The sequence below is a fragment of the Culex pipiens genome, chromosome 1 (assembly GCF_016801865.2).
Source record: "Culex pipiens pallens isolate TS chromosome 1, TS_CPP_V2, whole genome shotgun sequence".
Taxonomy (NCBI): domain Eukaryota; kingdom Metazoa; phylum Arthropoda; class Insecta; order Diptera; family Culicidae; genus Culex; species Culex pipiens.
In genome coordinates, this window is record NC_068937.1 from 106,127,782 (window position 1) to 106,199,870 (window position 72,089).

Consider the following 72,089-nt stretch of genomic DNA (forward strand, 5'->3'; position numbering starts at 1 on the left):
TTTACAGCTGTGGTGTAGTTGTAGTAGTGAGGGAGCATTCGAAAATCACGTTACGCATTCTGTCTTTTCAGCACCCAGCTTTCTACTTGACAGCTTGTTTCAGCATTCGAGCATTCGAAAATCACGTTACGCATTCTGTCGTTTCAGCACCCAGCTTTCTACTTGACAGCTTGTTTCAAGGAACCATAGTTGATCCATGGTAAAATGTTGTCTCGTTTTTTTACAATGAAAATAGTAATCATAAATGGTTTTTAATCGTGTTTTTTTACCGTTATCGAAAATTTACTTAGGGATTTAGGACCCTATCAGATTAAATATTCTTTCCTTCAGATCCATCATGGATCGATGAATATTTCCATCTATTAAAATTTCGCGACGCATTTTTATTTGAGGGCTACATACGCAGTTTTATAAGGACTTTTGAATTTTACCTTCCTTGTGTATTAAGTGTCTAGACTGAAGGGCTTTAGTTTTGATAAGATAGTATATGAAAGGGCAGTAAACAACCATGAAAGGGCTGTTTGTGAGGTGCAACCATGGCGTTATATTGAATAAATCCACCCAAAGCTAGAATACAGTTCAAGCGCGAATACGTTACAATCACTCCAAAGCTTACCCAAAGAAATATGTCTTGAATTATTATGCTTAATTTTGTTTTCAATTTCCTTTTTTTCTTAAATGGTTTAATGTTGATAGTTGGTTCACTAAGCAAAAAAAAAAAAAAATCAATTCAATCTACTAACTTTACCCCTTCCATCGTCGTTACAAAACTTTTGAAATTTTCTGTGCAAATGAATTGTATAAATATTGTTGTACAAATATCCAAGTCATTTGTATGATACGCCAAAGTTGATATAAGACTTTCTTTCCAAGTACCTACAAAAATTTGCAGGTGGTCTTTAGTACACATTGAACAGAGTGCCACTTAAGTGGCTGTGAAAGTGCAAAATTACCCAGTCAAGTGTTTTATCATACTTCAATGTACAGAATGAATAGTCCTAACAAATGATTCTCGCGCGTCAAAACTAGAACAAGCTTACGTTCTCTCAAACTTTGCGATATCAAACCGGAAAAGCCTATACAAAAGAGGTGTGCTTCACGGCAACGTCGATTAATCTTTTGCCGCCGCAGTTCTAAACTGAAAAGTATCTTTTGCCCACGACACTTACTCGCGATCGCGATTTTGGGGACTTGCCTTTCGCCATGGCAACACAGTTGGTTTCAAGCAAAACCAAAAGAACTGAAAGCGCTGGTCGAGGAATTTGGGATTTCCCTAAAATTCTCAGTCGCTTTTGGCTATATTTGGATGCATTTTGAAGAACCTGTTTTTGTAAATTTTTAAATATCACATGAATTTAAAAGGTCATATCACTATCCAGTGATTTACAGTGAGACTATCCTGGAAGTCCTTCTGATAATGCAAATAAAGGCATCAGGGGCATCAGTATATCTTCAATCCTTATGTCACATTAAATTTACCAAAATAAAAATTTTACATCCTGTGTGACTGACTGGTTCATAGAGAACTACCACAGAGTCTTACTATGTGGAACTACATATTTCTCTTTCGTTTTCGTTACCTAGTGAGCTTTCTTTAGATACTTATATTTCTTAGCAAAAAGAAGATAAAATTTTAATTTGCCTTCAAATATAAAAAATATAACTTACATACTTTTTTGAATAGGTACAAAATCATCGAAATGTCGAGAACTTTGGAGTTTTCGATTATTTAGAGTTTCTGCAAGCATGGTTGGATTTTAGCATATAAGAAAGTTTTAGAAATTATTAAGACCAAGCACAAAATACACATAAAATTATGTACTCGAACCCTAGAGCATTTTTCTTCTGAGCATTCTTCATATTCTTATTTGTGACAGAAAAGGCACCTTTATTTGTACAATTCTCTGGTTTAGGCTCGTGCATAAACCAAGTAAACTTTTGGATTTGTTTTTTTAATAGTATGTATGTATGTATGTATGTATTGGCAACTTGGTCCCGAAACACATGTGAGCGCTAGGTGAACAATTCGATCATCTTTTACTCCGTAATCTGTACACCCACGTGCATAAGTTTTTTTGCACGAATTTTAATGCTAGAAATACCGGCGCATAAAATAAAATGGTTTCCATCTTCCCTCCCCAAGCGCCGGAAATTTGTAGCGGGTGTAGAGGCACTTTGCATAGACGCCCTTGCTCCCATCACGTCACTGAGGGTATGGAGCGACGAGAAATTAATAAGCATGCCCCTTCAGCCGAACTTTCATTAGAGAAGCAGGCAATCCACAACTCACAGCGAACGACTAAGGGGACACCCTACCGGCGTATATAGTTAAATTGATATTTATATACAGCAATTCCCCACGAAACAGCATGATTCAAAATTAAAAGTTCTCCGATCGGGCTCAAAATTTTTCTGGGGGTTCCTTGGCCAAAATAATTAGATCCGTATTTTTTTTTGTTTGGTCATTAGGGTGACCTACGCCGTGTTAGGGTGGTCTGAAAAATCGTCATTTTTGTCGATTTTCGCAAAAACCACTTTTTTTCAAAAAATCATATCTGCGCGCCATTTAATCCTGTCTTAGACGCAAAAGAAAGGTGATTAGTTTGGCTGTTTGGGAAAAATAGTAAGAAGATTCAAAATCTAGCTTAACATTTGAAAAGGTCGTATGAAAACTTAAAATGCTGTTTTGAAGGTCTCGGGACCAAATAGCCTATGTCTGAAAATATTTTAACCTGTTTCCTCGAAAAATTTACAAAGCATATTAAAAAATGGTGACGTTATTTTTCAATTTTCTGAGATACGATTTAAAAAAATTAAAACCGGGGTTTTCGACGCGCCACGCGCAAAAATAGGAAAATGACGAAAACGGCAAAAAATCGAATAACTTGAAAATTTCAGCGATGACCTACCAAATTTTTCGAAATTGAAGTACGCAAAATTTTTGATATGTTATGTTAAATTTTCCGGAAAGATCTCACCAAATAAGAAAAACTTCAGTGGTTCGTCCATTCCGACCGATTCGCCACGCGTCTTCCAGCTTCCAGCATAGAAACAAATCTCGCCTGAACGGATACTGCTGGGGTGTTGATGTGCTGCTGCAAGCATTGATGAATTTCTTTAGCAATCGGTCCTTGGTCCAAATCCAACAGCTCACTGGCATTGATGAGTGCTCGCAGTTCCGGGCACCTTCTGGGATAGCAATCGTCCCGACGAATCGCGGCAACCTATTTTCAATGGCACTGTTGCCGGTATCCATGGTCATCCCGTAATTTGCCTTCGAATTCCACTGCATCGCACTTTTTTTTTTTTCAAATTTTAGAATTTTTCACAAAATGACAGCGCGAAAAATTTAAAACGTCCAAACACGCGCACAGTTTGCTTCGATCCCCACCTTTTGGATTTGTTTTTTTAATAGTGAGTTCAAAATGAAACAAAATAACGATAACATTTTGGAAGTTATTAGCCAAAAGTTAGAACTTCTGTTGGGACACACCCACAAAGAGAACTCGTCATTCTGCTGGCTTGCACGATCGTGTTTGATCATTCACTTTGCACGTTTTACCATTTACTACACCATTTGTCAAAAAATAAATCGTGCTTAATTTTAATTTATTTTGGGGTTCAAGAAGGATAAGAATTCAAAGGTTATAATAAAACGAAGTTGACTTTATAGCTGTCGGCCACTATTGCTAGTACCAACCACTAGTGTCTTCCTTTTTATCTACAAGGACTTCGCCGCCCTGGGCTCCTAAGTGTTTGAGTACGGCACGGAGCGACGGCGCCGGATACCCATATTTACACAAAGAATTTTAGAGCGCCCGCCGCGGGATTCGAACCAGCAACCTCTGGATTGTAAGTCCAGTGCGCGGTCCGATTGATCCACACGGGCGGGACAATTCAAAGGTTATACTGTTTTTTTTTCAAATTGAATATCTTTTTAAAACTTTAACTAATTTTTGATTCGCCTGATGTTCATATGGTTCTGAAAATCCAAAACTCTTTAAACAGGTTCAATCCACGATCGAAAGAAATTTTGTTCAAAATTTGTTGGATGGTGTTCCGTTCACGTCAGAGCCAGACTGGTTGTCTGGTCGCTCAGCTGCTGACGGGAAGTTATGACCGGGCTAGCTGATTTTTATTGTGGGTTTTAGTTTCACAAAGCACTTCCGACAGATTTGGTGATAGTGATCAACGATACCTAACCGATTTTGGGAGATTAATATTTTTATGAATTATACAAATCATTATAAAGGTTTGTAAGGTTAGAATCATGTCTAAAGTTACCATCGATGAACTAAACAATATTTTGTCATAAAATCTAAAAATGACTTCCATGCGAATAAATTCTTAGTCACTGCACATCAAACCATTTACGTTCATTCAGGAAAACGTGTTGGTCACAGCAATTTTCACGTGGCGTCTAATGCTGTTGATTTAGGAGACGAATTATTTGTTGTAGATAGTGGACAGTATACTCCTTGCTTTATTTGTTTCCCACAATGATGTCCCCTTCTAATGTATCGAAGCGACTGACGACGCTGGTAGAGATGTTCAAAACGCAGAGTTTCATTTCTATTTAAACTAGTTTGCATCGAAAAAGTCAAACTCAGTATAATAACAATTGGACCAAATATTACAAAAAAGTTAAAAATTTGGAGCATCCTGAAGCTCGGTACAATTGAAGGTTTGGCATAGTATTTTTTGAAAAATTGTCCCAAACAAAAAAGATAGATGTAGTTGGGGGGTTGACATTTCTAAAAAATACAAAACATAATGAAATCATATTCAATCATCAATGAATGTAAAAAGACTTCTGTAATCGAAGTTTTGCCTAAACTTTTTTTAAATACTCAAATTTTCTCTATTCCTGAAATTCAGGAAAACAAACTACCTTTGATGAAATTTTTTTTTTGCGAAATTAACCAATACACAATACAAATATTTTTCAAAGAAACCGTTTCTGTCAGGGGGTATCATTCTGTATCTGAAACTACTGCTAACTTTTAAGACACTTTAATGTTCATAAAGAACACATGTTTACGTAAAATTTGAGTAGTTTTTTATAACACCGTGAAATTGTCGTGAAATTCCAATGTTTTGTAATTGGCAAGCGAATTTTCGATTATTATGCCGCGAAAAATCACTAGCCCTAAATCGCCCTAAATGACTCAAATGGGGTCGCAGAACTCGAATTTAATGTTTAAAATTGGTTTAAAACAAGAAAAAGATAAAAAATGTCCGTGATTCGATTATACGAAGTCCCATTCAACCTTCGGATAATCGAAACTTCGGATAATCGAAACTTTGGATAATCGAGTCTGGATTGTACTTAAGAATATGGAATTGACCGATTCTCAGCGAAGCTACACCAAAATGTCACTTTTTTCAATTTTCAATGTGATTTTTTATATGAAAAATTTCATTTTAATTATGATCTAATAATTGCAATGTGCTTTAAATGAGTTTTCTTATCTGAAATGCCAAAAATATTGACCAAATAAGGTCTGCAAGTCATTGAATCGAAGAGGAGTTTTTTCATAAATCTGCTCCTTTCGTTGTCCCGTCACGAAAAAAAATGGCTGGCAAAAACTCAAATCTCAACCAAATCTTTCAGTTCAAGGAGCAAAAGATTCGTTTTTCAATTTGTGATAATGTGTAGAAGAGCAAAAGTTTTAAAAAATCAATCTGGCGAAACTGTGTCGATTTTTTTGGTGTGCCTTTTAAAATTCCAGTTTTACGATGTTGTCCCGTCACGCTACATTTTCATTTCAGGAGAAGCACAGGTATAATATTGTTCATTATGCATGTCATTTCTATGTTGGAAAATCAATTATCTTTTCAAATATGTAATAACATTGGTGGGTTTCTTCTTTAATTGTGCCACTACAGCCAAAACGCTGAAAAAAACTTGGGAATTTTTTGAAAAGGAGCCGAAGAATCGGTCAATTAAGTTTTGCTTTTGGCAAAACTATCAATTCAGCATTCTTTTAGAATAGATTCATGGGTGAATCTTCCCTGAGTTAAAAGTTTCACCATTTTTGACTATTTTGGTCAATACTATTGGATGACCTCAATTGTTTTGTAGAACGTTTTATGTTTTTTTTTGCAAGTGACGCCAACCCGGTAAAAGTTCTACAAACATCCGGTAGCGACCATGAGTTGCAAATTTTGCAGTTTCCTCGGATTAACAATCGGTCCGTTTGTCCAGCGTGACTCGAGCCGCAATTTTTTCGAGATTCCTAACCAGCCGGAACCAATTACGCAAAAGTCTTCCAGGTCTCCAGAGATTGACATCCCTACACCCAGAACCCGTCAACACCCAACATAGCCACAGTTCTCGCGCGTCGTCCAGTTACCTATATAGCACCGAGAAAGTCTTCCAAGTGTTTCAGTTCCTCGCCAGAATTCTGTCGCGAAACGCGCGAAACTCTGACGTTTGCCGCGCGTGGTTTGCAACACCTCACCTCTGTGAACGAGTCCCGCGAGTTTTATCGCGCGCGCGAATTGCGAAGAGTACAGTTAAGCACGCGCCCCCCGGTAATAAGCGAGTGCCTTATCGAAGAGTTGTGATTTTTTTTCCGTTTGAATTGTAAAACTTGGTGAAGATGAGCTCTGGAGGTAGTGGCATCGGACTAAGCTAGAGTAGTTTACACATGTTGCAGTTATCAGCTATCGGGAGCGTCAACTCGCGCGCGTCTGGCAATCGGGTGCTTGGAATCAGTCAGTTGGTAGCTGCAGGTTGACCCTTGAGGCCGTTAAGTGTTCGCAGGCCGGCTTGCGGGACTGTTTTGGGACGGTTTGTTTGTTTGGATATTAGACACCTGCGATTTCGTCTGGCGCAAAAAAGTGTCAACCGCTTCATCGCGTACAATGCTGGTAATTATAGAACCTTTTTGTTTTTGAAAAAGTCGGTGGAGCTTCAGTTGCCAGAAGGCTTTGTTTTGGTTTCGAGCGCGAAGTCGACCTTAAGTCTGTTGGAGAGTTGGTCGGACAAGTGCTGAACACGTGTAGCTTATCAACTTACCTGTTGTAGCAGAAGCAGACCGTCTGCTGAAAACCGTATGACCGATATACCAAGTGTGGAAGTGCGTCTCTTTTCTGAAGTGTTCTACCATAATCAGTCGGTGGGAAATGCCAGACTCCCCCCCAGTGTTGGTCACTTGGAAGAGTGATGTGATTTATCAGTTCCGCGGAACTAGATGTCACCTGGTGGCCGGAATGATTGGCGGGTGCATTGTTCAGAACCTGAGTGTTACGATGAATTTTGAGTAGCCCCAGCTGTAATCAATAACTCTAGTGTCCAGTGCGCGATATACATTCTACCTGCCTGCGCTAAATCATTTGTGTCGCAGTGTTGTGAGACATTGATTTGTTTTGATGAATTTGGAGAATGGATGAAGTCACGACTTGTAGCTTTGAACTACGAAGTCTGAACTTATTCCTAGACACTCTTTAACACAAATCCACTTATAATTTTCTAAAATTGGTATTTTTTCTCAATATTCAGTCTTACCTCAACGTCCAAGGCGGGAATTGTACCCATCACCATTCGCTTATAAAGCGAACTCCGTAACCTCACAATCAAAAAAGTAGTACTTTTTCTACAGAAATAATCTCAAGCTGACTGCCTTCAAACAGCTATTTTAAGCAAATTAGCTATTTTTTTCTTCTGCTGCTAATAAATAAGCAGATGACAAAATTTACTGGCATTTGGCTCGTTTCCAGCGTATTGATAACACTCTTTGACTACAAAAATAAGATAGCCACGGTGGTTGCATATTAAATGGGAAGCGAGGCGCAAATTAATTTGAATTCGGCAAACCGACGTAGAGGGGCTGGATTGCTAGCAGGATTTATGAAAATTTCGATGAACCATCGTGATTTTTTTTTGATGAGTTGTGTAATGTCATTTCACCCAGCCTGATGGCAAGATTGTCAAATTGTATGTATGGGCCGCGATACTCACATTGGTTGGATCTCGGACCCCGCTATTTGGTCGCTTTACCCCTTTGACGCTAAATATAGGGTAAAAGAGCCAGCAAATGTGCAATTGAAAACAAGTTTTTTTTTGTGAAAAATTATTTTAAATTTTGTTTTTGATGAATATTTTTAAATGTGTTTTGTCAAAAAATAAATAACTAGAAAAAATATAATACAATACAGCCTATTGAGGACGAAGTCAATCGTTCACATTTTTTAATGTTATCTTATAAACATATTTAAGTGTTAAATGTCAATATTCCAAGAAGATAATGTCCAGCTTGTGACGATAAACTACTTTTCCTTTACTTAGAAATCGAATCCAGAAGGGAAACGATAACCAGATATGTTGGTCCGGACCGGGTTCTGAACTCCCATTTACGAGGCGAAAGCGTTACCGCATGGCTTGATCTTAACAAAAAAATTAACTAGACAATAAATATTAATTACAAATTGAGACAACAAAATTACCTGTAGCTTGTTGAAAAATTACAGTTAACGTTTTTATCAGTTAAGTTACTAATTCAACTCCCACACTATATTACACAATTGCGTTTGGCGGCAAACATTCTTGCAAATGAGATAAATTATTTGAATTATGTATAGTTGTCCAGTGCACAGCTAAGAACACGCTAAGCACGTTTCACTCTGTCAGCATTTTCGCATACATCGAAACGGAGAAGAGAGCAGAGTTGTGCGGTTTAGTTTGTTCTGTTGTCATTCTGTTAACCAAGTGCATTTTTTTTGTGGCACGTGGGGGAGTCCCATATTAACTTGCTGATGCGGGATTAATATTCTTTCATGAGAAATATATGATTTTTTCTATACGATTTCAGCAGTTATCATTGAAATTGTTGCGTAATGTGAGGTTTATTTGAGATGAGTCAAAACATCTTCAAGAATGCAAGGTTCAAGTATTGTGACAACTGTCAAGTATATCTAAAACATTTAAAACGCTCGACATACAGTCAGGAAGTAAATTTCTCCGGTAATTTGTTTCTATTTACTCGTTCTCTGAATGCATCATACTTATTGCGGTTGTGCTTTGTTGGCGCATGTCGATGTTGGTTCATTTTAAGCTATGCTGTATTGCTCCGTTTACCAAATCGCATTTCAAAAACTTCCAACCACCAAGGGAGCGTTCTTTTATTACGTAACGCAAAAAATCGGATTTTTAGACCCCCATCCCCCCCCTCGTAACAAAATTTCCATACAAATTTCAAAAAATTTGTATGGAGCGTAACACGGCCTCTGACCCCCCCTCCCCCCCATCTGCGTTACGTAATAAAAGAACGCTCCCCAATCTAAGATGTTCAGATAAACAGATGAAACTTAGAGCGTCCAATTTCCCGGGAAAACTCTGAATTCCGGGGAAAAGGTTTTCTTGTTGTGCATAACACGGTGTATTTCCGAAAACAAAGTCATGTTGCGTAAACGTAGATTAGTTGTGAAAGAGTTCGACTGCAAATTAATTTGAATTTTCTTCATCATGAAATAATTAAAAATAAAAGTTTACAGACGATGGTTTTCATTAAAATATTATAAATGAGCTCTTCGAAGTCATTATGACCCTGTGAGCGAATTATGACTAATTAGAGCACTTGACATGTGTTCAACCCGACCTGGTCGTTCATTAGTTGCACTTCATAGAAAAGCTTTAAAATGCAGTTCTACACGGAGAAAAAAGGGTTCCCAAAATCGTGAACATGCGTTCTTGAAAATCAGAACAACAAATGAAGTGTTCAAATCCAACGGTACGTTTTTAAAAACGTTACTTAATCCACCTTTAGCCTTTAGCTTTAGGTGGTTGATGCCTTCCTCTCATTTATACAGTGATTTCAACCCCCCTAAAGTGTCCACATGGTTTATGGATCGCCCTTAACGTGATCGCAACACCTAAGAGGTCCTAATAAAAATAAGTGATGAGAAAAAAATGACTACCTACAGACTTTTTGTCAAGATTGTACATGCACCGCCGTGGGGAAATAGATTAAGGTAATGTAAATTCAGAGCATTTTTTAAACTGCTTGTAATTTTAGATAGGTAAGTCAGATCTTGAAATTTCTTAATCCACAAGAAAGGTCATTTCAAAACCACCGTTTTTTGCAAATTGAGAAATTTAAATGCATCAGTTTTTAAGCATAACTTTTTATGTGCTTTACTAAATCTTATACATTTCAATAGGGACTTATGGGACCCCAAGACGAATTGAATGAGGCCAAAACGGTCAAAATCGGCTCAGCCAGTGTCGAAATATACCAGTGACATTGATTTGGTACACATGTCTACATACAGCCAAACACACAGACATTTGCTCAGCTGGTGGTTCTGAGTCGATATGTATTAGGAGGTCTAATTAAAAAGTTCATTTTCCGAGTGATTGTATAGCCTTTCCTCAGTAAGGTGTGGAAGGCAAAATCGTACCATTAGGGTAGAATCTAGTGGGAAAATTAGAAATGATAAAAATCCAATCAGCAACACATTTTTTGGGTCCCTTTTAGGAGACCTTTTGGAGCGATTGGTTAAGCCCACGATTGGCGCAAAGCGCATGAAATTTGTGTGGAAATTACTATGGTGAAATTCGCATTTTCACATTTTTGAATATATAAAATTTATGTTTTATTTTTTTATGAAACTAACACCGTTGAAGTGTAGCCCTGGATGTCCTGAACAACTTTCCCGAAGAAAGTATGGTGTCACAGTGCGTAATAAAAAAGATACAGAGTTTTCAAAAGAAGTGTATTGAAATAATCAGTGAAACTCAAATTTTCTGCCAACATTGCCAAAGGAACCGGGAAATGCAAAACAGACATGTTGTTCTTATATTTTGAAGAACCTTACCTAAAATTGATGTGAAAAAATATTCAGAAGACATTATTTAGTTAAGTTGCACCCCAAATCCTCAAATATAAGATAGTTTTTGAAAGATTCCGCTTGACTTAGCAGTGTTGGCAAAAAGTATGAGTTTTACCGAGTATTTCGAAATGTCTCTCTTGACCGCTCTGTAACTTTTGTTAGAAGCATTTTTGCACCATACTGTCTTCGGGAGAATTTTTCAGGACATTAGGGCTACACTTCTACGGTGTTAGTTTCATAAAATAACAAAACAAGAATTTTGTAAAATCAAAAATGTGAAAATGCAAATTTCCCCATATTAATTTCCATACAAATTTCATTCGCTTTGCGCCAATCGTGGGCTTAACCAATCACTCCCAAATTTTGGGAGGTTGTTTGGGTCCCTAAAAATCATGTTGAGTAGTTCTCTACGGCATTGCATTTTTTGCGATTTTTAAATTTTCATTTTTTGATTTGGATGAAACTTTTTCCATGCATTTCATTTGTCAATAGACATAATTTTGCATCATTAGTATTTCCATTCAAATTCTGTATAATGAGAAGCGATCTGAAAAAAAAAAAACAGAATCTGCTCGATTTGGTGTCTTAGGCAAAGTTGTAGGTTAGATTAGGAGTTTTCAGAAAAAAATGGTACAAGGGAAAAATCCCATTTTTTTTTCTTTAACTTTGAATGACTAAATGTTGAATTTCCAAAAAAAGTATTTTTTAACTGTCGAAATTTATGATATATTTTAGGGGACTTAAAAACATCTTTTGAACAATAGTGCGTGATGGTGTAAAATCTAGATATCTAGAGTTTTATTTGAAAAGGTCCTATAAACATATGAAACACAATAGTTTATAGGACCTTTCAAAACAAAAAAAAACTCTAGATAGATATGATATGAAAATATCGAAAATACGGATAAGAAAATAAAAAAAAACATTTTTTAAAGCAAAATTAAATTTTCAATCGAAAATTTTGGTAAAATGTACCGTTTTCAAGTTATAGCTTCTTTTTAGGTATAAATCTAGAGTTTTTTTTGATTTGGTCCTATAAACATATGACAGACAATAGTTTATTGGTCCTTTTAAAAAAAAAACTCTGGAAATGTAGATATTTTTTAAAGTTTTAAAAATAAATCTCGACATCTGGAAAACATATTTTTGAAGAGCTGAGAAAAATTAATATAATTTTCTCTATGGAACTTTGAAAGATTAGGCAATTAGTTTCTGATATACTGCCTTACAAAGAATTCAAATTGATGAAAATGAATTTCTCTAAGTGTCACCTCATTAGCTTGTAATTTTAAGCTGACGATAACTCGGAAACTATTAGTCCGATTTTCAGTGTTTCAAATTAAAGCTTTTGCGAAATTTTCTGATCTTTTTAATAAAAATAATCGACTTATGTCTTCTGAACTTTTTTTCATAAAATGTAATGAAAAACTGAACTTTCCTTGAATCATATACTACGGGGGTACCCATAATATCGGAAAATTATCCTTAAGGATTTTGTCTGAATGACAATTTTAGAATATGCAGGCTGGTGCAAATTATGAATAAGAAAGGATTTATATCCGAATTGCTGTATTCCTAACAGTAAAACCTGATATCCGATAACCTTAGAAATTGCTCAGCTCAACTTTCAATTTCCCAGCCTAAAAACAACGTCATTTTCACTTTCCATTTCCCTTTCTCTGGTTTCCCTCCCATCCAAGCAGCGGCAGCTGGAGGAGCCGGCCGCGGTCAGCAATCTCTGGAACTATCTGGCCTTTGTGGCGTTCGTGGTGATCTCGGCGCTGATACCGATCCGCAAGCGACTATGCAGCCGGCGGGTGAAAACGAAGGAAGACTACGTGTTCGGGGCCGGCCACATTTCGACGCTGGCGATGATGCTGTCGATCGCCCGCGGGACGCTCGGGGTCATCTCGGTGCTGGGCTACCCGAGCGAGTTCTTCTACCGGGGGACGGCCATGTGGGAAACGTTGTACGGGATGATGACGGCCTACCCGATCGTGTGCTTCGTGTTCATTCCGGTCTATTTCGATCTGGGCATTACATCGGTTTATCAGTATTTGGAGCTGAGGTGAGTTTCGGACCGGCTATCAGCGATGGGGAGGTTCCCGGCAATTTGCTCTGTTGGAGGTACTAATTTCCGACTTTTTGTTTCTTCCTCACTAGATTCAACAGCCGCCTGGTGCGATGTTTAGCCTCGGGAACCTACATCCTGCGTACGTTACTCAGCCTCGGGGTCACGATCTACACGCCGACGGTCGCCCTAAACACCATCATCGGCGTTCCGTACTGGGCGTCACTGCTGTGCATCACGTGTATCAGCATCTTTTTCAACGCGCTCGGCGGCATGAAAGCGGCTGTTGCGGCGGACGTCATCCAAAGCCTGAGTATGACCGCTATGCTTGTGGCCATAGTGATCTACTGCAGCGTCGAAAATGGCGGACTGGTGCGGCTGGTTGAAATTGGGGAAGAACATGGTAAGTTCGCACACCTTTTTGACTTGACTTTTGCGTTAACTTTTTTCCCCTATTTCAGGACGCATGAACTTCTTCAACTTTGCCGCGGATCTGCATCTCCGAGTGACTACCACGTCCGCCTGGTTGGGTGAGCTGTTCATGTCGCTGAGTTTGCTCGGCTGTCAGCAAAATTTTGTCCAGCGTTACCTGAGCATGCCCAACTTTGCCAAGATCAAGCGAACCATGCTGATCAACATCCCGCTGGTTGCGGTTCTGTTTTCGTTACCCTGGTTCGTCGGAATGGGAATATTCACCGTGTATCGAAACTGTGATCCTTTGAAGGTGGGACTTATAGAAAAGATGGACCAGATTCTACCGTACTTTATGGTGGATTATTTCGCAAACGTTCCTGGTGTTTGGGGACTTTTTGTCGGCACTCTGTTCAATGGAGCTCTGACGTTGAACATTTCCAACATCAATTCACTGGCGACCGTTACTTGGGAAGACTTTTTATCGCTTGTTCCTGGACTGAAGAAGAAAACCGACAGCTATCAACTAACTGTTATAAAGTTCGTTGGAACCATCTACGCCGTATTGATCATGGGCATTGCGTTCCTCGTAGGCCTTCTTTCCGGAGTTATAGAATCCTCAGTGCTTGTACTATCAGCCACTTCAGGCCCTCTCCTTGGTGTCTTTATCCTCGCAATGTTCATCCCATTCGCCAACTGGAAGGGAGCCTCACTGGGAATGATCGTGTCCCACATCATAACCGTCTGGATCGTCGCCGGTCGCCTGATGTACGTCGAAGTAAGCAACTCAGTGCTGCCCACCTCAATCGATAGCTGTCCCGTCCAATACCAAGACACCACCAACGCCACGCTCTACCTCCACGAATTCCTCGCATCTCGGTCAACATCCTCAGCCCTGACCGATGAATCGTTCCTATACCGGATATACTCCATCTCCTACATGTATTACGGAGTGTTCGGTACCATCCTTACCGTAGCCGTAGGAATAGTGTTTAGTCTAGCCACGTGGACCGATCTCGACGCGTACAACACGAAGATGCTGCATCCGGCAGTACGGTGGCTCCATTCGCGATCGCCCTTTGGGGGGAAAAGATTTGGGTCGTTTGAAGTGAGCAGTGGCAATAAACCACCGGCGTTGACCGTCGCCGTGGTCAGTCCGCACGAGGGTGGTGCTGTGCCGGAGAAGGGCGCTGAGAAGAGTTGACAATGTTGTTAGGTTGTAAGCTGTAAATAGAATAAAATTACCATGATACTATTAAAAATACATTTTAAATTGAAAGAAAGTGCCTTTTAGTATGAACTCATTCTAAGAATATTTTCAAAATAATAGGTCATGTTTTAACGAACTCGCAAAGAGTTAAAGTTGCCTATTAGGAGGAACATAATTGTTTTTTCGCTAGTATTAGACGCTCCACCTTTGGGAGTATTTTCAACATCAGTTTTCCAGATTACAGTTGTATTCCAGATGAAAATAATTTGCACGTTTAAAACTACTCGTCTCAAAAAAATGTTGACAAAAGGCAAAACAAAGCAAGATTTTAGATTTCCAAGTTATAATAACTATACCATAAAAAAACCTATAATAGAGCGTCACGGAATCATTATGATATTATTACCATTTATTTATATAAGAGAGCAAAAAAAAAAATAGTTATTAAGCTTCAAAAACATTAAAAACTGATTCCAATCTTGAACTTACAAGGTCTTGTTGATCGATTGGAACCCTGTTTAGACATCTCAATTGGAACCCAGAAATTAACATTAATACTGTGGACTGTTATCCGAAGTCTTCATCAAAATTTCACGTTGCATGATCGAATCACAAAGAATGGTTTTAAGCTGTCTTATTTTGATTTTTTTAAACTTAAATATGGCTTCCAAAATGTTTAAACATAATCTATTTTTTTTTAATCTTTTTTCGAATAGAAAAACGGAATAGAAGAACTGTCAACCAAACATCTCAATTTATTTAATTGAAGCATGAGCATGGTTGACTGCCAATGAGCTGCTACTCCGTTATTAACAAATCAGCTGAAGTAATACAATGAATCAAAAATGATCAGTGGGAGCCAAACATCCGTTCACTGTTCAACCCCTGAAGACCCCGACATTATTTGTCAATACCGGCGCCCTCCCAATAAGCCTGCAGTTTAACGAAGGGGAGGAATGTTAGTCCGATAATTAAAGTTGCAGACTCATCAAGCACATAGTTTTTCGCTATATACCTGTTGACACCGCTTGAGACTGTTGAATCCACAGCATCACGGGATTAGTTTTATTTGGTTAGTAGGATAAGGTAATGGTTTTTCGAAGCCTCCCGAGCTACGATGTTGTGGAGAGGACTTAACATGCACCCGACGTCGAGCCCTCCGAGCTACGAAGCTATTAGAAGGTCTTTTTCAACACAAAAGCACTCGCGCACCACGCAGCGTTTTTGCTCAATCAAAATTATTTTGTAACGCGACACATCTGACGAACTCAACCGTCAACGTCTTTCATAAAAGACCCGTCAGCGAGCCTTCCGAGCAACGATGCTATGGGACGGTCTTTCTGGTTAACACACAAGAACACTCACACACGGTTAGTATATAATAGATGAAAATTTTGCTCCACTATTAACTCGACGATCCAAAATGCCAGCGTGTCTATCGATAAACGATTCTACACAAATTAATTTTTCACCGTGAAAATTATACACATTATTCAATAGAATTAATTTTCTGACAATACGATCCAGCCTCGATAATTCAAAGTTTCTCTTTAAAACTTGCGGATAATCGAATCTACACAGCAAGAAAAGTAGTTATCCAGCTGCTTGTGAAAGGTAAAATGAAATTTTACGTAATATTACACCCAGAAATATGTAGCCCATCAGTATGGGAAACCTACTTGACCGACTGTCAAGCTCATATATGCGTTTATCCATCCGCTAGCTCTGTTGATGCCGGGTTGTCTCAAGTAAACCATTCGTATCCGTACCATTCAGAAGTGCACTGTAAAATCATTGCGTGTTGCATATGAGTCGGGCGTAACTGCTTCCAACGATAGATTCGTTTATTCACAGATGGAGTAACATGATCGTTGGTAAGTCAGAGTCTTGTAAGTATAATATAATATATGCATCTCGCTGGGGTGAAATTGAAATTCATTTCAGAGTGAATAAAAATCGAGAAGTCACGTGCAGAAATGTTGAGTGTTTTATATCATCTAAAACTAAATTGATAAATGTATAATTGCTTCTGTACTTGGTAACAGATAATTAAGAGCATCATTGAAAAAACTAAAAGTACCATTTAACAAATAAACTGTCTCATATTGTATGACATGTTTTTCAATGAATCATTAAAAATCCTATCATGCTCACAAGCAGTATTTTCCATAGATAAAAAAATGATTTGAATAGATTTGTGGTAATTTTATCAAATCACTATTTCCATTACCAGTATTGTATTTGTTTCGTTCACCTCACTTGTTGTCTCCGGGTAGAGGTAAAATCCCAGACAATAATCGTCCATCGCATGCATTGGGTCATCGGAAAATTAGCTCATGTTATCAGAGTTCCATCCGTTTCGACGGTTTAAACGTTCATACACTCCTGCCACGATTGGCAGTTTGATGTTATGCATTTACCTAATTGTTGGTTTTGGCTTAAGCTTACATTTATATAAATATTTAACTATACAAGTAGGCAACCTCCCGACGCAGTTTACTGTGTACGTAGGACATTTGTAGAATTAGTTCGTTTTGTTTGCTTTTTGTATTTTAGACCGCTTTCTTTTAAAAAGAATGTCTTTTTAAATGTTTACATCACCTAAAATAGTTGTACTTAACTTTTTCTAGCTCCTGTTAGCACTGCCGCCGGCGAAAATCAACATCTGTTGTGGGGTGTGAATCACCCACCTCAGTACACCTACCGCTGGGCAGCATATTCTCACCTGATTGATAACTGTGATTTGCAGTCACTTGGCCCGCTGTTGAGACTTGTTGGCGTTCGTTTGTTGTCTACAAGTTTCGTCAGATAAAGTATCCCAGGCGTGATCGATTTGTCTGATGTGAATTAAAATTCCTCCAGAAATCTGTTTTTGCTTTTTGGGTGAATCATCCAAGCTTCTTGCAATTTTAATTCGAGCAATAAAGTGTATCAAAATTAACGATATTCGATTTGAGAGACTGGTGCTCCAGGTTAAAGGTGGCACATAACCTGTTTGTCGGGTCATTGTCGGAACTGGCATTGACCGCCAAACGAAATCCAGTCGTTGTCTTCATCGCCTAGCATCGCGCCGATATATTTTTGGGTCAATGTGAAGGCCAAGGTGCCTGGTGCTAGGTATAGTTAGGAGCTCTTTTGTACTTTGGTGGAACATGTTCTTGATGCTCTAAAAATGCTATGTCTCTGGTGTGTGTGTAAGTGTCGTTTTTTGGAATACGTGGGAGCGCCAGACTTGGTCCAAGGTTGAAGACACGTGCTAGCGGGCACGTACTGTGTACAGTCTTGTATTTTTCCATCGTTTTGGGAGTCTCGTGATCATTTGGACAAAGGGGGTCATTCATAAAGAGTTGGACTTTTTGGGGTTGAGTTGTGCATGGTAGAAACGAATGATGTTTTTTAGAGGAATTGTAAAAAATGGTCGAATATGAATATTATTGGCCATTCCGATTCCACCATTTCTTGTGTGATTTGCAAATTAAGAAAATGTAAAATTAAACTTGTAAAAAATCCCAATATTTGTTATTGATGACACGACAACAAAGTTGGGGATCCTAAAAAGCATTACCTAAAAAGCAAGCAGTCACCGCTTAGATATTAATAGACTTCGCTTGATGGGCAAACAAATAAAAAAAAAAAAATAACAAGTCATGGTCTCAACATTTGAATGGAAAAAAAGTGTTATAAAATGCATTTTACACTATTTCAGTTGTTTTACAATTATTAGTTTTCAAAAAATGAAAGAATTAACACAAAAAACTTTTAATAATTTCTGTACCAGCCTTATTAATATTATATTCATGGAAATGTTATATTATTTTTTATTTGTCGACAGATCAATAATTTTGGAGTTAAATGTCCCGGGTCCCGGGAAATTGCAAAATTTAACTTATGATTCCCGGGAAATTGAAAATCTCGAGAATCTTCATTCTCTAACTATGATCTTTCGAACTATATCTGTAACAGAGAAATACAAAAAAAAAATCACAACATACTCTTAGAATTAAAGAAAATCTTATTAAATTTAATTAAACAACAAATTTAGTTTGTTTGTTTTTTGTAACGACTCATAAAAAATGTTTCCGTCAACAGTACTTACAATCTTAATAACTCTAAGGACCGATTAGCTCTGCCATAATTAGTGACTTTTTCTTCGCTTGCACGTGACAATGCATCGTTTCGAACGCTTAGATTTCCAGAATGGGCCTTAATTTACGAGACAGGAATTCGCCAAGTGTCGTTAGTCACTGCGCTGGTAGGTATATATGTTGTACTAGACTAAACAGAGCCTAACTAGACAAAACAAACAAACAAGTGGAAGTTAAAAACATAAATAATTTCTCCACCTGGTGGCTGGTTGAAGTTCTGTTTGCCTCACACCGCTTTATTATGAGTAACAACACAAACAAAAGAAATGCAAACTGCACCAAGATGTTCCTTTTTGAGTGCACAGGCACTACTGGGCGTGTAGTAGTAAGTGCTAACTCTTCACTACTCTTAGGGCTAAGAAAGACGCGCCGCACAAGTGGCTTACTTAGTAATCCACACACATGTAGCCAATCGTTTTAGCTTAGTATTAGGTGCAAACTTTGTAGTGGTGTTACGTGGACCTCCAAAAGGGAATTGTGATAAACTATCGTGTGATAGTTTCCGCTGCCGCTGACTGTCTGTCTATCGGTTGCTCGAGCTCGGTTGCAGTTTGAACGGCGACTAGTCCGGCAGTCATGCTGTTGACTTGGGCCGGAGAACACGCTCGTCGCTTGCAAACCCACGGGGATTTGATTTGATTAAGTTGTTATCAGCCGTCGGTTGGAAACCGTTTCGCGTGGAGTTTTGTTTTTTCGAGTGACATGGTACAAAGTAACCAGCTATAGTGTGCAAAAAAGGAGGTTAAATTATTCGGTTGAATATAATCAACAGCAGAGCTAATTGGATCAAAAAACGACACGTGCCCGTAATTGCCGGTTCTTCGCGAAAATAAGCTAATTGAAGGGCCTTGGCTTAGGCGTGGTGCAGTCCCAGTTCCGATTCGGAGTCGGAGTTTTTATTGGACGAGTAGCTGATATCAAATTGGTTCAAAATGGTAAGTGCATTGAACGTGGCGTTGACCCGGTGAAATTGTAAAAGCAAAAAACCAAATTGAGCCACAAAAGTTGTGAATCATTTCATCTGAATATATGGACAGGTAAATTTGTTTGAGGATAATAGAAACTCAGCATTGAGTATGAATGGAATAGTAACAAGTCTGGGCAGTAATAAATGTTGCAAAGATTATTCAAATAATTTGTATTCCTACAATAACCAACCATTATTCTACATATTCTCAATGCATGAGAAAGTATTAAATAGAAAATAACTAGAATCACAACCAATTCGAAAAAAAAAAATAATAATTGTGGAACCGAATGATTGATCTAAAATATAAAAATGTAAATAACATTTTACACTAGTTCAGTTGTTTTGCAATCATTAGTTTTCAAAAAATGTAAGATTTGACGAAAACAAAAATGTAAACGAAAAAAACTTTTTGCGATACTAAACATTGAACATTTTCAAAAAAGTAAAGGATTTTTAAATCAACCCAAACATGATAAAAATGATTTCAATCGCAGGGGAATGCATTTTAAATTGATTTCAGCTGATTTCACTTAAATTTCCAATAAAATTTTGAAGTTTTTTGAAAAAATATTTTTTGACCACTGATTTTCCGGACCAATTTTGGGGGATGACAAAAACTGTAATAAAAATTTGTACCAGCCTAAAGATTAAAAAATAAAATTGGATCAAAAAAAAAAACTTTTTTGAAAGTTTATGCTTATTAAAGGTTAAAGAAATGTAAAACATTTTTAATCACGACATATTAAAAGGCTTATAAACAAATAATAAGAATTTACTTTAGTCAGCCTACCAGGTGCATACCTCCTCTCATGGTACTTTTTCTCTCAAAAAACCCTGTTGCCACCATTATAAATACCATCATCTTGTAGGCAATTTCTTTCTGAACAATTTTGCTTTTCGAACAATTTGTTTTTGTCACTTCAGTACGAATATACAACCATTTCAGTAAATTAAAAATAGCAAATTTTCTAAATTTCCTATGAAAAATCAAATTATAAAAAAAATTCTTCTTAATTTAAAAAAATAAACATATGTTTCAATGTCAGTAATATTTTTTTATGAAAAAGCGGTTTTCAGTTTTGAAAAAAAAAAAATGTTACTGTTGTACTAAAGGCGGTAAATTCAAAATGCTTTTCTGGCGATTACGTCATATTGTTAAATCAATGAAAATTATTGATTTTGCCTGTAAATTGCTGTTATATAACAATTCAAAAGGTTTGGAAACTTTTTAATACTGGCAGTAGCTGAAGCAGTGATGTGAGTGTTATCTATCCATGTCGTGCTAACTTGTCGCACGTGCATTTTGAGCCAAATTGAGTTAAGAACGCCATTTTGTGCAGCTCCCATTGCCTCAACATTTGACCTTCACAGATCCCCAAAATTCGATTTAAATCCTGAGATATTGAATAAAAACTGAAAAAAAAAACTCCGTGCATTTTTGTCATTTTTCATATAAAAGAAGTTTCAATCTTGTCGTGCTGATGTAAGTGCGACAAAGTTTCAAAGGGAAATGAGTCAGAACGCGTTTGACACAAGTATACACCCGACTACTGAAAACTATTATAACTCGGGACTCCGGCAACTAAATTCAAACAAACTTTGGGACAATGCTCAGAACTGTCAGCAAAAGAAAACCTGTTTTTTTATTCTTAACTTATTTTTATTAGGCCCTTTTAGGTGCTGTGACCAGGTTAGGACCGAGGATCGGTTAACAACTAATGATAATATAAAAATAACAAAAATAACTCCTTAAACTCCGTACTTCGAGATCACGTAACTGACTAGGGTTACTTGGTCCAAGCGGGTCTTGCAAGTCTTGAACCTGCCGATGTACTCGGAGAAAATGCCCCACAGCTCAGCCGAACTGTAGAGCACCTTCCCGTCTTCCTCCTCCGTGGCTCCGCCGTCTCGGGAGCCACTGCTTCTTTTGCTGCTTTCTGCGGGTCGAGGGCGATCCTTTGATTTTCCATCCGGAACTGCGCCCGGCAGCGGAGGGAACTCCGCCGGCGTGAACGCCGGAACTGCTGGGCTCTGCTTTTCCGCCTTCCGCACCAGCGGTTTTGGTTTCGACGCCTGCTGTCGCCGCTTGGGGCAGCTGCGGTTCGTGGCTTCGTGGGCTCCAGAGCAGTTGGCACACCAAACTTTACGCAGTAGGCCTGGCCGCTTTAACCTCTGTGATGTTTCAATGCATTCCGATGCAATGGCGCACTACACTGCCCCTGATCGCATAAATGTCCCATATGCATTTTCATCGCTTTTGAGTTATTGATGCAGTTTGGTTCAAAATCGTGTGCTCTTTCAGGAAAGCATACAACATCCAGTACATTGTTCTAGAAATCAGGAGGAAATCCAGGTTTTTCGCGAAAGCTTAACACGTAGCCTTATGTGTGAGACAAACTTCAAATGCGTGTTTCTCAGTTTGCTGTTTTTGCATATGGGACATTTATGTGAACATGGGCAGTACAGATGTTAATAAATGACAAGAATAGTGCTAGGCGTCATCTAACCTAAGGCACTCTCCAGGATCCCTTCGAAAGATTGAATGCGCTAGGGTTTGATTAGATAAGATTAGATTAGATTAGAAATATGAACATGTATAATTTCCAAAAATACAGCATCGAAGATGACCTCACATTAAAAACCATTTAAACCTCGCAAAATAAAGTTAGTAAAAGGGAAAGAATTCAAATTTATTGAAGTAGTCACTTTTGATGGATTTTTAATGGCTCGGTCAATAACGGTCACTGTGCTGTGATCAAATAGTGAGCTTGTGAAATTGTGTAAAATTTAGCAACTGTAATTTGTCTTGCAATTGTTCCAGATATTTTCAATTGCTCAGCAAATTCATTAAGCTGTTAAAAAACTTTAGATTAACGTCATCAGGGGTGACATTGGGTCAGGAGGTAAGATTGGTTTATTCAAAAATGCTGAAATTTGTATGACACAATCTCAAATCTGATGATGATATTTATCTAGAGTTATTTTTTGAAAAGGTCCGATAAGCCTATATATTTATAGGACCTATTAGAAAAAAATTAGATTTCAACTTCTACATGCAATTTTTGAGTATTTCAAGTTTAATAAGTTCACTGTAAATTTCCAATGTTAAACGTACAGGTCATGACCGCATGTACTTCCAAAAACATAATCCAATGTCGCGCACTTTAATCGATCCATCAACCGATCGATCTATCCATCGATCGTGGTGGTGGTGTTGAACTCTGTGGGCTCAGAGTGGAAATTTCCATCAAGTTCTTCGCTGGTTGTGGTTCGTCGATGGTCAGCCTTCGCATACACGCCATAACAGAAGCATAATGTTGATGGACAGTATGCTCGGCCGGTAAAGGGTATCAGCAGGGTGATGCCGTAGTAGTGCTGGGAAGGTTGTTGGCAATATGTTAGTGTTGATAGATGAATATTGATATTCTTTGATCTTTAAATATAACCTTACATTGATAAATAAGGTTGTTTACAGGAATTAGGTTGTTTTTATTGTACAATTGAATGATATTTTTTATCACGTTTCACTTCCAATTTCAATACAATATTGATTATGGTTAAACCGCGTCACAAATATATTATTTCAGTTCCCAGTTGAAATAATGTTTACTCCAATGTTTGTTCATTGCCTTTGATCAAGTTTGCTTATATTTAAATATGGACAGTATGCACATAATCAAAGAATTCTCCAGTGCAGTTTTATCATACGTTGCCTTCCGCATTGGAATAACACAGTAGTTACATCTGTACTAATTATAGCAAAGCAGGTTAGAATTAATACACTCAACCCCCGGTGGTTGGTCACTTTTTCGTTTGACACCTTTTTAGTTTGTACCCCGTTAGTTGGTCAAAGTCAAACTAAAAAGTGACGAACTGTCACTTTTTACACGGTGCTCACGCACACTATCAAAACAAACTTTTGATAGTGTATGTAAACTCCGAGTAAAAGGGGTGTCAAACTAAAAAGTGACCCCGTTCGTTTGACAACAGTTGGTGTCAAACCATCGGGGTTTGAGTGTATATTTTTTTCAATTACAGTCCAGACTCTATTATCCCATGTCATCAGAAAAAAATCCCATCGGATAATAATCGAATATAATCGAATAATTCAAAATTAGGCTATTCAAAAAATCAATGGATTGTTAAAACAAGTACTCTTCTACTGTTACCAACCTGAAAATTATCAAAATACTTCACCGTCACATGTGAGTATCTCGCTGACCGCGCCAAATTGATTGAGTCCTGGGCGTGCTCTATCAGACTCGTGCATCTCGTGTGTGTGTGTGTGTGTGTGTGTGTGTGTGTGTGTGTGTGTGTATGTGACCAAACTTTTTTTTTGTTTGGCTCTCTTTCTAAGAGCCTCCCCTCATAACAATGTTATCAACCCACTTTACTTCCAAATGGTGGGACCAACATATTATCGAAACCGGTTTCCACGACGCGTGATTTTGATAAGGGGTGAAGTGAATGGGAGACAGTGGTTTGCACAGTTGTCGAAAAATGTTCAAAAGTACCTCTAAATTAATCAAATTTCTTTGGAAAAGGGAAATAAAAAATATGTAAATTAGATTTGAAATTCAATGTTTGCATTATTTTGCCCACTTCAAACTAACCTTCGATCACTATCCAAAAGGGGCTCGATGGGTGACAAATTAGTCGTTATCGCCATGGTTCGTTGACAAGCTATCTCATCTCTCAGACGGAATGGCTTTCGGTCAAGCATGCTATCATCAATGGGAATAGTGATGTGATAATGAATGGAGAAGCACTTGGCCAACAATCACAGTTTGAGTGTATTTCGCATGGTGCAGCACGTGCTGTAAACATTGAGCTTTGTTTTGACGCTCTTTTGATGGTGGTTGAGCGGAAATCGGAGGCTCGATCAATCTTTTACGGGAGATATGGTTTTGACAAACAGGAAGAGCAATGTGCGCAGTTTGATTTGCATTTATTATTTGATTGCAGTTCTAGATTAAATTTTCAAAACAAGCTATCCCTCATGTGTTTCCTATGCAGATAGGGCCTTTTGAAAATTAAATCGAGAGTTCTCAGGTACATTTGGTGATAATTTAATTGGTAAATAAAGGTTATTCAATTGATCGGATCTGCTCAAATCAATCAATATTGATATGCAGCGAGTTTTTGCTGCTAAGAGATAAAATTGCAGAGTATTGCAATTCAAATCTTTGATCTAAGCTTTGACATAATCTAATGAAAAAATAAGCAAAATAAAGAAGTCATAAGACCATTTATTCAGTACAAATTTGATTAGTCGCTGCAAGTTTCGTAATGTTTGATTTCCTTAGAACAAAACAAACAAAAATAAAATCAATGAGGCATGCAAATCTTATGCAAATCTTTTTGCCTTCCTCACTGAGGTAAGGCTATAATCCTGCTCTAAAATTGAACTTTTTATTTAAAGCTCGAAAACCCACCTTGATGTATACATATCGACTCAGAATCGAAAACTGAACAAATGTCTGTGTGTATGTGTGTGTGTATGTGACCAATAATGTCACTCAGTTTTCTCAGCACTGATTGAACCGATTTTGACCAAACCAGTCGCATTGGACTTGGTTTAAGGTCCCATACGGTGCTATTGAATTGTTTGAAGTTTCGCTAAGTAATTCAAAAGTTATGTATAAAAATGTGTTTTCGCATATTTTCGGAAGTTGAATAAATGGCAGTAAACTGAAACAAACATCATCATGTTATAAATCGTTAGTTAGGTAATTGAAAGACCTTTCCAACGAGTCCAAAACATTGAAGATCTGGCAACCCTGTCTCGAGTTCTGACCACTTAAGTGATATTTATGTACTTTTTTGTAGCCGGATCTCACTTAAATGTATGTAAACAATGTCCGGATCCATCATCCGACCCATCGTTGGTTAGGTAATCGAGAGACCTTTTCAACGAGTCCACAACATTGAAGATCTGCCAACCCTGTATCAAGCTATGACCACTTATGATGCCACTTATGAGCCCTTGAGTGATATGTGTGTTTTTTGTATTCCGGAACTTGACGAAATTAGACCAAATTTGTATCCAAACCCATCATATCACATATCACCCATTGTTGGAAAAGAGTGAGGAAGGCACTAACCACATAGGTGGATTAAGTTAGTTTTTTTACAAAAACACACTTTTGCGTTGTTGTGCACTTTTACTCAAATATTTTACAAAATACCTTAATGTTATTTTTAAAGCACAAAAATTTAAACAGTGTAGAGGAATATATATTGAACAGTTTTCAATTCGTTATTCTATGAATTTCGATTTGTATGAAACAAATATAGCTTTGCTCTCTGAATCCTTGACTCATTTTGGGTTATTTTAATGTTTAAAAATATTTGCAGCAATCTTCATTTTATGTATGACCAATATGCTTTTTTAACCTTTTTCCAAACAAAACTGTATCACTGAAAAAATCACAATTGCATGCTTCCACATTTATTTAAAAAATCAATTTTAATCAAGTTCCTTAAGTAAAAAAAGTAAAAACTGATGCAATATTTCATGAACAGCCTAATTGGGCAGGTTTGGTGCATCTTTACTTTTCTACACTACCTCAACTAAGCTTGAAAAAGTGTAATTACAATGGAAAAGAGATAAATTTCAACAGTTAAAGAGTTAAAATTAAACATTTTTCTGATATAAAATATGTACTTAATCCCAAAAGAGGTAGCAGAGTCCAGACACAATTATCCGAAGCCTCGATTATTCGATGTAACATGGACATTTTTTCGTATTTTTTATTTTATCTCTTTAAACTTCCAATTTTAAAATATCCAAACACTTAAGAGCATTTATGGGTCAACGACCCAAAACAAGAAAATAGTTTTTCATGTTTTGATTATCCCAAGTGAAATTTTCCCGAGGACTTAGTTTGTAAATTATGCTAACTTTCAAAAAGAGTTGCTGTACAGTTGAAAAAAAGATTAATTTGAATGGTTAAAGATGTGATGATTGAATATTCCCTCTTTTTGAGCAATTTTATCTAAAAAAAATGTGTCAGAAGTGAAATTCAACAAAAAGTGTTGAAAATTTTACCAGTTCCTGATGTAAAATTACACATTTTTTGCAACACTCTTTCATGAAAATTATCACATTTCTAAGTCCCTCTTAACTATGTTAAATTATCAATTTTAGAAAAAACCTACTTGCAATATGCTAAAAACTAAAAATACACCTCAATTTGTTTGATATTTTCATCAGTAACAATATAATTAAGTTGAAATTCCACCGAGTGTAATTTTCCGGCAAATCTCCGATAGTTGAGCGTTTAATACGAAGCTTTTATTTCAAAATGCTTTCATATTGGAATACATAAAAAAAAGCAAAGCAATCCACTTTAACGACCCCCGGGTCTTTTGTGGTCTCTGTTGCAAGTTTCTGCTCATTTCTAGGCGTCCTAGGATGGTTATGTGTGGTGAGTCACCCAAAACCTCTTTTACGCAAATGGACCGACGTTTTACTTCCCCATCCGATAGAAGGCCATGAGGATAAGGCAGGAATCGAACCCGCGCCCCTAGCAACTTGGGAATCGGCCGCCGAAGCCGCTAACCACCGCGCCACGAGGCCTTTGGAATACATATTCAGACCAAATTCAAAACTGTATTTTTTGCTTTTTTTTTATTTTGGATGCTTTCGGATACACGAGGTGTTCCGCTTCATCAGTCACAATGGTGGTTTAATGAAGTGATCCTATCGCACATGCCTTGGCAAACATGCGTCAATGGGAGGAGGACACAGGCAAGAGTTCTGGAAACCTTGCCAATTTTCTTCCCAAAAATTATTTTTATTCTTCAGCAGCAGTTTTTTTCCTTGAGAGCATTTCTTTTTTGCCACACCACAATGAACCAAAATGAGTGTGTACTAAGAAAAAAAGAAAACAAAAAAACGTGGGAGAGACGCAAAAGTTTGTCTAGACGAAGCCGGTTATCAGCGCTGGCGATCGAAATGAGATGCTTTGTGTTTGGTGTTAGGTTAGTAGCAGCGATGAAAAGCTCCCAGTTTTGCTTAGTCACCTCATCATATCCAGCGGCAAAGCTGTTTTTTAATCGACGCATTCCCGTGGCAGGTGAAAATTTGCCCAGCTGAGGGATGTAGTTTGCTTTGGGTCAAGTTCAAACCAGATTCTGGTGGGGTGAGGGAGATTACATTTGAAGAAGGTTTTTTTTAAATTCACAGCAAAAAGTGTTGTGAATTAAAATTTTAAGAAAACACAGACAACAATAGAATTTGGTAAAAATAGTACACAACTTTACCATAACATGGTTTCAGATAAAAAATGAATAAAAAATGGTTGTTAATCATTTCTTCTTTTTCATTCAGATAAGTGAATCCCATAGTCAACCAACCATGATAAACCATCCCTCGGAAGTGGTTTGACAATAGACATCGCTAACGACCTACCATTTGTTAGCTGCCATCTGGTCCATTGAAAAACAACGCTCGATTTTACATGGTAGGGGGAGAGGGGGTAATATGCACCCCCGGGGCAAATTGCACCCCCTGCTTTTCTCGGTATTTGGAAGAATTTACGGGGAAAAAATCATAGAAATTGGAAGCTTAACGTTGCTAAAACATGCTGGAAAAAATTGAGCATCGTAGTATAAAAACAGCTTAAGTTATTTGCAAAACTTTAAAATGTTGTGTTTTCATCTAATTTTCATTGAACTTTCATTATGATTTTTGGACATTATAAAAAGCATTTATTGTTATTGTAAGTGTTGAGGTGTATAGTTTTTGCCATAATCTTCACAATTCTGTAGATAGATGAGTCCAAAAACATCAAAAAATGCATTTTTTTATTAAATTTTCTGCAAAAAACGTGGTCGGGGCAAAATGCACCGCTGTGAAGCTCCTTTGTAAAAACAGCGGTGTCATCTAGTGGTGACTAGTGAAAACTGCTTTTACCCGGTGCATTTTGCCCCATGTTGTGGTGCATTTTGCCCCGTTGTTGTAGTGCATATTGCCCCAATGTTGCGGTGCATATTGCCCCGCATGGGTGTTTGAAATGAATCAAAAATGTTTTTAGAAATTTGATATTTTCGAACAATTTTGAGTTTTTTTAAGACTTTTTTCTCATGGATGACGAAGAATAATAGTTGTTTTAGAACATCGAACAAAATTCTTCCACAGTAATGCTGTAATGGTTGAGAAATCACAGTTTTCCCTTAGGGGGTGCATATTACCCCCTCTCCCCCTAATAGCTAATATTCATTCGAAAAAAAAAAAAACGTTTGATGAAATGACGTAAAAGAGCGATGCGTCAATTTTGACGCTCAATAGGTCGATGTTCGCTAACATGTAAAGTGTAAAACCAGTTTTCAACTTGTAGGTTAGTTTAAATGCGAATAAACTTTGCACGAATTGTGGTTTGGTTGAGCGTGTCGAGAACAGAACACTGATGAAGTCTGCAAGTAGTAGACGAAATAAGATATTAAAAATATATAGCGGAATTAAAAGGAACAACTCGTCTTTTTGTATTCATAGTTTGCACGAATCAAAATTCAAACTGAATGAGTGAGTCATTGTCCCCAAGGACGATTTTGATAACTGAAGAGACCATAAACAATATATATACCATCGTTTGCAAAAGTGCAGATAACACTTTCGCAACATCTTTATGGTTGGAAATTACATGGTTTACGAACGGCAAAGATAAGATTTTTCCCACTAGCCCTGCCGTTTGGAAATTTTCACAGTTCCACAACGATAAGGGTTTCCTATCAGCCCTACGGCTGGGAATTCCTTTGATCGTTCAAAACCACGTGTTAAATTGTTCCTATTTGTTGCTATACGCATTGAAATGCCAAATTCAACAACGAGATTGTCTCAATGAAAAAAGAGTTTATGAAGATTTAGAATTCCTGTTAATGTGTGATATTTAAGACCTCAGGTAACGTCAGCTGATGGAAAACGGGACAGGACTCTCAATATTGTTTACGTTGAATATTAGAAAAAGTGTTTATCGCTTCGCTTCGCTAGTGGCAAGTGGAAAGCATTTTTGCTTGCCAATCCAAAGGGCAGGGGATTGAACCCCGTCGTGAACATTCATGTTTTTCATTAATTCCAATTCAATGAGTCCAGAACTTTCTCGTTGGGGGCAGATGGGAATCGAACCCAGGACCATTCGCTTACAAAGCGAACATCGTAACCATTCAGCCACGACTGCTCCCCCAATATTAGAAAAAGTGTTTATCTAGCATAAAAGGGCTTTTTTCCTGAGCAATTTTATTTGGTTATGAATCAAACTTTTTTTTTTATCATAAACAACTTTGTTAAATGAGTGTAAAAAAGTGACTGAAGTCACTCACACAATATTTCTAATCTAATCTAATCTAATCTAGTCACTCACACAATATTTTTCAAAAAATTGTACACATGTGAAAATTGAAAGTTTGACAAAAACCTTATACTAAGTTTTGTTCAGAACTCATGCAAAAACCTTATACTAAGTTTTGTTCAGAACTCATGCTGAACATTTTGCCAAAAAAGCTCATGAATTATGATTTCTATTAAAAGTTCCATAACAAATTCTTAAACAAAATGCAGAAGTAGGGCAAAAACATATGTACACCTTTCGAAATATAAACAGAACCATAACTTTTTATTGATAAATCTCCATTACTCGAGTGTCCCTACCCCAAATAGTCATGCTTGAGTAATTTAGTAAAGAAATTTTATTGAATATAAAGGAAATTCTATATAAAACTTATCTAAACTTGATTTTGCAAAATTAATTCAACTTAATGTCAATATATTACCGTAGATTTGCTAAATAAACATTTTGGAGTGGATATAACAACGTTTTGGGGGCCTGTGGGTCGATAGAATTGATTTTTCGTTTAAATTTCGTACCAACCTGGTATAACGTCGTCATCCGGGATCCGAACTGGTCTACGTTTCACAAGTCTTCCTATGTGCCATCGGAAATGGCATAACATTTCCGATCTTTTGATACCTAAACATTTTTTGACACCAAAAATTTTCAAACTAATTTTTCAAAGAGGTCAGAAATTTCACAATATTTAATTTTCAACATTTAGAAATTGAACCGTTATTTGCTGAGAAACATTTGTTTTTTTATTGTTTTTCTTTTTTCCGTTGTATCTCGGCAACCAGAGCTTCAATTTTCAATGTCCCTAAAAAAATATTTTCGGAAATAATTACTCATGGGCACTATTATAAAAAATCGAAAAACTGAGCACTTTTATTTAAAATATAACTTTAGGTGATCATATCGTGAAAACGGTGCACTTAAATAAAATTTTTGTTAAGTAATTTTCGATTGCAACTCCGATATTACATGAAAAACTATAGTCAACAAAATTATTGTATAAGATTTTTTTTTTATAAGACCAAAACTTGGCTCAATTTTTTTTTGTCAACACTTTCTTTTATGGCTTGAGTTGAGAGTATTTTTAGTAAATCATATTGAAAAATAGCAAAATACGATTTTTTGGTAATTGTTTCTTTTTCTTGAAAAATAGTTTAAAAATCGGCAAAAATAGTTTTTCCTCTTATCCAATTTTCTGAATAGTCCTCATCAATATCTAAAACTTTTCCAAAGACATAAAATCGATCATAAAATTCTTTAAAAAGATACATATTTTCAAATATTTGTACCCAAACAAAATGTTTTGTTTGAGCCAATTAAAAAAAAAAAAAACATACAGATAAATCGATTTCCGGGATTCTGTGAGAATTTCTCATTAAGTGATACTTGAGACTAATTACTATAAAATAGTCAAAATAGTCAGCTTAATTTAATTATTTTTGTACTTGTTATGCTAAAAAAAATTTTTATCAAAAGGTTAAACCTTACGTTCGACTTCATGTGAGCTTGTCATTTTCACAGCAAAACAATTCAATTAATTTTTTCTTGCGTTTCAGTCAAATTGATTATTGATTTCTAGCTGTTTGGGGTTTAACAGTGTCCTGATATTTTAGGTGGCTTCGACACAGAAGGTGAGTCATAGTATATGTATTATAGTAACGTGATGTTTTTTTTTTTATTTTATAAAATAATTGTCCAAATCGGTATTTGACAAGTAAGCATGGCAGGAACGAATTGACGTACATTTTTACTTCCACTTGTGGGCACTTGAAAACACTAAATTGAATTGAAGACTAGACCAGTGGAAATTTTTACACACTTATAAACTGCTACTTAAGCCTGATTGTTTTATTCTTCTCAAACAGTGTTCAAAATGTGTGCCAAACGTCTCAACTTCAAGTGAACCACCAAGCATGCAAATATCAAAATTTTCCGGATCACGAGCCCGGCGAGTGTTCCGGCTGTCACTCGGTTGGCGCATGGAACCAATCCCTTCCAGCCTGCATCCACCCGCTTGATTGACAGAACCATGGTGGAGTGATTTTGGTTCCGATGGCACAGAACAATTCAAGCCACGGGCTTCGAAGGCAGGTTTCGATAAGGCCACATGTCGCGTGTACCGTTTGATAGCCGCGTGTCTGCCCACAGCAGTCCTTTTCGGTTGACCAATCGGCTGGACTTCGGGGTGTGGGCGGGAGTATCTGGGCTTATCACACACCGAAGATGCTGCCGACTTCGTGCCCAAGGTAGGTTCGTCGGCTACGCCATGGGCACCGAACGGGTGACGTCTTTGGTTCGAGCCCCGTCGCCAGCTTGTATAAATATTGGCATATTATTCGAAGCCATTGTCAATTTGAAACAGTTTTGCAATAAGGTTGTACGTGGTGCTACGCGGCTGCTGGTGATAACTAGCTGATTCTGGAGTGATTCTTGGAAGAAGCTGTGATTTGTTACATTTGAAAATTTAAGTGATTGGTGCAGAAGATTGTGTTTCTTGTTGGACGAAAATCAAATTTGTTGGAAAAAGTGCTGACATCCAAACAAAAGTGAGTCGAATAATTAATATCAGGTGTTTTTAAAAAAAAATCGGAACAATTCTTAACCATGGAAAATCCTGTACAAAAAAGAAGTAATACATTGTCGATGTTATCAAACTTTTTTTAGTTTCTAACTAGAACCTCAATTGACGTAATAGATGCTCAATGAATAAATGATTTACCGCCTTGTACTGGGTAAACCTGAATGAATACTTACTACGCACAGTTTTTGCACGATGCCAAAGGAACAACCTTACATGTGTAATTAATAATACACATCTTACAAAATAATTACTGCATCACTTGATCTGTTTGATCTGGATAAAAGCTAACGTAGCGTAACTATGTGAACTTGTGTCTGGCGTGCAGCAAGTTTAAGTTCAACTCTTAAGTTTATTGTATTGTATCTTGAAAATTTTAGCGGCGGGCGCTATAAAATTCTTTGTGTAAATATGGGTATTCGGCGCCGTCGCTCCGTGCCATACTTTCATACACTTAGGAGCCCAGGGCGGCGAAGTCCTTGCTGAATTTCAATGTTGCAAATGTTTTTCAAAGTAAATGGCCTCCTCCAACCTTAATTTTTCTTGTTTCCTTGATTAATCAATAGTGAGGAGTGCATAATTTTAGTTCTTATACATGAAAAAGAAAAAAATCTGATTCAAGTTGAACTAAAGGTGTCTAAGAAATGGCGTCCCGTTTCACACTTGAAGCCGCTGTGGAATATATTTTTCAATATTTTTTTTACGATCTATATAGTTTAAGATTAAATAGTAATTTGATAATTTGATGCCTTAACGATACTTTTGCATCTAAGGGCCAATCAATGCCAAAATTAAAATCATTGTTTAGTGGCCTAGAATATTAAATTGCTTTCGAAAAACGTCGCAATGCAGGAATTCACAGTCAATGGAAGTTACAGAAACATTTGAATACATTCAGACTGGCGCCAAATCTCGTTGAAAAATAAAAGAAACTAATTTTTTCCTCCATTCTATCCCTCAACTCATCCACCTAATCTAATCAAACAGGAAACATTACCAGACTTCGGTCTAACTTGGGCAACTCGTTCTTTTTTTGTTATTTAAAAACCTTACGGCTATGCTCCAAACCAAAAGTTTGCTATTTGTTATGTTTTTCCATAATTTCGATTCTCTTGATCTCGATTGGCAAGGTTTTTTTTATGCAAGATAAGTCTTCCTACACCGAAAAAAAAATACAACTTTAGCAAACATTTGTTCAGGTGCTTCAGAAATCTTGGGGTTTCTTGCAGTCAAAACATTTGCATTAATTTCGCCATATTTGTTTTTCTATCAGTACAGTAAAACGGTATGATTCATCTTTTTGATTGAAGATCATTTTGAATTTGAATTTTGTTTAGTCAATCAAATGTGCTTTTCCTCACAATGGTCATGCTTGACTCGATTACTTAACCAAATCAAAGTTATCTCTATTAGCGCTAAACCCAATTCACAGAACATCTGCAATGGGTTCAAGTGAAAAGCTTTCCCACTGCAGTAGTTTTAACCGCACCCCGTCAGGTAGTTACTCTCTAATCCAAGAACAAACGGCGGCCATCGGTAACTGGAACCGACCGGCAGCCGCAGTGCGCCAAGGTTTAAATTGGAAGAGTCAATGTTGTGCTTCGTGTCCATCCTCATCGCTCGAGTGGCTACCAACGCAGATAGGGGGTAAACATTGACAAATCTGACACTTTCTCGTGCTATCGCAAGGTCTGGCGTTGATGTAAACGTGTTGAGTCACGTTTCACAAGTTCATGGAAGATCTGGCTGCGCTAGGATTGTGTCTTGGACGTGTGTCATAATAATTGCAAGCAGTTTATGATTTGTTAGAAGCTGCTAATGGTGAAAAGTGTTTCAAGTTTTTCCAAAGAAGTGATGTGATGAAATCATACTTAATCAAACAATAAACGATGATTTTTTTCAATCGACTTCATTAAGAATCGATTACATTACTAGCACATCGTAGTTACATGGAATTGACGTGGCGCCACGCACCAAACAACGTGTTCCGGACATGGTCGTTGAGGGGGTTTTTCTGTCACATCAGTCACGAACTCTTTTTGTTGAGATTACTAGGTGGCATCTTAATTACTGGATAATCGGACACGCTGCAGTGAAAGAGAGAGCTGAATTAGCTCCGGTTTGGGTAGAAGAATGAATTGTTTTGCGTCATTCTGTGAAACCTAGTCTTCTAATGAATCGCATTATGTAACCTTTGAGGTAAAATTGGAAGCTTTTGAAATGGCAATGTACCGTTATGCTTAAATTTCGTGCACATCAAACGATGATGAAAACTACTATACACCATGTGTTAAACCATTTCTCTACTTTTTGTCACGAAATTAGTCACACCTTCAATACGCGTCTAATAATCGTATTGTCACAACAATTTTGCCCACAAATCACCACTCAGTCTGGCCGGTGTTACTGTCTGGTGGCGACAGTGTCTTGCGAACCTTCGAGGTGAACGGACACTAGAGCTGCGGTATTTTTTACTACCTAAGCTCAGAGTTATTTCAAACAAAATTCACAGTCTTTTTAAAGACTACCTGAGTTACTTTCCAAAATTCTAAACAGTCAATGAAGAAAAAATCAAACGGGAATATTTCTCGCTTTGGTTTGACTTCTCAATTTTATCTGATTCATTTCAACAGAAATGAAATCAACAATTTGAAACTTTTGGACAAAGTTCAGTTTTTGTTCCATGTACGGGTAAAGTGGGAGCATTTTAAGAAACATGGCGGTAATGGCCAGAATCTGACCCAGTGCCGGCGTTGCCAGGCATTCGGTCACGGTACTGATCATTGCGCCATGGTTCCAAAATGCATGGTTTGCGGGGATTCTTCTCACGACAAGGACAATTGTCCCGTGAAAGAAGTCACCCAATTTAAATGTGCAAATTGTGGTGGAAATCACAAATCAAATTTCTGGGATTGCCCCATCAGAAAAAAGGTTTTGGATTCTCGTGCTAGGCATCAGCCGAAATCCAAACCGAAATTTTCTCAAAGTCAGGTTGTACCTGCATCTTTAAATCAAACGTTCGTGCTGTCTCACTCGAACAATGCTAGAAATACCCCTACCGTGGAAAAGTTAGGTAACACTAATGGTATTTCTTATGCCAACGTCGTTTCGGGTTCGGGTTCATCCACGAATTTTAAATCCTCTACCAATCTTCAAATTGGGCAGGTACCTCAAATTTCATTTGAAAATTTTTCTGCTGGCAACGCTTTGGGATCTTCTGATCTCGGCGATGTTACGTTTGAAAAAATGACTTTTTTGCAAAACTCACTGTTTGGTTTGATTCAAACAATGAGTAATGCTACATCCATGATGGAAGCAATCCAGATTGGATTAAAATTTGCGAATGATGTTGTTCTTACCCTGAAGTTTAATCATGGATCTAAGTAATTCCATCAATATTATGAATTTTAATGCTCGCTCTTTAAAAGCGAAAGAAAATGAATTTTTCAACTTTTTACGAGTTCATAACGTGCATGTTGCTGTTATAACCGAAACATTTTTAAAAACTGGCACTTCTTTGAAAAGTGATCCAGATTATAAAGTTATAACCAATAACAGAATGAATCGAAATGGCGGTGGAGTTGCAATAGTTATCCACCGTAGTATGACTTATAGCACGTTACGTGACTTTAAGTTAAAAGTTATTGAAAGTTTGGGCATTGAACTTGAAACTTCTTTTGGGAAAATTATGATTGCAGCTGCATATTTGCCTTTCCAATGCACTGGGGAAAATAAAAATTATTTCAAAGGGGATTTGAATAAACTTACTCGGCATAGATCTCGATTTTTGATCATCGGTGATTTTAATGCCAAACACCAATCTTGGAATAATTCAAAAGTAAATTCCAATGGTAAAATTCTATTCAGAGATTGCACTTCTGGTCTTTATTCGGTTTTATACCCGAATGGGCCAACTTGCTTTTCTTCTGTTAGAAATCCATCAACAATTGATTTGGTTTTGACAAATCAAAGTCAGTATTGTGGTCCTTTAGTGACTCATGCTGATTTTGATTCTGATCATCTTCCAGTAACTTTTTCACTTTCTCATGAAGCAGTTACCAGACCCAATAGTTCTGTGTTTAATTACCACAAAGCTAATTGGGACAGGTATCAGCATCATATTGAGAATAATTTAAATCATGATTTTGTTTTAGAAACCAAAGCTGATATTGATTCAGCCTTGGAATCTTTAACTAATGCAATTTTGGATGCTAGGAATATTGCTATTCCTAAAGTCCAAGTCAAATTTGATTCTCCCATTATTGATGACGATCTTCAGCTTTTGATTCGTCTGAAAAATGTTCGCCGAAGACAGTATCAACGTTCTCGTGATCCTGCACTGAAGCGAATTCAAAAAGATTTGCAAAAGGTTATTGACCACAGATTCACTCTCCTGCGAAATGAAAAGTTCGCAAGAGATGTCGAACAAATTAAACCTTATTCCAAACCTTTTTGGAAACTTTCAAAGGTTCTTAAGAAACCTCAAAAACCAATCCCTTCTTTAAAAGATGGTGATAATATTCTATTAACTAATGGGGAGAAAGCTCAAAAACTTGCTCAGCAGTTTGAGAGTGCTCATAATTTCAACTTAAATGTTTTGAGTCCTATTGAAGATCAAATTTCAATAGAATTTCAGAATATTGTTGATCAAGAATTTTCATCAGATGAAGTTTTTAATACAGATCTGAATGAAATAAAATCTATTATCAAAAAATTTAAAAATATGAAAGCCCCTGGTGAGGATGGCATTTTTTACATTTTAATTAAAAAATTACCTGAAGCAACTTTAAGTAGCTTGGTCAAAATTTGCAACAAATGTTTTGATTTGGCATACTTTCCCAGTAGTTGGAAAAATGCCAAAGTAGTTCCGATTTTGAAACCGGATAAAAATCCTGCTGAAGCCTCAAGCTATCGGCCCATTAGTTTGCTTTCATCTATTAGTAAATTATTCGAAAGAATAATTCTTAATAGAATGATGACGCACATTAATGAAAATTCAATTTTCGCTGATGAGCAGTTTGGATTTCGCCTTGGGCATTCAACTACTCATCAGTTGTTGAGAGTTTCAAATTTGATTCGAAGCAACAAATCTGAGGGCTATTCTACTGGCGCTGCTCTTCTAGACATAGAAAAAGCATTTGACAGTGTTTGGCATAAAGGTTTGATTGCGAAATTAAAAAGGTTTAATTTTCCGATTTATATCGTGAAAATTATCCAAATTATTTGACGGATCGTACTCTGCAGGTATGTTATCAGAATAGCAAATCTGATCAACTACCTGTACGTGCCGGCGTCCCTCAAGGAAGCATTTTGGGTCCAATTTTATACAATATTTTTACTTCTGACTTGCCTGATTTGCCCCCAGGATGTCAGAAATCACTTTTTGCTGATGATACAAGCATCTCCGCCAAAGGTAGAAGCCTTCGTGTCATCACAAGAAGATTACAAAAAAGCTTGGATATTTTCAATTCTTATTTGAAAGAATGGAAAATTACTCCAAATGCTGCAAAAACTCAACTTATTATTTTCCCTCACAAACCAAGGGCTGATTTTCTTAAACCAAAAAGTCATCACATTATAAAGATGAATGAGGTAAATTTAAAGTGGGAGGATAAAGTGAAATATCTTGGACTTGCTTTTGACAAAAACCTTACTTACAAGGATCACATTGAAAGTATCCAGGTTAAATGTAACAAATATATTAAATGTTTGTATCCACTTATAAACAGGAATTCTAGACTTTGTCTCAAGAATAAACTGTTAATTTATAAACAAATTTTCAGACCTGCCATGCTTTATGCTGTGCCGATCTGGACAAGCTGTTGCTTAACCAGGAAGAAAAAACTTCAGAGGATTCAGAACAAAATTCTGAAAATGATTCTGAAACTTCCTCCCTGGTTCAGCACCAGTGAACTTCATCAATTAGCCGAAGTTGACACTTTGGATGTTATGTCCAATAAGATAATTGATGCATTTCGACAAAAATCATTGCAGTCTTCAGCTGCATTGATCCGCTCTTTATATAGTTTATAAGTTAGTTTTAAGGTATCCCTTTTCCCTTTTGTACATGTAGGACCTCCTACATTTGAAATCACTGAATAGCGAAAGCTACAATATTTCATGAATAAATGAAAATTACTAGTATTTAAAATTGAGGTGAAAAGTCATCGATTGTGATTGGACACTCAATAATATTTTAACTGAATGAATGTACATGGAAGAGAAAATCAAAATAAATATAAATTAAAAAAAAAAAAAAAAAAAAAAAAACTGTCTGGTGGCGAAAAATGTGCTGGTAATTCAAATTAAGTGCCATTTTAACGAGGTGTCACCCAGTAAACGGTAAAGAGGTGTAGGTGGATGTTGCGCTAGAAAGTGGATTATTAAGAGTATTTAGGTATGGAAATGTTCTGTTTTGTTAGAAGCTTTGTTATGCTTGAAAAAATGTAGTCTTTTGTAAATATTTTGATTTTTTTCATGGAAAATACGCAATTAAAAAAAAACAAGCATTTCAGTTGAGGACATCCTGGTTTCATTAATGACAAACTGTTGACATTTAGATTCTGTTTGCATCCTTTTTTGAGATTATTTTCAACAAATCATTTAGTAAATATTGAAACAGCTTCTAACCTGACGAGGCCGATCGTACGATAATAATTTCGACTAAAATATGAATGATTTAACAGTTTTAAAGCAAAATTTGGAAAAGTTTTTATTTTATTTTTCAGAAAATATTGTTTTTAATTATAAACTAAGTCAAAAAATGTGAAATAAGTCAAGCAAAAAAATTAATCAATGGGTCAGGAGAATCAGGTGAAGTGAGAAAAACAGAGAAAGAGAATCTGTCGTGTGATTAGTGGATCATCGTCACCATTGTGACTATGTGTGCTTGCTGATGCTGTCGGCAGTGTGTGCATCTAATTATTCTCGGTGCTGTATCGCGAGCTTGCATCTAAGTCTCACACACCTCTCCGTATACATCAACAGGAATCTGTTTTTAGCGGGCCCGTCTAATGCCACGGTCAAGTTTATGTACCCATCAGCCCCGCATCACAACAACTGGGGTAAAAAGTGGGAAGTGCATAGCGGTAGAAGTGGGCTTGTGTTTTAGGGAAGTTTTTAAATTAGTTTTTTTTTGTTATGAGAATTTAAGTTGTTTGAAAAGGAGAACTTTTTTTTGTCTAATCTAATGAAATATTATGTATATTTTTTCCTATGACATTTTTCATTATTAATTCGTCCTCACAAGTCTCCACACAATTTTGGAAGCTGTCCATACAAAAAAGGCTTTTAAAATATTTAAAAAAATCTATATCTTGAGAACGTTATTAGTTGCTTAGTACTTGTCAGGAATAAATTGTTACATTCTTTGAAAAAAAATCAATTTTTATTATTCAACTTTTTCACTAACAAAAATTTAGTTGTTCAAAATTAATTTGACAGTGCTGCTTACTCATTAAAATATCAGAATTATAGGAAAATGTAGAAAAAATGAATCCTTAAAGTATGTAACGCTAAAATCTGTCAAAATTAACCCCCCTCTCCCCTATGTCACACTTTGTCACTCTGGCTCCAACCCCCCTCGAAAAATACGTCACGTCAAGTTTGCGTTTTGATTTTTTTTAAGTTTGTTGAAATCACCATCAATAGAATTTTTGAAAATCAGATAATTTAATATTATAAATCTATCATTAAAAACCTGTGTTAGACTTATGAGTTAAGTTTGATTAGATAATTTTTTGTATATATTTAAAGACTGAATTTTCAGTATTCAAGAAGTAATCTAGCGTTACGTCACGGTCTCATTGACCCCCCCCCCTCCCCCCTTGTCACACTTTGTCACGCTTGCTTGCGTGTTATTGAAAAAATAATAGTTTTCTTAGGGAATTTTGAGAATTTGGCATTTTTATTTTACTAAAATGGCGGTACTGAAGCCACAAAAACTAATTGTTAAAAAGCAAAATTGTTAAAAAAAAGTAAGCTACTTGATAATGGTATTGGTTTTAATGCCAAATTTTATGCAAAAATATTCATTTTTCCAACTCTAACATGCTGCCAATGAAAAATTACGACTTCCTGGACCAATATGAATACATAACATTGTATGTAGGATTCCTAACTATGATTTAAAGTGAAATACGGGGCAATTTGAACGCATTTTTCTTGGTTTTAGAACAAAATATATTTTTTTTTAATGAAAACGTACCATTTTTCAGTAAATCGCCAATCGCGAGTTCTAAACGATCTTTGGGAATTTTTCATTGTATGAAAACATTGTTCCTGTGGCAAAAACCTATCGAAATCCGAAGGTTTGCATCACATCGCTTTTTTTTGGGACACACTATTGGATAGGTTATCGAAAGACCTTTCCAACGAGTTCAAAATATTGGCGATCTGGCAACCCTGTTCCAAGTTATGATCACTTAAGTGATATTTATGTACTTTTTTGAAGCCGCATCTTACTTATCTGTATGAAAACTATGTCCGGATCAATCATCCGACCTATCGTTGGCTAGTTTATAAAAAAACCTTTCCAACGAGTCCAAAATATTTACGATCTGGCAACCTTGATGTAAATTTTCTCATGACCTTTTTGTGTGATACATTTTTGGTAATGAGTGAGGAAGGCACCAACCATTAAGGTGGATTTAGTTAGTTTTCATAGTAATAACCACTTAAAATCGTTTTTTGGTTAAAAGCGATGTTTTTTTTTTTCTCTGTAGCAGTCATGACCAAACTTCACCATCTTTGTAAATAGTTTTTTTGTGAAGAGACCAGAAAATATCTTTTTTTTTTATAAAGGATGCGGATATGTTTTGCTATATTTTCAAATTCAAGCAAAAGCTCAACTGTGCCAACAAGCATTTCCCAGTTTTCCTAAGAGAGTGTGACGCACACCGTCAATCGCGAATCCCCTTAAACTGGCTCTGCACGTGGACGGGTCGTTGGTTCTCTCACTAATAGAGCTTGATCACCGATCAGAGTACGACCTGGTCAGCCAGCGACTAGCAGCTTCTACAAATGGCTACAACAATGAATCAAATTGTACCAGAAAAAAAAGATGTCACCTTTGGGGCGGGAGCCCTCCGTCTAATGACCAATGGCGACCATCAGCGACGTTGACTCTCGTGTGCCATTCATTATACGGAGAGTGTGCGATCTGTTCAAGTAGATATTTCGGAAGTACTACACAGTGTGGTGGATTGAATCAAATTGTCCACCCCACTAAAAAGGGCAGCAGCACATGTTGTCCACCACTCTGGGACTAATGAGCTGAACACAACTCAAACAGCTGAATCGTCGCCAGTAGTTGGCTTGGTGGCGAGCGTTGACGAGGACGTGCCTAAATCCGTAACCGTTTGCGGAATCGTGACTGTGAGCAGCAGGATCCGCTTTTCGGGGGGATTTTTCCGGCGCGCAAATTTCGCGAACGATTTCTTCGAGTGAATCCACGATTCTAAGAGGAAGCTGGGCATTGCTTGTGATTAGAGGCAATTGGAAGTAATTTTTCTCACCTCCGGGGGAAGAACAGACACGCCATAATTGCATTGTTGAACGAGAGTACTTGGGTTGACGTTTAGTGTTTTGAGCAAATTTGCCAGCAATTCTTGGTGGCGGTTACGTGAGCTGGTGCTGGGCGCGATGTCGAGACTTGTAAGTTATGACTTGGGTGATGAATCTGAAACCTTAAAAAAATAATCTACTGTTGATGCTTTGAACTTTATATTTTAAAAGGACAACATTTGTGAACGTCCTTCATTACAATGCATAGTTTTTCAAAATCCTATACTTTTATATTAATTTAAAAATGAAAGCACACACAAAAAAATATTTCCGAATGTTACATCATTTATGATGTAGCACTTTTGCACGTCATTAAACATTTAAATTTAAATGCAATTTGATGTAAATTTGCAACAAATTATACGTAAAAACATGATCTTATGTGTGGTTCAACCGTTTACGTCAAATCTCCAGTTTACATCAACTGAGTTTACATGTCATTCATTTTTTCCGTGTCGAGTAAATTCAAATATTTTTTTCTGTGCAGCTCTTTATTCATTTTATTGTCAATAATTGTGTTTTTCTTTGTGTTGTCAAAGATTTTCAAAGTAATGTCCAAACTGAAATCTTAAGGTGCAATTGGACGATAGTTCTTAGACAACTTCTGTTCAATTTAAATCAATGTCCGAGCTAGACAGAATTTTTGCTATCGATCTTTTAATCGTCTGCAAACTGCTTTAGAAAACTCGAGACAAAACTCCCTTTTAATCGTAAGCTTTCATATCGTCAGCTGTGTGCTATCTTGTGACATAGACCATTTTGGTCGAAAATGAGTTAATGATGACGTTTTGCTATACTTAACAAACACTACAAGATGCTTTAACCCGATTTTGGAAACTCGCTTCCGTTTCCCGGATATCGCAATACACACTTGTGACATAGACCAATTTATCATCAAAATGATCGTGCACACTTGTGACACGTCATACATGTTGTTGGAGAATGTGGAAAATTTTTCTTGTTTTTCACAAATTTATGTACACACATACTTTCTAAAGGCAATGCAACCTTTTGTTTTAGAAAATATACTGATTAAGTCGGTTAAACTATTGATTTAAGCCTATTTTAGTTTGTATGGAAATTCTGTGCACACTTGTGACACGTAGTACAATTTTACTTTCGAAACACACTTGTGACACGTGCTTTTCAGATTTTTGTTTACATTATTTACTATAACTTTTAACTGGTGTAACCAAATTAGTTGAAACTTGGAACGTTTGTTAAGCGATAGTGTACGAGCCGATTGCATCAAAAAGTTTGGCTCTATCATTCATAATTTTGAAATTATTTACCAACAAACTTTAAAAATCGATTTTCTCGAAAAGTACTAAATGGTCGTTGTCACAAGATAGCACACAACTGACGATATGATAATATACTTTGAAATCAAGGATGTCAGATGCATAGATTTTGCTGAGTTGCACAGACATTTCGACGTCAACATTTCAAAAAGCATCATGTACAAACTATGCGTTTTGAGAAAAACGCATTTGAATGTTGAGCATCCATTTTCAATTCCCATTTTAAAATAAAAGCAAAACAAGATGTTCTAATGATAAAAAACGATGAAAAACGTTGCTTTTATTGATACTTGATCATCCAAATTCAATGAAACATTATTTCCGTAATTTTATTTGAGAAAAACAAACATAACTTCTTTTGAAACAAGACTTTACTGAAGTAACTTTTGCTCATTTTTGGTGGAGAGGTAGCTTTTTAGGAGTACCGTAAACTGGGGTGACTTTGATAGCCCGGGGTGACTTTGATTGGTTTTTCAAATGCCCGTCAAATTAATATCTAAACATTTTTGAGAATTTTGAGTATGTAAGCATTAAGGGATAGCTTATTATCAAACATATATGCAAAAATTTGACTGTTACATTGGATGTATCAAAATTAGTGGCCAAATCAAATTTCTATCAATGTCACCCAGGGCTATCAAAGTCACCCCAGTTTACGGTACTTTCAGAATATGCAATAATCCAGAAAGTGTCAAAATGTACATGATGCCTTTTGAAATGTTACCGTCGATTTGAGCTTGTTCCAGAAATTTTTTGAGGTGCACAGACTTTTTAAAATCTTCATTAAACTTATTTCGTTAGTCTTTAAATGCTTAAAAACGCAATTTCTGATGGATTTCCATTTGAATTTTAGACAAATGCACAGACCTACACAGACTTTTTACAGACATTTCAAAAAAACATGTGGCATCCCTGTTTGTAATATCAATTCTGTTCAAAACTTAACCACAAATACTTGCACTTTAAAATATTGTTCAGTTGAGCAGTTGTTTTTTTTTCCAAAACCCTTAAAAATATTCTTTTTTGGAAATGTAAGAAAATTTCATATAAGGTTTTTGAAATTCTCTTTTCAAATTGATTGGAGTTAGAAGCGAGTGCTTAACCTGCCAAACATACGAGAATTTTCCCTACATACTTTGTCTGCCATTCTCGAACGATGAAATAGTTTACTTTCCTGTACCAAAAATTACAGAATCGAAAAGTAATACTTTTCGATACCAAGGGTGAAAGGAGCTACTTTTCAGCACAGAAATGGGAATTTGATTTACAATTTTCTATTAAACATATATGATTTTGCACTAAAAACCCAGACATCATCTAATCACACATAAGATCTCAATTACCTTAGTTTCCGTTACTTCATCGAACGCGCATGTTGGTAATCAGCATCAACACAGACAATCTACAAAGGTTCAATTAGAATTTCTTTCGTCCGTCCGCAACGTGTTTGTCAACCGTTCTTTGATTTTTATCGGTCCCGCAGTCCAACAATTATCGTACTCTAACTACCACCCAAGACTCAGCATAGTCCGGTGGCGTGTCAATCAAACAAACAGCTGGGAGATAATGATCTCGCATATCTCGTCTGTTTAGAGATGGGATGTTTGTCCACCCTTCATGACAAGTTAGCGAGTTTGCTCCGAGGGGGTAATTAATTGTCATCATCGGCGTTTGGAGAAGCTGATGAGAGGTGGGAGAATTTGCTGGTTCTGGCAGGTAGATAGCTAGAATGAGTTCTCGGAACGACTCCTCCCGATATCCAGTTAGAACCGCTACAAGTCACTATAGTAGCGCTATTGTGAGTAATGGCAGTCAGAAGTCAGGGCCAGTTTCAACTAATTGCAAGCAATCAGGTACACACTGAGCAACAGGAGCTCAATCTTCACGTTAATTGATGCGGTCCCTAATCGAGGTATCAACGTAATTCCGACACTTCATTTACTATTCAAATGAATGGACCACTAAACGGCTGCCAGTATCGCACGGCATGTGTTCCTCTCCTCCACAACCAGCTGATTCAACACTCCAGCGTGGAACTATCAATCAGTGATATGTTTAAAGTGCACTCGACAAGTCCACCTGGTGCAGGTGCCGACATTTGAACGAAGCGCCACCCCCGGTTGATAATAGCTAGCAGCTAGATAGCGAACAGGTTTTCTCCGTTTTCTAGTTCTGTGGTTCAACGATTCAACGGTGACAACAACAAGAACGTGCGTCGCGATAGCTGGCCGGCGGCTAGACGACACGTTGTTGCTGTTGAGCGAATGAACTTCAACTTTGGGAGCAAGAGAATGGAGCGCGTGGTGATTCATAGCAGTCACTGCGCGCGCTGATAGCTGAACCAGTTTTAACCAGGGGGGTTTGAGCCGAATCCAGCAGAGGGAGAGTACTGATTTAGTGGAGAGATGAACCAGCCAGGTTTGGTTGGGGGAAATATTTCGAGATTATACTTACTGGTACTAGAAATGTAAACTTTTTTTCAAAATTTCATGTAATTTTGATTTTTTTGATTGATGAGTACCGTCATATGGGGTGAATCGGGACGAATGGGGCGAATCAGGCTAGCCTTATTTCGACATTTTTTTATGGATATCAAATAGAACAGGCATAGAACAACAAACATAAAGCAACGTTTTCCAAATTTCAATCTCTAAATAGCTTTGAAATCTGATGTCCCATATCAGACTGTAGTCCAAATTCGTCCCAGTTTACGGTAAATTTTCTGCCACTATTCTTTCTTCCATACAAATTGCCATACAAAGTTTGAAATACAAACCAGAATAGACATGTCGCCATTTGGATTTTTTTTGGCCTAAAATTTAGTGCTCATTTAGTGCCCTATTACTCATATCTAGTGCCCTCAAAGTTCATATGGAAACTATGAGGGCACTAATTCTGAGATATAGAGTACTAAATAGCACTAAATGAGAACTAAAGTTTAGCACGAAAAATATTCTAAATGGCGACATGTGTAACCTGACTTTTGAACTTTGTATGGTGATTTGTATGGAAACTATGAGGGCACTAAATCTGAGTAATAGGGCACTAAATAGCACTAAATGAGCACTAAATTTAAGCCCAAACAAAATTCAAAATGGCATCATGTGTAATCTGGCTCGCATAGACCGCACAATATTTGGATCTCTTTGACTAGTTTCGGATAGAACAAACACAAAACAACAAAAATAGTATATCGTTTTTCAAAGGTTTATTCAAATCTTATTTTTTTTCAATTCTTCAGCATTTTTTTTATTTTTGTATGATTTATTTGCAAGTTTATGTTTAGTCCTTAATTTCTTTCTTACATGCTAAATTTAACTTATATTGGTCAGATCATACGTAATTAGTCGTACATGCAGTTATTTTGGAAAGTTGTGTACACAGAAAAAAAATGATGGTAATGGTAATTTTACCCCAGAAAATGATGAATATTCATCAGTTTTTGATGAATATTCATCAGGTTCACATTTTTACACATTTTTTATGTAATATCACTCAAAAAAAGAGGTAATATTCAACCTACCAAATTTTCAACATTCCAAAATTCAACTTTTTTTTTCTTTGCATGCCTGTACTCTCAGTTGCATACTTGCTCCCCTTCTTTTTTTTACTTGTGAGCCGTTGTAATGAACAACAATAAATTGAATTTCTATTTTTTACCGCAACGCAATTAATTCTTTTCCGGAAGTGCTCGTAACAGTATCATAAAGAATTAAAAAAATATTTTTATTCTTGGAATGAAGGCTAACTGGTGGTTAAGGAAATGCAATAAACATAAAAACCGTTTTTGCTGAGCAGATTTTTATGTGTAATTCCTGCTTCTGTTCTAGATGGCTTTTATGCCTTTTTGTACCATAACTACTTTAGATTTGTCCAGTTTAACTTTTGTAATTAAGCAAATGTCTTCTGCATTGCAGTTTATTATATTTGGAATTTTTCATTTAAGCTTTCAGAATTTCCCGCAATGCAATTTTGTTTCACAAGAAGGAAATTCAAAAGAAATTTCAATTTATAAAATGTCTTGTCCAGCACCAACTAATCAACCTTCTTTTTCCAATTCTTTTCTCCCCAGATGGCACGCAGCTTTATGGACCTGCTGTGGGACTACGGCGTGTTCATCGTGTTCATAATCTTTTCCACGCTGGTTCCGCTGTGGGGCCGATTCTTCGGCAAGAAGGAGAAAACCAAAGCGGACTACGTGTTCGGCGTGGGGACGATCTCGATGGGCGCCATGATGCTGTCGATCGCACGCGGAACGCTCGGAGTGCGGTCCTTTTTGGGTTATCCCAGCGAGCTTTTCTACCGCGGGGCGGCCATGTGGGAAACGCTGTACGGCATGGTGACGGCCTATCCGATCGTGTGCTTCGTGTTTATTCCGGTGTACTTTAACCTGGGTGTTACCTCAGTGTATCAGTATTTGGATTTGAGGTAAGGACCTTGTACTTGACTTGAGTTACAGAATTTAATCGTAACATTCTTTCTACACAGGTTCAACAGTCGCTTGGTGCGTTGCTTGGCCTCCGGAACGTACGTGATCCGATCGCTGCTCAACCTGGGCGTTACGGTGTACACACCGACCGTGGCTCTGAACACTGTGATTGGAATCCCGTACTGGGCATCGTTGCTGGGAATTTCGGTCATCTCGATCATCTTCAACCTGCTGGGAGGCTTGAAGGCGGCCATCACAGCAGACGTGATTCAGGGCGTTACCATGATCTTGATCTCGTTCGGAATCATTATCCAATCAATGATTAGCGTAGGAGGATTCGACAAAATCTTCACGACCCCAGCCGAGGATGGTCGGTTGAACTTTTTCAACTTTACTGGAGACTTCACCGTTCGGGTGGACACGACCTCCGCCTGGCTTGGTCAGCTTTTCATGTCGTTGAGCATCTTTGGTTGTCAGCAAAACTTTGTCCAGCGCTACCTTAGCATGAGTACGTTCAAGGAAGTTCGGCGTACGTTGATGAGCAACATTCCCGTGGTGATTGGATTGTTTTCACTCGCTTGGATCGTCGGAATGGGAGTTTACTCCGTATACGCCCAATGTGACCCGATGGCCGCTGGGTACATCAACAAAATGGACGAGATTCTGCCGTTCTTCGTGGAAGACAAGTTCTCCTATCTCCCAGGAGTTCTGGGCCTGTTCATGGCATCGCTGTTCAACGGAGCACTTAGCTTGAACGTTTCCAACCTCAACTCGCTGGCCACGGTCACGTGGGAGGACTTCCTGTCGCATCTGCCGCGTTTCAAGGGAATCAGCGATAAGCAGCAACTGAACATTATCAAGTTCATCGGGTCGGTGTACGGAGTGATGGTAATGGGAGTGGGCTTCGCCGTGGGATTGCTGTCGGGCGTCATCGAAAGCAGTATGCTTATGACATCGGCTACCTCGGGTCCGTTGCTGGGAGTGTTTCTACTGGCAATGCTGGTCCCCATGGCAAATTGGAAGGGTGCCGCAAGCGGGATGATCATCTCGCACATCATTACGCTGTGGATCACCTTTGGAAGTCTGACAATCGAGAAGGAAGTTGTGCTTTTGCCAACATCCGTTGAGGTAAGATTCTATAAACATTGAAACGTAAGCCCATTTTCTAACCTAACTCTCCCACTCTACAGAGTTGCACCAACGAAACCTTCTCCACCGGTATCATCAAACCCTCCAAGTCCTGGCTCCTATCCAACACTCCCCTCGAAGTGGAGTCCGACTTTTCGTACCTGGACAGTCCCTTTTCCGACCCCCAAACCCAACAATCGTCATCCTCCTCCTTCCCGGACAGCCTTTACTCGGTGTCCTACATGTACTACAGCCTCATCGGTACCTTCATCACAGTTATCGTCGGAACGATAGTCAGTTACGCGACCGCCCACCGGGATGACGCCTACGACCACAAGCTCCTACACCCGGCCATCTACCGGCTCAGTCGGCTTCTGCCCGGCAAGGCGCGCCGTTACGTCAACAATCCGGACATTCGGCCCAAGGTGCGGATGGAGTCCAAGGTGCCGCTCGACAAGCTGGAACAGGACAACTTTGGCTTCGACGGGCAGTCCGAAGCGGTGGTGGTGGTAAGCGAGAAGAAGGTCTCACCCTTGGAGCCGGGGATATTCGTCGTTAGCTTGAGTGACAGTGAAAAGAGTTCCACCGTTGAGAAACAGAACGAAACGTACCGGAAGCTGGACGAGGATCTGAGGGAAGTGAGGACTTGAGCTTGGTAGTTAATTTTAAATTGTTCGTTTGTTAAGCTGGAAACTGTAGAACATACAAGACTGTGATATGATGTAAGCAATATGAAACAAATCCAGATTTATTGTTTGTTAGTTTTTATTAAAACAATAAAGTAGTTACAGCCAGGGTCAACGTAGTAGAAAATGTGTTTTTATCTAGATTAAGCATAAGAGTACAACTAAGATACGCAATAAATCTCTATCATTATTTAGTCATCGAAGAGTTTTTCTATAACCCAGTCGGCTCACATTCCGGACACCGTCTCAATTACCTTATCAAACATATTGACAGGTTCCTTCGCGAAAGTCAAGTACAATATCACGTCAATAAAAAAAATCTTGTGAAAAGAGTCAATTTTTAAAGTTATTACTCATGCTGTCAATAACGTTTCGCGGAAAGTTGTTTTCTGAACTAGTTTGAGATTGAATAATCTACGTGTCGATGTAATGATGATATTTTCACTGCTCATATAACTTATATGTGAACTTTTCTTTTCAATTTGGCCAAAGATAGAACTCCTACAAAAATAAAAATTACAAGCCAAAATTTTATCATTTCAATGAATTGTTAAATGCATTAAACGGTAGAACATGCGTATTTCAATCCTTTGATATAAATATCGTTTCAAAGTTTTTTTTTTGTAAAATAAAAACATTCTGATAATCCGTACAAAATTTAAAGGAGGCTACAAAAATAAACAAAATATAGCAACGACATAACTGGAAATTTCAAATATTTGGGTTTTACTACATCGGGAAATGTTGATAGATTTTGTGTCAAAAAATGAGTTATATTCCAAAATATTGAGGTAGAATTACACCGAAAAAGAGTTAATTACACTGAACTACAAAAAAATATTAAAATGACTGCGCTGGTTCAACTCGAGGAATGGAAGAATACCTCCAACTGTTATTGGGATGATCGGATTAGTTGTTAAAATAACAAAAAATAATAACAAAGATATGTTCGAAGAATAACTTAAAATGTTATTAGTCTGTTATTACAATAACAATACAATAACAAAAAATGCATAGCGACGAATATCAAATCTTGTTATAAATAACAAAAAAAATTATTGGCGTAGTATTTTCAAATATCAAAAAATGTTATTCCCATGTTATTTCCGTCTGCTCGGGCATACAAACTTTGAGCATGAGCATGAGAATGGTTGACTGCCAATGCGCTGCTACTCCGTTATTGACAGATCAACTGAAGTTAAACAATGTGTTGAGGCCAAATTCCCCAACTTCGATTCTGCAGGTGGACTGTATGGGACTGTTTTATTCGGCGTGTGATCAAAACACTTGGAAAATCTCTTTTCTACTTCAAAAACTTTATTCCGATCTTATTTACACCAAAACTTGACCTTACTCGATCACGTCTCAAACAGGAGTGGAAATTTTCCCTTTCTCTCTCTCCTTCCTTTCTTTGCGCGCGCTTCGTTGCTAGGGACCTACATAGGGAAATGAAATGTTCTAGGAGAAATTTCAAACACCCAAAGTCATTCAAATTTAAGGTTGAAAAACTTATGGTTTTTCTTTGATAATGGCACTTTTCTTGTACCGAACAAGCACAAACATAACAAAAACTACCAGATTATTATCAACAACAGTTTTACAATACTTGTGATTGTTATAAGTCTCGTTTTTTTGCCAAAATTATTTTAAATTTATCCCAACCTTGTTCTTGCATGATCTTGTTGCTCGATTGGAACCCCGATTTGACAGTTCGATTGGAACCCTGAGAGTGACATTTCGCCTCTCCATATAGGCTCTCTATTCGTTGCGCGCCAAATCGCACCGCAACGACCGTTGCTCAGCTGTCAAAAACAGGCTGCGTTTGATCGCAGCAACCAGTGCGGCCGAATCGCTCGATTTTCACTTTTGCGTCAAATATTTTTTCGGAGGCAGATGTCCATCGCCGACATTCTCCCCCGCGGCTGCAAACTCCGGCAACTCAGAAGAACCGAAGTCCTCCTGAAGCAGGTCGCTGTCTTCGGTTGGCAGAGTTGCCAACAGGCCTACGCGCACCAGCGCGCTCCTTCCTGGGTAGGTTGCGGTTCGCCGTCACAGCACCAGCGTAAGCCACGCCGTGCGGAAAGCTCACCGGACGTCCACCGACTCTTGGCAGGCCGTCGTCGTTGTCTCTCAGGGCACTTCTTTTGAGTTCAATCACTTTCTCTTCCTTACACCTCAACACTTGCTTCGAATTGAAGCAGCACCTTTTTACCGGTTCTTCATGCAGGAACGTCTTCTCTCCCAGCTGCTTCACTGCTGCTTCCTTGGAGCTGGTTCCGGACAGTTCCTTCTTCGCGATCTTGGTGGCAGTTGAGAACCGGTCTTTCACCGACTCTGCTTTCTGCACCAGACGTCGCGCTCCATGGAACGGGACACGTTCCGTTCTTTGCGTAGCGGCGTTCAGCACGTGGACGACTTGGCAACTCAACTGCGGAGACGAGTCGTACGAGCCGGTCACGATCCAGCCCAGATCGGTCTCTCGCAGTGTCACCGTGCCGTTTGCAAGCTTGAACTCTTCCGATCGCAACAAATCCCACACGTAATCTGATCCCATCACCAGATCGATCTCGTGCGGCTCGTTGAAGTGTGGATCTGCCAGCTGCAATCCCCGTGGGACGCGCCAGGCAGAGATGTCGATCTTCTCAGACGGGATCCGTCCCGTCGGTTTCTCGGTGACAAGGCACGAAATTTTGTCGCTGAAGTTAACGTACCTGGACGCAAAACTCAGGGTGACACCCTTTTTCACTTGCGTCTTTGCTGCGTTAGCTCCGATGACCGTAACGTTGCACTTCTCGAAGGGTAGGCCGAGTTTCCGCGCCATCGCCTCCGACAGAATGTGCGCTTGTGAGCCGGAATCCAGCAACGTGCGACACGGATGGAATCTACCGGATGCGTCCACAACGTTGATAACAGCAGTCTGCAGAAGTACTCTCCGGGACGACTTCTGTGCTCCGCTGCTGAAACAAGACGTTGTCTGTTGCTCGTCGTCGGCGTCAGAGACAACAGGACTTGTTCCACTTGTCCAAGCCTCACCACGGGGGGTCGGTACTTGTGGAAGAGCCTCGACCGGCACGGAGAGAGCTGGGGTTTCTCCGGGATTGATCCGTGGGGGCTGCTGAGTCCGCTCATAATGCAGCAAACTGTTGTGCTTCTGGCCGCACTTGCAGGTACGCTCTGATGGACAGCTTTCCACTCGATGACCCTTGCGCAGGCAGTTGAAGCACATCCGCTCATCACGGATCTTGGCCCATCTCTCCGCGACACTCATGCCACGGAACGAGCCACATCGAAAGTTGGCGTGCGATCCACCACACAGCTCACATTCCACGTCGTTGGAAGTCATGGCTGCCGAGGCGATCCTCGTCGTTGGTTTCGATGACGTCTCTGGAAGAACCAGTTCGCCAGCAGACGTTGCGGTAGCGGCAGACTCACACCGTTCCAGTATGTCGCACCGCTTCTTCAGGAAGTCCATGGTCTCCTGATACTTAGGGAGCTGCTTTCGCTGAATGGAAGCCTCCCACAACTCTCGCGTTTCTCCGTCCAGGGCAGAGGACAGAATGTGGATCACGATCAGCTCCGAGACACCAAGCAGTTCCTGCTTGTGGAACCGCAAGTTCTCCACGTGTCTGGCGCACTCCTCAATCAGGTTCCGCAGTTCTTTCGACGACTTCTTCGTCATCTGCTTCAGCTGCAGAATTCCGCTGATATGGAGGTCAATGATCAGCCGTTGATTTTCGTAGCGCTCCTCAAGAGTCTCCCACGCAAGCTGGTAGTTGTTGTCCTTTATCGTTTGGGCATCGATGCTCCCTGAAGCCGCATCAACGAGCGACTTCTCCAGGTGGTACAGCTTTATGGCGTCCGAGTCTAACGATTTCTGCATCAGATCGGTGAAAATCGCTTTAAACTTGGGCCAGTTCTCGTACTGCCCGTCAAACGTCGGCAGGGGTACACTCAGTGGCTGCTGTTGAACGATGATCTGCTGGCCGGCTTGTCCAGCGCGGACAACCGCCTGGTTGCGTTCCAGTGGTGCCGTGAGCTCCCTGAGCTTCACCAACACCTCGTCGTACAGATGCTCGTACTCCAAATACCGAGCATCATTCTCGCTCGCCTGTTCCTCCGTTAGTTTGGAATCCAAAATCTTATTGTTCAGGTCGTCGTACTCACCGTAGTACTTCTCGATGTTAGCCTTGTAGACCTCGAACTGCGCTGCCGATATCACTGGCTGGGCTAGGGCAGTCTTGATCCGGGTTAGCTTGCCCTTAACGTGCCCTCGCCGGTTCAGCAACGCTTTCACCTCTTCGTCCGCCATTTTCCGCTTTTTCTCCGCGTACCGTTGCTTCGGAGTGAGCAGAAGTTGTTCGACCACGGGCTTGCGATCTTCTGGTTCGGATTCCGAATCGGTTTTCAGCTCGACGTTTTCTCCCGGGACCACGAACCCAAAAAAACTACGCCACATCCGCCGATTTCACTTCGCTTTTTCCTCTTCGTGTGCCAAGATGGCGACGCACGCTTCTTGTTGTCGCACACACACACACGCACTTTTCTCTGCTGCTCGAATGGCCAATGGGACCACCTTCTGCGCGCACTTCTTCTGCCGTGGCCAATGGGACCACTTTTCACTACCGGTGGCCAATGGGACCACTCCGGTTCACTTTTCACTGCCGGTGGCCAATGGGACCACTCACGGCTCACTTTCTGCTTCCGGCGGCCAATGGGACCACATCCGGAGCACTCCGCGTCGCTGGTTCTCCCACACGCGCGTCACTTCACGCTGTTCAAGGCCAATGGCCAATGGGACCACTAACGGCTCACTTTCTGCTTCCGGCGGCCAATGGGACCACATCCGGAGCACTCCGCGTCGCTGGTTCTCCCACACGCGCGTCACTTCACGCTGTTCAAGGCCACGTGAAACGCCCTCCGGGAATGACGTCTTCCGGAACAGTTCACGGTCTTCTTTTCTATCCGTGCACTTCACTCCACGAGACACTCGCGACGTTCCAAACTTCCGCCGGTCTATTCGGGTCGAAAGGACCAAATGTTGAGGCCAAATTCCCCAACTTCGATTCTGCAGGTGGACTGTATGGGACTGTTTTATTCGGCGTGTGATCAAAACACTTGGAAAATCTCTTTTCTACTTCAAAAACTTTATTCCGATCTTATTTACACCAAAACTTGACCTTACTCGATCACGTCTCAAACAGGAGTGGAAATTTTCCCTTTCTCTCTCTCCTTCCTTTCTTTGCGCGCGCTTCGTTGCGCGCCAAATCGCACCGCAACGACCGTTGCTCAGCTGTCAAAAACAGGCTGCGTTTGATCGCAGCAACCAGTGCGGCCGAATCGCTCGATTTTCACTTTTGCGTCAAATATTTTTTCGGAGGCAGATGTCCATCGCCGACAAATGAATCAAAAATGATCAGTGGGAGCCAACCATCCGTTCACTGTATAACCCCTGAAGACCCCGACTTTATTAGTCAATACCGGCGCCCTCCCAAGAAGCATGCAGTTCAACGAAAGGGAGAATGTTAGTCCTATAATTGAAGTTGCAGACTCATCAAGCACATAGTTTTTCGCTATGTACCTGTTGACACCGCATGAGACCGTTAAATCCACAGCATCTCCTTCAAGCATCACGGGATTAGTTTTTTTGGGTTAGTAGGATAAGGCATTGGCTTTTCGATGCCTCCCGAGCTACGATGGTATGGGGAGGACTTAACACATATACACCCGAGGTCGACCCCTCCGAGCTACGAAGCTGTAAAAAACGGAATCGACGTTACACCTTATAATGTGGCCCTCTTAAACCATGCAGTTTCGTCAACGGATCCACTGGCATACATCGTTCTTTTTGCGACAAGAGGTAAGTGTGAAGGTATGGCACGGGGAGAGGGCACCGAATACCTATATTGACACTTAGCTATGCTACGAAGCTATGGGAAGGTCTTTTCAACATAAAAACACACGCGCACCACGCAAAGTTCTTGCTGTACCAACATAATTTTGTAACGCGAAAAACCCGACCAACTCAACCTTCAACGTGCCTTCCGATCTTCTTTTCTATCTGGTAGCCGGATTAGGTGTTGGTGTTCGATGCCTCCCGAGCAACGATGCTATGGGAAGGTCTTTCTAGTTAACACACAAGAACACTCACACACAGTTATTTTAATATCTAATAAATGAAAATTTTGTTCCACTATTAACTCGACGATCCAAAATGTCAGCGTGTCTTTCGATAAAAGAGTTCTTTAATGCACAATTAGCCCGACGCCATGCCTTCTGATCAACGATGATATAGAAAGGGCTTTTAAAATCACAAAACAAATAATGCTATCTTAATTAAAGCACAAAAAACTACAATCACTGAAAATGACCCTCGAAACACGAATAATCCTGCAAGGCAAGCGCGCTTCTCCACCGTCTACAATCGACTCTCTGCTCGGGCATACAAACTTTGGAGAAAACCATTCGACCCTGTCTTAATATTTTTGAAAAATTCAAAGTGCACGTGAATCTTGAGACCCTAAAATGCATGCTTCCCCTCGATTTGAGCCTGAGCAGAAATTTTGTTGGTCGGTGTAATCAACCAAATTTTTATATTGTTGATTTGCAATGTTATGATGATTCGGGAGGCAAAACAAACTTTTCTTCAAAAAACATTTAAATTTCAATGTATTTTAAAGTGCAAATAACTTTAAAAAAATTAAAGACATTCTCTTGCATTTATAATTATTTTTAACATGTTTGAGTTGATTGAAAAATATTTAGAGTTTTCGTGAATTTTCGTAGTACCACACAAGTTTTTTTTTCACAAAAAAAAATTGTCCCAACTTTTTTTTTAACTATTGCTTGCAAACAAACTGTACTTTTTATAACTAACTTATTCATGAAATAATAAAATTTTGACCTGTGATTTATTTTTTTATATTTTAAATTTGTTTGCCTCCTCTCGACCTCGGCCAGAGTCGAGTGACAAAAACTTTGAAAAATATTTTTATTGGCATTCCAATAAAAAGCAGGTGGAAATAACTCAAGAATAACAAGTTTTGATATAATTTAATAGCTCATAATAACACGAGAAGATCAAAAACTGTTATTGAAACACTCAGATTAGATGTTATAATAACTCATAATAACAGATAAATTGCACTGAAAATAACTGATATTGTGATTCTGTTTTCTTGTGATAACAAACGAATAACAAAAAAATACAAAAACGAATAACAAAACATGATCGAAATAATATAAAATGATATCCCGGGCAGACGGTAATAACAAAATTCATGCCATTTCAATAACAAATACTGTTAAAATAACAGAAAATGTTATGGAATCTTCTTGAAAAATTCATTTTTGCATAAGAGTTTAATAACAGTTAATGTTATCATAACAAAATTTGTTATTGGTCTGATATTGGTTGAAAATTATGATGATCGGATTAGTTCAAATTAGTAAAATATCAAAAAATAAAAACAAAGATTTGTTTGAAGAATAACATAAAATTTATTAGTCTGTTATTATAATAACAATCCAGTAACAAAAAAATCATAACGACGAATAACAAATCCTGTTATAAATAACATAATATGTTATTAGCCTAGTATTTTAAAATATCAAAAAATGTTATTCGCAAGTTATTTCCGTCTGCTCGGGATATGATTTTATTTAAAAAAAAATCAATTAATAACTTTGTTATGATAACACACATAGTAAGAATTTATTTGAGACGTGGCAATCCAAAAATTATTTGAATTTGATAGGACTAAATCCATCCTCATAATTAGGCTATTAATGTAAACAAAAATTCAAGTTATTATATTCTGTTATGAGTCCATTCATGCCATTTTTTGCAGAATTGCGGAACAGTGGATCGCATGCACCACACATCACCCAAATTTATTAAATTGTCTGACTTAATTTGTGTAGAGTCAAGAAAACACAGCAGCGACGATATGCTGAAAAGTAAGCAACATCGTTTCGAGTTTCTTTTTCCTAAAATAAGGGTGAACATCATGCACACAGTTTTCCATCCACACGTCATTCATGCATTCATGCACCGGAACGGATACTTGAAGCTTTCGCGCGATTCTTGACAGAAAACATCATTCCTGGAAAAAAGTGTGCTATCCTTGGTGTACAGGAATTCTTTGCCATGTGCTGTTTTCCACGTGTGCAGCGTAAAGTTGGCAGGCAGGCGCTGATGAAAAGAGTTGTTCTCGGTGAAATCCCGTCTCAACAGCCTTTAGTTAGCACAAGTACTTCTTTTACCGTTTCAGCTCATTTTCAGTTTTATCAAGTACGGTTAGTTTGTGCAGATCATACACAATGTTGCTAGGTATGCTGTAGGATGAAGGGTATGATACTTGGGAATCCTATTTGGCTCGTTACTTGGTTACGGTAAATCTAGCTTTTACTTCGTCAGATTACGCAGTTCTCGAACAGAGGAATCAGAACTTTGTAAACTGCTTGATGGAAGAATGAACTGTTTTGAAGTGCTTTTAACTGGTTATTGCTTGTCGTTCAGTGTGAGGAATTACATAAGACATCATAAACTATATGTTTGAGTTGTTACTTGAAATAAATATAGGAGCTTTTTTTAACCGAAAATGTCATGTAGTTTAAGTTTCTTCAGGATGTTCAAAATAACTTAATCAAAAAACCATCGACGGTGTCGACAACTGTTTTTTTTGTGACATTTTGTTGAGCTTCTATTCTCAGGTGAGTTTTCAAAAAGCCGTAAGAGCCACTGTGACCTCCGACACTAATATTCGTTTTTCTCAAAATTCAAACAATATTTCATTTGTTTTAAGTTTAGGGCACTTGAAGAACGTGTAGATGAACAATCTTAAGCATTTTGAAAATGATTTTTCGTAAGCACGTCGTTTACCGGTGCAAAAAAGGCTTTGTTTACCAATGGCTCTTAGGTCTTTTTGAAAACTAATCCGAGTATTGATGATTTATTTTTTAATAATTTGAAGCTTAAATTTTATCAAAATAGTTTCAAAATTCTATATGAAACTATATTACTAGTATTTTCATATATATATTTTCATTATTGGTTCTCCACTAACTCACAAAGCAGTTTTCCTGTCCACTTAATGTAGTTTAATGAGTAAATTTGATTTCTAGGCAAAGAGATTTTTTTGTTTTTGAAAATGATTTGACTCATTTTGCAGATTTAACACTGTTTTTTTCATATATTCTATGTACTCTTGAGATACAATATTATTGAAGCACATACATCATCTTCCTGCAAAAAGCGGGGAGAGGGGGTAATATGCACCCCCTAAGGGAAAACTGTGATTTCTGAACCATAATTTCAATTCTGTGGAATAATTTTGTTAGATGTTCTAAAACAACTATTATTCTGCGTCACCCATGTGTAAAAAGTCTTGAAAAACCCTCAAAATTGTTTAAAAATGCATATTTCTAAAAATATGTTTGATTCATTCAAACAATCATGCGGGGCAATATACACCACAACATTGGGGCATAATGCACTACAACAACGGGGCAAAATGCACCAAAACAAGGGGGCAAAATGCACCGGGTAAAAGCAGTTTTCACTAGTCACCACTAGATGACACCGCTGTTTTTACAAAGAAGCATCACAGCGGTGCATTTTGCCCCAACCACGCTTATTACATAAAATTCAATTAATTTTTTTTAATGTTTTTGGACTCATCTGTCTATAGAATAATAAAGATTGTGGTAAAAACTATATAAACAAACACTTACAATATCAATAAATGCTTTTTATATTTTCCAAAAATCATATTGGAAGTTCAATAAAAATTAGATCAAAACACAACATTTTAAAGTTTTGCAAATAACTTTGGCTGTTTTTATCCTACCATGCTCAAACTTTTCCAGCATAGTTTTACAATGTTAAGCTTCCAATTTCTATGATTTTTTCCCCGGAAAATTCTTCCTAATATCGAAAATGCTGGGGGTGCATTTTGCCCCGGGGGTGCATATTACCCCCTCTCCCCCTACATAAATGCAATATTTTCATTACTCAAGTACAACCGGGCTCTCAAGCTAGAATCTTCCTACCTGGTGGTGCACCCAACAAGTATTGGTCCACTTGTTCAGCAGCTTATTCATCATTCCACGCTAGAACGAATACCACCTGTGAGTGGTGATGGTCTTGAGTTTGTGTCGGAAAAGTGCTGAAAAGGGGTGTGGCAGGGTGTTGCATGTGGGATGTGGCGGAATTTTGTTTTCCAATTTGTAAGAGCGAGACTGATCCTTGAGGATTCTTTTTTTTTGCAGAAAAGGTCGCTGAATGAGCCGAGTTACACTATTCAAAATGCCACTCATTCCGTGAGGTACTCTAAAATGTTGATTTTGGCTGGCCTGTTCAAATATGAAACTCGGGCTCGTAGAATGAAGTGGGTGCATTTCCCCCTTCTTTTTGAAAGGGAACGTTAAATGAAAGAGATAGAAAAAAAGCGAAGAGTGATGCTCTTCTGGCTTTCTGCCCTTAGTTTTTACCCAGCGGTGATGACGATGATGAGTTTGTTGCATTTTTATGGCTAGCTAAGTGGTTCTGTTATTGCAAGGTTTTTCATTTAATAAGAGCGAATTTTCTGTTTTCTTTGGATCGGAAAACTAGGTCAGAGCGTGCTCAGGTTGCCTTTTCACTGGGCGGTGAATAAGATTTATAATGAAGCCCGTGTACGGATGATGAATCTGGTTGGCAAGATGATTTAAACAGGTTGAGATTTCTATAGTGAAAAATTTAGTGCTGTTGAGCTTGCAAAATATAAAAAAGATTTTAGCAAGAAAACTGAAATTAAAAGGTCCAAGCTGAACAAGTTCCTGTTTTCCTGTTTCTTAAGTAATAAGGTAGCAATAGAACGTTTCTTTATTTCTTTTTATTCCAAGATGATCCAATATGCAATAAAGTTAGTTGACTTTTTTGTTTGATACTTTTTATATTTTATTCAATTGATTTTTGGAATAAATATGAGCGAGTTTCCAACAAACGTAGTAATTGATCGATTTGAAAAATAGTTATGTGCAATTTATACAACAAAAAAGTCGAATCTGATCTGCTGCCAAAAGTCACCGGTTCATGCTAGTTAACCTTGCTACATAACTTACGCTGATCCCATAAGATATTTTAAAACCGTAGGTAATTGCTGATGTTTACACGCCACTGTGAAGCATTTGAAACGTGAAGGGTGAAAATTAACTCACACCAGTCTGTCTGTACGTTAGCACACTTGGCTGCAGGTAGATTTGCTTTGTGAAACGCAGCGATTTTAGATACTCTGCTAGTGGCAGCCATATCGTCGTCGGCATTTCGCTTAGAATTTGACCAGTTTGTCGCGAAAATAGTTCTTGGTTTAAAACATTTTTCCATATTTTGTTTGACATTTTTATTTCTAACACTGCTTAAATGCTACGAGAGGCAAAAAACTTGTTTATATTTTTAACTGAAGAAATAATAGTCCAACTTTCAAAGCCGTGAATTTCGCAATTTTGTGACATAGCACACACCCACTTTGACACTGCCAGCAAATCATAAAACCGTGTTGCAAAAAATATCCTCAACTATCCGAAAACCCAAAAAAATAAAAACACAACAAGCATTATACAAGGGGGGCAATGTGTTTTAGGGATGTTCTAAAATAAAATCACGCCTTGAAAGACGTAAACATGGCGCGCGCGAATTTTCATGCCAACTTCTAGATTGCGAGCGGGGAAAAAAGGGAGGAAAAACAAATGAAAATTGTGTGATGTGGCTCACGCGCGCACGCTATTTTTACACCTCTCAGGCGCGCAGAGCAAATCGGCGTGGTTGTACTTCCTTGTCTTATGGCGAATTAGAACAAAATGCGCCATATTGGTTCAACTGTGTTCATAACTTCGTTGCCACATTCACAGAATCATTTTTTAAGATGACTGGAACCAATGTGTGAAAATTTTCTTTTTGATTATTTTAAGATTGTAAGAAACATGGCAAGCTAGCACAACGTAGACAAAATGCTGATTTTACTTTCGAACTTGCTTCAAAGTTTGCTTGAACTTGTGCGGTTGTTGATAAAATTACGTCCGATAGCAAAATTAGCGACCGAATAATGACTTGCCGGTTCGTTTCGATGTTTGATGCAGGACGATGAGATTGAGTTTTCTGAGGAGAAATTTAGGTGTGCGATTGTGTTACGGTTACATTGTATGTTGAGTAAACAATAATTGTTTGATTGAAAATAAACAGTGATTCGACATGAGCCTGGGAAATTGTTATGAATCTAGCCACAGAAATAGATTGTGTGTTTTGCCATCCTCACTGAGGTTAGGCTATAATCCTGCTCAGAAAATGAACATTTTAGAAAAAGCTCGTAGACCCACCTTCATATGCACCTAATATCTCAATCAAAATCAAACAATCCACTTTAACGACCACCAGGTCTTTTGTGGTCTCAAGTGGTTGCAAGTTTCTGCTCGAACCTAGGAGTCCAAAGGCTTGGACCCAAACCTCTTTCTACTCCAAAAAACCTTCCACCCCACGGCTCGAACACCTTTGGATTGCGAGTCGAAACGCCGCCAGCGATTCCACCTTCGTAGGCTACCAGACCTGAAATGACTAAACGGCCCATCAACTAAGGCCGGGACCGACGTTTTACTTCCTCATCCAATGGAAGGTTGGAGCAGATGGGAATCGAACCCATGATCATCCGCTTACAAAGCGGACAGCGTAACTATTCGGCCAAGCCTGCTGCCTAATATCTACTCAAATCATACACCGAACAAATTTATGTATGTATGTGGGTCCATGAGTGCAAGAGTGAGTGTGTTTGTGAGTGTGCGTATGTAGGTGATCAAAATTTGTGTCAAACCAGTACCATTCGATCCGGCTTAGGGTCCCATAGACCACTATTTTTTTGAAGATCTATAGTTATTGGGGTGGTTCAACGTGGTCGATTTTTCACCTGTGCTTAAATACTTCCTAAACTTCCTGGATTGCTTTTGACATGAAATTGCCAACTTTTTTGGAAATGCGAGTTCTATGACTTCTCTTTAGTTTATTAATTCACATATGTTTGGCAGGTTAGGCACTCGCTCCTAACTTCATCCAATTTGCTATGCCATCATTAAATGGATTTAGATGCTGTTCCATAGCATTTTTTTTAGATTGGGTAATTTATCTTAAGTATACATTTTTTTTTCGAGTGGTGGTGTTTTCGTGGGGAATTGCTGTACAGTAGAATAATTGAAAAAAAAAAAACAACTCGTTTCTTTGTATTCACATTAATGCATTCTGCTGAAACGCTCAACCAAACCACAATGGAGTGTTCCCGAAAATTATTCAAAATTGCTTAATTTTTTTTTCCATCTCGAAATATTGTTAAATAAATGGCAAGCAATATACTAATTTAAGCAATTCGCCATTTCCAAATATTTGGATTGATAACATTGAAAAGCCGCCATCTTAGACTCATGAAAATACAGAAAACAATTACCGTAAACCGAAATGACATTAATAGGATTTCAATTAATTTTCAAGAATTATGCAAACGGTTAGACTTGTCTTGGATTTGTCTATAGATTTAATTTTTTATAACATGTTCTAGGCTCACATATGGCCTACAAAGTTCAAAGAATCTGAAAAAGCAGTTCGTTTTCAGTATTGAACTCATTTCCATCGAAAAAATCATGACACTTGAGAGTATTTAACCAAACCTATTTATCAATGTTTTCATAACTATAATAACCTAACTTTTTAAATCTATTAGACCTATGTTGAAAATTACTTCTTGAGGCACTTTGAACACATTTCTACAAGGCTTAGTATTTTTTTATACTCTCAGTATAAAAAATATATATTTTATTCTGTTCGTATTTAGTTCGATTGGTTCATTTTGCAAAAAAAAAACCTCTTCAATCTTTCAATGTTACCGCGGTACCGGTACGGTACTCTCAGTAAGCATGGGAGCGGTGATTCTGCTCCCGGGCTGGGGGAAGAGAAAAACCTTTAAATAGTTTTTTTTTGTAATCTTACTGCTAAACCAAATGGCTAATTAGGCCTCATTCTTCGGCTTATTCCCATCCTTAAATTAAGTTGAGTAATGAACTATTTTCTTGACCACAGAGAAATAAAAGAGATTTGAGATTTGATAAATAGTAACAAAAAAAAAGTCAATTTGGCTGCAAAAGGCTTGGATGTGAATAAAATTTTGCAATTGTTTATACAAATTCATTGCGGGCTTTCCGATGGAAATATTTTTGAGACTGAAAAATCCAGTTTTATAAATCATAATGGCCAAAAACCATTTAGAATATTTTTCATTCGATAAGATTAACTTAAATTGGGTCAATTGTTGAATTAATTTTGACGTTTGAACCAGATTTCAAAAAATTGTTTGAGATAATTTAAAGAGAGTGGCTCCAACCTTCTTCAAACACGTAGGTTATCCCCACAACAATTTTGAAAGATAAAAAAGTTGTGGACTGAGCATAATTTTTGAGTGTACATCAGAAAGCCTATCAAATTTTCTGCAAGAACACTCGTCTAACTCGTTTTTTTGCTCGGAGATCACGTTTTAGGCCAGTTTTGAACACGCTGTATATTTTGACAGGAGCAAGATAGCACAATACTTTGCTTGTGAAAATTTCAGAGAATTTTCAAAATTTTAACGCTATTGTGTTGGTTTTAAAAATTTAGTGGAAAATATCAAAATAATCAAAATGTAAAAACGTTACTTAATCCACCTTAAGGTGGTTGGTGCCTTCCTCACATTCATGTTGTATTTTAGGTTGTATTTACAAATTAATTTTAGAGTTTTTTTTAAATTTTTTTCTTTTAATTTTTTTTTTAATTATTGTTTTTACCAGAACAGCAATTTTCAATTCTTTTTTTACCAACTCTCCAAAATAAAGGAGAAAAGGCTGTAATTGAATTTAAAATTGCTGATATGCCAACATTAGGTGCACGATGGAATTGCATGCTGTTCCCCTAGTATTAGTAAACAATGCACAGTGGGAAAAAAGGACCCAAAAAATTACCGCAACATGATTTCGCGCAAACCATCGATTGCTATACACCAAAAGCTTCGTTTTTGCACCAGGAACAATAATCCGATGAAAAATCGCACTGCACGGACCGGTGGCCGGAGTACAGGCCACCGGAAGATCTGGATTTATGGAAAAAGTGTCAGATTTATCCAATTGTGAACTGATAAGCTTTCTTCTACTATGAATAGTCATGCAAAACAATCCTAGAATAATATTAAATACCATAGGACCCATCGGAACCGGTTCCACCGATCTCCGGTGGCCACATCCGGAACCGCAATAGGAAACAGCGTAAACTAGTCATGCGACGTATCAAACTTCTTGATTCTGGATGGGGACATGAGTTATACACTCCTCTTTTAAAAACATGAAGTTTGATATGTCGCAAGAGTGGTTTCAGGAATTTGCCAAATATGATCTTCGGATGTGGCCACCGGAGAACCTGGGAACCGGTCACCCGAGGCAAAAATACATTTGAAGGATACTCTCCATCCAAAATCAAGAAGTTTGATACGTCGCATGACTAGTTTACGCTGTTTCCTATTGCGGTTACGGATGTGGCCACCGGAGATCGGTGGAACCGGTTCCGATGGGTCCTATGGTATTTAATAATAATCCAGGATTGTTTTGCATGCCTATTCATGGTAGAAGAAAGCTTATCAGTTCACAATTGGATAAATCTGACACTTTTTCCAAAAATCCGGATCTTCCGGTGGCCTGTACTCCGGCCACCGGTCCGTGCAGTGCGATTTTTCATCGGATTATTGTTCCTGGTGCAAAAACGAAGCTTTTGGTGTATAGCAATCGATGGTTTGCGCGAAATCATGTTGCGGTAATTTTTTGGGCCTTTTTTTCCCACTGTGCAATGTCTTATGAGTTGTATATTTCAGTAAAAAGTTCGTGTAAATTTTTGTCGAGACAAAATGATGTATTCAGCAACATAATTACTACAGACTTTTTCCAGAAGAGGCGCAGACACTGCTTAATCAATAGAGTTATCTAAGCCCGAGCTCACGCACACTAGCACTCCATTTGTTTTGCTGGCGGGTACAAAATTTAACCTCAATCTTTTTCGTGTACGTTCGCGCAATACATGCGCACGTAGATAACTCTATAGAGTTATCTACGTGCGCATGTATTGCGTATACGCCCACGAAAAAGATTGAGGTTAAATTTTGTACCCGCCAGCAAAACAAATGGTTTGCAAGTGTGCGTGAGAGCGGGCTTAGATAACTCTATGTGGCAACCGGGCGATACGCATGCTCTGCGACTCTCGCGCGTAAGCAAAAGACCCGGCCTTTGAGGTTATGCAAAAATCACCCTTTTTTGTAGCTACAACAAAACTTTTTCATGGCATAACTTTAAAAGTACTTCATTAAACAGAATAAAATGTCATAGGGTCTTAGGGGACGCCAAAACGAACAGAATAAGGCGGATCCGGCCAAAATCGGTTCAGCCAGTTTTGAGATAATCGTGTGGAAAAAAATCATGTCTACACACATCCCCACAGACATTTGTTCAGAATTTGATTCTGAGTCGATAGGTATACGTGAAGGTGTATCTAGGAGGTGTATTTAAGAAGTTCATTTTTCGAGTGATTTTATAGCCTTGTCTCAGTGAGGTGAGGAAGGCAAAAAGAAGGTTTTCCATACTCATTCCCATACAAAATTGAAATGCAATGCGCAAAGTGTGGACGCAACCAATCGCTCTCAAATTTCGGAGAGTTGTTTAGGGGCCTAAAAGCAACCGAAAAAACCTTGTTCTGAAAAATCGACCAACTCGAGGTCAATTACTTATTTTGCATGGAATTGCTCTTGTTCAAGTTTTTGGGATCATAAAATCATTTTTTCCAGATAAATCCCCAAGTCCCGAAGTCTTATATGATAGAAAGTCAGACGCCCATCTAAGCATTCCTTCCAATAATTCCTAAAAAGTAATCTTTAGAGTGTTAATGAGGTTAAAATGACGTAATGCAATAATGAGATGGATTTATTTTGGAAATCACTGTTTTAAATCTTAACGAGTCTCGGGATCGAACCATAACAACCATTAACTTCTAGAAACGTCTAAACGATGATACATTGCCATTTGTTATTTTCGGCCAAACTAATTTTAACTGAAACATGACTGACAGTACCATTGTTGTGTAAAATTCACCTTTTATGACTCACCAGAACAACTTATTAATAAACACACACAACACACTTGTCCGGTTGTTGGTCCACTAATGACTTTGGTAAATACTGCTCCTCGGGAGGCCGGACGGATGAACGGATGCCGGGCGGGAAAACAAGATCTCATTTGGCTCATTCTCGACAATCCACCGCAAAAAAAAAAACTAGTCTCCTTGGGGTGGAAAACCGTTTGAGACGTCTTCGTCGACTTTTGAGTGCGGTGGTGTGCGGTAGGTCAAAGCTCCTCGAATTACTCACCAAAGTCGACGTCGTCGCCGCCGCTGCCGCCAGTGGCCATTGCCGAATGATGGGCGGTGGTGTTTTCGGTGACGGTGACTGTCGCGGCCACTGGGACCACTTTCCGTTCCGTTTCGTTCCGAGACTCCAAAAATAACGTAACATTTCGAACCTGAGCGGCGATGATGTTTATTTGTTGCGGTCGAGTTTTGAGCTGGTGTGGTGTTCTGACGGACTGTTGAGCTGTTCCAGGTTGATTGTTTGGAAGTTGTGGTGTAAATCTGATGGATGAACTAAGCAAAAACGCAATCTTAACAAGGAAATTCAATTTTGAAAATTGTTGTAACGGTTATGGGGTCGTAAAAATTTAAAATTAGTTGCAACATTCGGACATTCCTCAGTTTCATCTTCAAAGAAGTTTCGAGACCTTTGCACCAGCCTTGGGTGGTACAAACTTAATTAACATTCCGTCTGCTTTGTCAACAATATATATTTTCCCCACGCGCAATTCCAACTGTTACTAACGTAGGTGAGACTGGAATCAGGTGCAACAATAGATTTTTTCAAAAATATATCAAGAAAACTCCTTATTGTCAAATTGAATGAAATTTAGCAATATAGTATGTCCTGAACTCATCGGGTGTACATTTAACCCAGGCATCCCTTGCCGTCATGGCAGCCAGAACAGCATTGTTAGTGTTTGCAGATGAAATATTGTTCATCTAAAGAAACAGATGCTTAAATAATAATTAAATCACTTTCATATTTCCTACGGGGTGGTTTTTCTTCACAAATGATTTGATAGCGTATGCTTGTAAGAGGTTGCGGAAAATGGGAATGCTAAGCTTAACTGACCATTAAAATCGTTAGCGTTAAAATGCGATGCCAACAGACATAAGGATCCTGGGTTTAACTTGCGCAATAGATTCATACATTTACAGGGATTTAAACTCAGAAGAAGGAACGGAGGTGGTGGAACATAATGTATGTTTTGCTGCTCTACATTTTTAGGATTGTATTTTCCCAAACTTAATCCTACTATCTTCTTATTAAAAAAAACTTGGTTATGAATTTAGATACATGAATTCCGTATTCCTATGCCAACTAATTGGACTTGTGTTTCAGTTGGTTTAACTTCGAATTTCATGAAAAATTTAAGTTTTTAGTTTAATAGGTTTTCGTGGATTCTTTGAACAACCCCAAAATATTGTTGACTTACTGAGTACAAACATACTTCAAAGTATTCTAGGAGCGTACCCTCTGCCCTTATTTGCCCGAATGGCATCATCATATTTCATCAAAACGAGCATCTGAATCAGCTGAATCACTGGTTGTTGCCACCGGTTGGGGACAACCTTGGTAACACATCAGCATTCATCGTATTCAAATTCGTGTCATGTAGTACACACAAAATCGCTGCAGCCAGAAGGTGGTGAAGTGAAAAATGGTATGATCACGATGTCACTTTTCAATTTTCCACCAAACGTATAGTTTCTCACGCGAACACTGCACACCACACAACCAGAAATAACAACAGGTAGCGCAGCTGCACGATTGGTTGGTATTGTTTTACATATTTCACACTTGACACGAGCAGGACACATACGTTTCGTGTTACGAGCAGTACTAGCATTTTGATCCAACTTAGCTTAAATATGAAATAATCTAAAGTTTTGATAGTAAGATGACGCATTATTTCACACCTCAAGTTTCTAAACTTTAAATTAAACGCAAGAATATGTAAGATCTAAAAAAGAAACATTTCCGAAAAAATATAATATGATAATTCAGGATCCAATAAAAAGTGCTTTGAATGAAAAATACTACGCCATTTAAAAAACATTACTGAGTAAACATATAAGAAAAAGAGTAAATTTTTCCCATGACCCATGAAAAGTAGGGGGGCCGCATTTGCAAAGCGGATTCAGTGGCTAATGCTTAACTCAATGTTAACATGTAAAGGTTTATGTTAACATTCCATAGGTCGCCTTCCCTAAGGTGTCGTGATAAGGTCCAGCTTGTGATAAAACACTACCTTCCCTTTATTAAGCAATCAAATCCAGAAGGGAAAAGATCGCCAGTTGTGTTGGTCCGAGCCGGGATTTGAACTCCGATATACCGCTTACGAAGCGGAAGCGTTACCACAGGGTTACGTGGCTCGGTTAGTAGACATATGAAATGAAAACTATATTTGATGATGTGAAAGCCTCGGAACCTAGCTGTAGCTGACGATTTTTTTTTAATTATTTTTCCGTAATCGAACTTAAAGCACCATGCGTCTCCAACCAAATGTACAGGGACCTCATTCCTATGGAGAAACATTATTCCCTTGGGAACCATCAATCAGTGAGGAACTCCTCGATATTAGCTCTGAAAAGTGCCAGAAAGTGCAAAAATGCCTCACGGCAATAAAAACAGGCGGTCCTCACCAGCAGGATCGGCAGATTTGAAAAAGCTAAAGAATGCCGATGCGCTACCTGCAAAGCCAGGCAATTTGAGCAAGGAAGCTCAAAATTCGTCTGGAAACCAGTTCGCTACCCTCCCTTTGGACGTGAGCGAGAAGGAACAATTTGAACGACGGGAAAAGGTGCCACCCATTTTTGTGACAAATCGTCGCAAAACACCACCAGCATTCACGGACGTGGAATTTCCGTGCTTTGGCGTCACCAGGAACGGGATCTGCTCGAGTGGTTCCAAATCTGCAGCCATTGCCGTTGAATCAGCGGCAAAAAGTGTAGAGAATACAACACCTCCAGGCTTCTGTCAGCAACCGAGGGAAAACCAACCAGCATCAACGGGTGAAGCCAGTAGTGACCTGTTTTTAACACAAGAACTTCTGAACATTTTCATCGAGAAGACAACAACATTGCGTGGTTACAAAACGCACCAGGAACAAGTAAGAATACTTGGAGCATTCATCTTAAAATACAGTTCGTAGTTTACTCGTTCTAATGATTTTGAATATTTCAATGAATTTACTTTTTTTGTTTTAAGTTAGGATTAGTTGTCACAATGATTTTAAAATTGTTTGCCCAAATGAATTTTATTCAATGCAATAATGTAAAACAATTTGAATAAAATAAAATAAATATAAACAATTAATAATAAAACGAAAAAAAAAAAACAAAAAAAGATTAAGAGCATTCAGTCATACCACCTAGCATCTAAAAGAAATGTAATGATTATAAAAATGTTCAATAAAGATATATTTAATTAAAAAAAAATGGAGAAACATGGTACATTAAGTTTTTTTTGGTGAAGTGATTGTCCGTGCTCCAAACAAAAAAGATGGGCAAATGAATGAATAAATGAATGAATGAATTAATTAATAATTCTCATACCCGCCGGCGGCTTGGTCCAGTTCACAGGTGTTCGCTTGATCAAACAAATCGTCAATTCTCTACCAAAACCGGAAATGGATTTTATTTGTTCTTTTTTTTTTTTATTTGGCTCAAACTTTGTGGGGGCCTACCCTATGACCAAAGAAGCCATTGTTGCTATATTGTTGAGGACTATTCTAATCTAATCTAATCTAATCAGACCCTAGCGCAGCCAATCTTTCGAAGGGATCCTGGAGAGTGCCTTAGGTTAGATGACGCCTAGCACTCTTCTTGTCATTTATTAACATTTGTAGTGCGCCATTGCATTAGAATTGTAACAGTTGCACTTGTTAGCATTTATTTATTTATTTATTTCGGTTTTTCCGTTTGTCTGTAAACGTAATTTGATCTCCGTTACCACGGTAATCAATGTAGGTGATGTTAGCCCTCACGATCGTTGGTAACATTGTTACTGGTTTAAGACCTGGAGAGAGAATCTCGCGGAGGTCGCTCGTATGTTGAATCCTTCGGGAAGACGGAAAGGGATGGTTAGAGCCATTGCCGACCGCTAGAGTGGGACGGGAACTCAGATCTTTAAAGATCCGAAGAAGCCCGAGGCAATCTCCGGGAAACGACGTACCAAAAGTACGTCTGGGGCCACTTTCCCCGTTCTGAGGAACCTAGTACTCGTTCACTTTGTCCCAGACCTTTGTGAAGTGTGGAGTGCGCGGACTTTTATCCCGGGTTCCCCTGTCCAGTCCTGAGGTTTGAAAGTGGCGTGGTAGTGTTTCCGGTTAGGTTTTAGATTCTAACTTCTCCCCCCCTAGATCTCGTCGAAGCTAGAATTGTGTGCGATAGTGTGTGCGAAGAAGTGAGCCCTAGTGCGGCCTAGCTAGAGATCAGGTAAAACCCCGTTACCCCGTGCGATAATCCCCGTGCATGTGCTAATCCGTTGCGAAGTTCGTTGGCTTCGCTTCCTTTCGCCCTACCAGCAAAGCAGCACCAGTAGGAGATCGAGCGCGCGTCCACCACCGCCCCGCATCGAGTGTGGGACAAGTTTGACCTGGCACACGTTACATCGCCAGAAGAGACGAGCCGTCAAAATCTCGTCTGGAGGCGTTTCTATCCGCCCACGTGCTGGCCCGGAAAGCCAAGTCCCGGCCCGCACAACATCATCGAAGTCGACCACGCAACCGCAGGTCGAACCGACATCGTCGTCCACGCCGGCTACGAGCACGCGGCGGTGAAGATCAACAGCAGCAGCATCAGCAAGTAACAGGAGCAACAGCAGCAGTCCGGTGAGTCCGTTCTTTTTGCTCGGGTGAAGGGTGACGGCCACAGAAGGCGTCACGAACGTTTTTCCGTTCCGGCTGCGGCCGTAGAGCGGACGCCATTTTGATGGAGGGCGTCCATTTTGTTTAAGCGCGTGTTGCCATGCGCTCGGAGTGTGACGGCCTTTATTGATCCGCCCCACACATCCACGACATCGCACTCTAGTGCCTTTTGTCTGCCGCAGTCCGCTTGACTGCCGGTGACGTCAGCGATCAGCTGTTCCAGCTGACGAGCTGAAGATTTGAGGTTGAGGAGAGAGCACAAAAGCACGGGGTAACAGAAGAACAAACAGTAGAAGTAGGGAGAGCAAACGCACACAGTAGGGAGATGTCT

General features: G+C 38.5%; 3 protein-coding genes and 1 long non-coding RNA gene across 7 annotated transcripts; 3 read left to right on the plus strand and 1 right to left on the minus strand.

Moving 5' to 3' along the window:
* Positions 1-6,390: 6,390 nt before the first annotated feature.
* Positions 6,391-14,580, plus strand: LOC120428907 (sodium-coupled monocarboxylate transporter 1-like). Of its 2 annotated transcripts, none has more exons than XM_039594048.2 (4): positions 6,391-6,876; positions 12,540-12,904; positions 13,000-13,310; positions 13,369-14,580. In XM_039594048.2, the coding sequence occupies exons 1-4, from the start codon at positions 6,871-6,873 to the stop codon at positions 14,520-14,522; spliced, it is 1,836 nt and encodes a 611-aa protein (XP_039449982.1). In that variant the 5' UTR covers positions 6,391-6,870; the 3' UTR covers positions 14,523-14,580. The 2 variants fall into 2 exon arrangements, with proteins under 2 accessions (XP_039449982.1, XP_039449981.1); XM_039594047.2 differs by having other exon boundaries at positions 6,392-6,876; positions 12,537-12,904.
* Positions 14,581-19,231: 4,651 nt separating this feature from the next.
* On the plus strand, positions 19,232-49,873 carry LOC120428908 (sodium-coupled monocarboxylate transporter 1). 3 transcript variants are annotated; one of them, XM_039594050.2, is made up of 4 exons: positions 19,232-19,608; positions 47,505-47,860; positions 47,921-48,989; positions 49,052-49,873. In XM_039594050.2, the coding sequence occupies exons 1-4, from the start codon at positions 19,606-19,608 to the stop codon at positions 49,637-49,639; spliced, it is 2,016 nt and encodes a 671-aa protein (XP_039449984.1). In that variant the 5' UTR covers positions 19,232-19,605; the 3' UTR covers positions 49,640-49,873. The 3 variants fall into 3 exon arrangements, with proteins under 3 accessions (XP_039449984.1, XP_039449985.1, XP_039449983.1); XM_039594051.2 differs by lacking the exon at positions 19,232-19,608 and adding an exon at positions 32,321-32,535; XM_039594049.2 differs by lacking the exon at positions 19,232-19,608 and adding an exon at positions 42,054-42,221.
* Positions 49,874-51,614: 1,741 nt separating this feature from the next.
* Positions 51,615-54,131, minus strand: LOC120428905 (uncharacterized). The gene has a single exon (XM_039594042.1). It carries the CDS (start codon positions 54,129-54,131, stop codon positions 51,615-51,617), a length of 2,517 nt encoding a protein of 838 aa, XP_039449976.1.
* A 16,632-nt stretch (positions 54,132-70,763) lies between these two features.
* LOC120428913 (uncharacterized) lies at positions 70,764-71,520 on the plus strand. The gene is made up of 3 exons (XR_005607174.2): positions 70,764-71,189; positions 71,252-71,327; positions 71,385-71,520. It is a non-coding gene; the product is annotated as an uncharacterized LOC120428913 (long non-coding RNA).
* The last annotated feature ends 569 nt before the right edge of the window (positions 71,521-72,089 follow it).

Bases quoted from the DNA above. Each gene is read 5' to 3' on its own strand.
- LOC120428908 (XM_039594049.2), top strand. The intron at 47,861-47,920 runs GTAAGGACCTTG...CTTTCTACACAG, and splicing joins TATCAGTATTTGGATTTGAG to GTTCAACAGTCGCTTGGTGC. The intron at 48,990-49,051 runs GTAAGATTCTAT...CCCACTCTACAG, and splicing joins TTTTGCCAACATCCGTTGAG to AGTTGCACCAACGAAACCTT.
- LOC120428905 (XM_039594042.1), bottom strand. From the start codon at position 54,131: ATGTGGCGTAGTTTTTTTGGGTTCGTGGTCCCGGGAGAAAACGTCGAG.
- LOC120428907 (XM_039594047.2), top strand. The intron at 12,905-12,999 runs GTGAGTTTCGGA...CTTCCTCACTAG, and splicing joins TATCAGTATTTGGAGCTGAG to ATTCAACAGCCGCCTGGTGC. The intron at 13,311-13,368 runs GTAAGTTCGCAC...CCCCTATTTCAG, and splicing joins TGAAATTGGGGAAGAACATG to GACGCATGAACTTCTTCAAC.